Source organism: Pelophylax lessonae (genome assembly GCF_965119305.1).
Source record: "Pelophylax lessonae genome assembly, chromosome: 1".
Taxonomy (NCBI): Eukaryota; Metazoa; Chordata; class Amphibia; order Anura; family Ranidae; genus Pelophylax; species Pelophylax lessonae.
The window spans coordinates 824211086-824283174 of NC_138768.1; the positions used below are offsets into that span (position 1 = coordinate 824211086).

The 72089-nt window shown below is 44.8% G+C and overlaps 1 protein-coding gene and 1 pseudogene across 2 annotated transcripts; one reads left to right on the top strand and one right to left on the bottom strand.

Annotated features, from left to right (window-relative positions):
- Positions 1 to 13718: 13718 nt before the first annotated feature.
- On the bottom strand, positions 13719 to 15695 carry LOC309553271 (uncharacterized protein; the record flags this gene model as incomplete). Its single annotated transcript, XM_082254273.1, has 2 exons — positions 13719 to 14513; positions 15366 to 15695. The coding sequence occupies 2 exons, from the start codon at positions 15693 to 15695 to the stop codon at positions 13719 to 13721; spliced, it is 1125 nt and encodes a 374-aa protein (XP_082110399.1).
- Positions 15696 to 34407: 18712 nt separating this feature from the next.
- On the top strand, positions 34408 to 41348 carry LOC309554004 (annotated as a pseudogene). The gene is made up of 4 exons: positions 34408 to 35302; positions 35705 to 35892; positions 36087 to 36334; positions 41278 to 41348. The product of its transcript is annotated as an uncharacterized misc_RNA (transcript).
- Positions 41349 to 72089: the final 30741 nt, after the last annotated feature.

Consider the following 72089-nt stretch of genomic DNA (forward strand, 5'->3'; position numbering starts at 1 on the left):
GATCTCCCGCCGCTGACAGAGAAGGACGTACGGCTTTTGTAAACACAGCCGTCCGTACTTCTCCCTGAAGTGATCACAGATGTCATGTGATCCTGCTATATAGGATCACATGTCTCTGTGATGATTCACAAGCTACGCCCCCCACAGTTAGAATCACGCCCCTAGGGTCACATTTAACCCCTTGATCACCAATACTGTTAACCCCTTCCCTGCCAGTGTCATTTTTACAGTAACAGTGCATACTTTTAGCACTGATTATTGTAGTAATCCCCATTCTCAGTTGAAGTCCTATTGGAGGAAACGCATCAGCAGGGGAGGCGTGCCATCATTACGTCACTCGCGGTCCGTGCTGCAGCCGGACGCGAGTTTTACACGAAATTTCTCCGCTATACCGTCTGTACCGCTCGTTTATACCACATTCATGTAAGTGCAATCTGTATATATTAATAAATTATACCAAGGGTAATACACTATCAGCCTCCCATATATCGTTTATGCATATTGGAGCCAAACTGTGGAAACTGAAAAGCCTGTCTTGAGGGAGGAAGGAACATCGCTTTCAGCTATATTGCAGTGACTGCTGAGCCTGTTTGCTGTTGACTTTTGGTAAGAGGCCAGGTTTGCCTGTGTTGCACTGGAGGTTTGCTCACGTTTGAAGGTGACCTAACTTAAGATTATAACGTTGTGAACAGTTGGATCATCTCTATAGCACTTACCTTCTTCCGCCGGGTAAGGAGGAATTTCACCTGGTGGAGGGACACCTTAATTATCTTCACCCTACTTTTCTTGCAAATTATTGGACTTTTCCACATCACGGGTTTTGGTTGATTTCCCCACCTATACCTCAGCAAGAGGAGTTCTTCTTTTTTTCATGAACTGTTATATGATTTAATCAAGTTCACTATTTTATGTACATTTGTTTTTTGTACCACCAGTTACTCTGTTTCGCTCTGTTGAGCTACAAATCTGAGATAATTTGTATGTGGTCCTAATCACATTGATTTTAATACACACATCACCTTTATGTGATTTTCACCCACACAGAATAAGCGCACTTTTTACTTTACACATATTTTAATACTTCTCAGTTGCAGCTATTCACATATCAGCGCACCCTTTTTTTCTCAATTTATTGTAATAATGTCACTGGTACCCCCAAAAGTGTCAAAAATGTCAGTTAGGGGTCCGATCTGTCCGCCAAAATGTCGCAGTCCTGCAAAAAATCGCAGATTGCCGCCATTACTAGTAAAAAAATAAAAACAATAAAAATTACATAAATCTTTCCCATAGTAAGTAAACGCAATAACTTTTGCGCAAACCAATCAAAATATGCTTATTGCGATTTTTTTTGACCAAAAATATGTATCAGAAAACAAATTGGCTTAACATGTTAAAGAATTTTGATATTTACATTTTTTTTGAGAATTTCATATAAAAGAATGTGAAAAATATTGGTTTTTTTTTTCAAAATTGTTGCTCTTTTCTCTTTTTCTGTTTATAGCGCAAAAAATAAAAATCAAACAGGTGATCAAATACCATCAAAAGAAAGCTCTATTTGTGGGGAAAAAAAGACATCAATTTTGTATGGGTACAGCGTCACACGACCCCGCAATTGTCAGTTAAAGTCACGCAGTGCCGAATCCCAAAAAAAGGCCTGGTCATTGAGCAGCCAAATCCTCCGGTCTGAAAGTGGTTAAGGAACACATTAATGTATATAAAACTTACAAGATCCTCCTCTTGTTTCCAGCATAAAATTCCAAAGTTCAAATACACTGCAGAACGCATTATCAATTTGTTTGGATCATCTCGAATAGCAGCAGGTGACATGGCAAAGCGCGGCTCATCCTCCCATATGCGTTACGTCCTATGGATGGGGTCCCCGCTGATAAGGTCCCATAGGATGTAAGCAGAAAGACACGGGACTGAGGCTTTGGAGAGAGATAATTAAACACTACAGATGTACAGTATGTGCCCAGGTCAAATTTTATGAATGGGGTTTAAATCCTTCCCGTAGGACGTAACGTGTACAGGAGGAGAAGCCGAGCTTTGTGATGTCACCCGCTGCTATCTGAGATGATCCAAACAAATTGATCAGATGCTCATCGGTGTATTTGTACTTGGTATTTTATGTTGGAAACAAGAGGGGGATCTTGTACGTTTTATATAATAAAGTGTGTTCCTTAAGATCTTACGGAGAGCACGTAGATTCTTTTTACATTGACTTTGCTATATGTGACCACTGGAGCTGCCGGGACAGCTTTGCGGTGAGTGAGCAAGTGCTGGTGGTGGGCTGCTTTCATGCGTGGGATCAGTGTTCCTGATTTTCTCACCTAAGGAATTTACTTTCTTCTAAGAACATTCTCTGCTTAGGCTCTGGACTGTCCATTGGCATACAATATTTATTTGTGCTGCACTATTTACATTTTAATATAACCTGGTGTATCAAATGTGGAAAACAACAACATTTATAATGTAGGTATACTGGACAGCCACTGAAATATCTTGTGAATATTTAAAATGAAAGCAGGCACCAAGAGCAGTTTTGATAAAAAGCATAAAACAAAACTTTACTGGACTTCAAAATACATAAAGCTTCCTTGCACATGAAAGTTACCATAAACAAATACACAAAATACCACGTCTTAAACATACAACCCTTGTCCCAAGAATATCAAATAAATACTTAGCTCTGGTAGTTGAAATTCAACAGCTTCCAATGGATCTCTGGAGAAGCAACTAAAGGTCTTGGCTGCATCCTTGGCCTCCTCACAGCTCCAACAAAGAGGACTTCCTCATGCTAATTACTCTTTTTTATAGTCCTGTATACAAAAGACCACCCACTGGATGTGGTCATTCCTCTTGACCACTCACAGGTAATTTTGTGAGTGAGGTCATCAACACATGGCTGCACATCCCCCACAACACAATGGTTCATTTAATACGCAGCAGCCATTTTATGTCCAAGAAACTTCACTAAACCACCTGTGGGTGAGAGATATTATTACACACGTATGGGAACATTTGTCATGAATCAGTTAAAAATATCCACAACTGATACACCTGGTAATCCTGTTAGCAACACACTTCCTATACTAGGGTGATGACACTTGTTGACGGTACTGTTTCTATGGGGAAGCAACTTTGTCACTATAGGACAGGAGCACAAACACCTCCCCCAACATTTCTCCATAATGTAAGAGGGAGGGGCTCTGTGGTCCTAAAAATAACTGGGAATTAACTCATAACAGAGAGCACATGAAGTTCAAAAGCTCACAAGATTTCTGGCAGGACCAACAGATTTGTTTTTGATTTTCAAAAAGGAACCCCCATAGTGTGGTGTGGGACTTTAAGGGTAACAATAAATTATATAATTAAAGTTGTTATTTCTAAAAGTTTTTATTTAGTTTTAAAGACTGAAACATATTTGTATGTCTTATAGCACTAATACCGCAATATCACAAAGTACAAAATGGTGTAAACAAAATGGCCATATAACAAAAAAAGGCTCATACATGAAATTGAAACGATACATGATACAATACAAACACAGTGTTGCTGTAGGAGTGGTACATTAGCCAACGCGTTTCGATACATATGTGATAAATGACATTGATCTTCATCAGGGATTTCTGAATCCACTCCTAGAGGAAGGGGGTACAACATCATATAAGCTTAATGAAATAATTTGCTTAGGCATAAACAACAAAATACTATGCATCTGTGATGGGACTGTAGACAGAACCAATCAGAGGAAAAAACATATATAATATATAATTAAAAGACATAAATAAAAGAGACCATATCTAGAATATGGATTGAAAATTGGCCACGGCCCTTTATTGATATAAAATATTCAAATTAAAACTTGTATATATATATATATATTATACACAAATATATATTTTATAACATATAACAGATAATAAACGATATATATATTAACTCAGCTATAAACGCTCGAGTTAATTCACTTAAAAATATAATATCCACCATAAAGACAAATATCTAACATTAACTCAGCTATAACCGCTCAAGTTAATCAATAAAATAACCAGATCCAAAAACAAATGAGATCAATACCAAGACATCCAAAAAAGGGGCCGTGACATAGGGTAAATAAAGGGGGGGGGGAGAGCGGGACAACCTTCTTCTTCTGTCCCCGCCGTCAGATTAACTGCTGACGCAGTTAATACTATATATATGCTCATTACCTGAAAAATAACCGTTATTACAGTTAACATAAACAAACTACCAATCAGATTTAATATGCAAATGAGCACATAGTAGCAAATTATTCTATACATTGATTGGTCTGTCACCGTCCCATGGGTATAGGTGGAGCAATAAATGCCCCCCTAACCTTTATTCTTTCCTGGGGATCAATATTGGAAATCAATTTCTCAGCTGGAATATATCTATTGTTGTAGGACCAAGAATCAGAAAATGATATACTTGTCTCTAGCCTCCATTTGAATGAAATATAAGGATATCAACAGGAGATAAGGCAAGGTGTGGGTTGTCAGGTATGTGGTTTCCTTTCTGGTCTTCTGTTCCTCCCTTCTCCGTTTTTTCTATCTCTTTTACTTCTCTCTTTCTCTGATGATCCCCAGGGAAGAATCACAGATGCATAGTATTTTGTTGTTTATGCCTAAGCAAATTATTTCATTAAGCTTATATGATGTTGTACCCCCTTCCTCTAGGAGTGGATTCAGAAATCCCTGATGAAGATCAATGTCATTTATCACATATGTATCGAAACGCGTTGGAAATGTACCACTCCTAGAAGGAACCAAAGAAGAGAAACTCATTGCTCTACTCACTGGCTTTGAAGTTACTTTGAATAAAGTGCTTGTTGGCTGAACCTGGCAGTCATTATGAAGTCACTTTCACGTTCAGAGAAGGAATGAGATCTGGGAAGAAGATGCATCGGGTCCCCCATGCGTTAGCACAAATTATTTTTGGAGCAGTGAAAGCTCAGACTCAGGTCCTACTCTTCCTCACTCTAAAATTAAAAGAAACAAGCTTTAGGTTTAGTCTCACAAAGCCCACTTCTTTAAAGCATAACTCCACTTTTGTTGAGAAAAAAACATTCCCCTCTGGGTGATCTCTGTACATTACAAGGATTGTACCAAACTTTGTTGCCGATTCCTACCTTTTGTTATTCTGATGAAATCATTGTTTGTTCCTCTGTGCCTCTGTGCTCAGTGGGTCAAATGGGAGTGGTTTCATAATTATCTGTCAGCTGTGGCAGCTGCAGAGCACTAATGAGGAAAACTGCTGGGCCTGCATCCCTTTATAGTACAGCTTCTATGAATGAGCAATGAATAGACTAGGCAGATGATTGAAGGGTCCCTAGCCCTCCATTCATAGATCACATTTCATTCATAATACATTTTCTATGATTGAAGGAGAAGGTAGGGAAGGGTGGACATAGTCCGGCACTAATGATAAGAGTATGTGACAGCTCCACAGTTCTAATAACCCCTGCTACTGTGACTGGAGGATTATGGAGGCAGGTTTGGAGGAGGCTTTTGAGTATGGAAGGTTTTTACCCCACTAGAAGACAGAAGAACATGGAAAAGATCACCCTGTGTTATAAATCTCAGTAGAGAATAAATATTTATGGGTGTCTCCTGACGTCCTCATCAGAAAAAGGAAGGCGTTTTCTGTACAGTGTATCGCTGTGTGAATAGCGGGTCTTACACCTGGCGGCAGCAACAATCTGCTCTCTCTTCTTCTATGTTGACAATGGCAAGGGGGCAACAAATCAGGGCCCATGCACATGGGGTAGGGGAGGCTAAATAATTATATATATATATATATATATATATATATATATATATATATATATATATATATATATATATATATATATAAATGTGTTATTTTAATGCAGGCATTTTAAGGGTCGTGGTCCCTTTAAGAATATACCTGGCCAGTCAGGTGTAGAATTGGCGGGAAAGGTACACGTGCCCTTCTGGATATTTCTGGACCCCCTCTATATAAGGGGGAGTTTCAGTCAGGGGTCTCACACTTGACTGGAACCATCAGCGAGCTCCTCTCCCCCCCCCCCCCCCCCTACTGTCGCAGGCACTATATGTGGTTTGTCACCCTTGTATCAATGGGGGACTTGGCTATAATTGTTTGGAATTATAATTTTTGCTTGAGTTCTTTGACTAAGCAATATTTCTGTTTGATTCAATATTACTATTTGATGTTTATTTGAGTTAAAAAAAGATATTGATATTTTAAACCAATAAAGTGCAGCGGCCATTTCTATGCCATTTTGAAAAAGACATGTTCCGTTGCCTGTGTCTTTCTTTGGTATTGATGAGAATTTAGTTTAATAATGCGCCCTCCTACCCCATGGATAATGTGTACTGAGATCCATAGCCTGACCTCTGAAATGGTCTGGACTGCCATTAAATGGCCTGTTGGCTCCATATAGGAGCACATTCGGTGATTCTCCTTGCTTATGTTGGTACCAGTGTATATAGCTATGAACACTAGTACTTCATATGCAAGAGATGGTGACTGTTTCTCCTAGAACCATCAAGAAGAAGGAGGGAGTCTGTCACTGCAATCTGTCCATAGGATCCTGAGGATGGTAAAGAGGCATAAATATATTATTATTATTATTATTTTATAAATGTATGCAGAGACAGTGATGAAAGGAGCCTCATCTCTCATCCTCAATAGAAATGAAGATGACAGCCAGCAGATAACTGGGAGAAAGCATCTTGATGTTTCTGGAGGGTCAGATCCAAACTAGAAGACGTCTCCTGTACAATGAGATATATAGAGAGAGTGAGAGGGGAGGTGTTACCCCCCACACACTGTGTATGGGAAGCCATGCAAGTCTTGTGGTTTCCAGTCACGGTTTAATTTGCATTGATAAAAATAAATATGTGTTACTTATGAAAACTGTTTTAGTTTAGTTTTAGTTTGAATTTTATAAATAAATAAATTATTATTAGATTTTAACTATTTCTATTAAAAGAGAGAATGTTTAATGGTTCTAAAGCCTCAAGGTTTTTTACCTTACTGCATTGTATGCATTAACCACTTCGCGCCCGCCCGCCGCAAATGGGTACGTCAAATCGCGGGAGCGCTCGTTGGGGCACACTCGTGCCGCCTGAGGCATGGGCCCGCCCCCATTAGGAAGCCGATCCACGAGACCAGGCCATGATTGCCGTCAGGCACCCAGCGATCGCTTCCCGCTGAGAGAGAACGACAGTCTGCTGTTGTAAATACTGAGAGCCTGTGATCCTCCTATTTAGGATCACAGGTCTCTGTATTCATTCCACATGTCCCTCCCCCATACAGCTAGAAAACACTCCCCTAGGCTCACACTTAACCCTTTAATCACTCCTGGGTTAACCCTATCTCTGCCAGTGTCAATATTATAGTAACAGTGCATATTTTTAGCACTGATTACTGTAGTAATGTCACTGGTCCCCCCAAAAGTGTCAAAAATGTCAGTTAGGGGTCCGATCTGTCCGCTGCAATGTCGCAGTCCCGCTAAAAATGGCAGATCGCCGCCGTTACTAGTAAGTAAAAATAAATAAATAAAAAATAACATACATTTTCCCCTAGTTTGTAGACGCGATAACTTTTACGCAAACCAATCAAAATACACTCATTGGAATTTATTTTACCAAAAATATGTAGCAGAATACAAATTGGCCTAAAATGATGAAAACATTTGATTTTTACAATTTTTTTTATTGGGAATGTTAGATAGCAGAATGGGAAAAATATATATATATTTTTTTTCAGAATTGTTGCTAAATGTTTTTGTTTATAGCTCAAAAAATAAAAATCACACAGGTGATCAAATACCACCAAAAGAAAGCGCTAAAAAAAGCAGAAAAAAGGACATCAATTTTATTTGGGTACAGCGTTGCACGACTGCGCAATTGTCCGTTAGATTAACGCAATGCCGAATTGCAAAAAATCTCTTGGTCATTTAGGGGGTAAAATCTTCCGGTGGTTCCAGAAGTGGTTAAGGTAAAAAAAACCTTCCCTGCTAAGGTATCCCCCCCAGCCCCCCTTATTCTTACGTGAGCCCTACTTGATGCAACAATGTCCATGAAAGCAGCGTCTCCCTCCTCATTGGGCAGATTGATCCTGCCAATCAACTCCAGTGATGAGTGGACAAATAGGAGGAGCCAGGAAAGCTGGCAGGGGTCCCTAGAAGAGAAGGTTCAGGGCCACTTTGTGCAATTCCATTACACAGAGCAGGTAAGTATAAAGATGTCTGTCATTAAAAAAAAAAAAAAAAAAGTTTTCTTTTACAATCTTTCAAAGCGAATTCTGACTGTAAGCTTATTCAATACTAGAATGTGTAGAAGTAACAGGAGTAGATAATAAAGGGACAACGTGAGAAATAATGTTAAAAGGGCTTTTATCCACAATGCCCAAGAATTGATAGTGTATATTTTTAAAGCAGTAAATATGACTTTCACTGAACATTTATTGGTGGTGAATGAATCTCTGACATATAAAACACACCTGGAATATTCACCTGCAGAGGATGTTTAGTGATTATTCATTTCTCATTAATCTATATTTTGTCATCACATCCAATGGCACAAATGGACACTTCTTTGAAACGAACAATTATTCCCGATTGCTGAAGAAGTCCCGCCCCCAGGGATGTAACGCATGCGGAGGGAAGGAGGAGTTTGTGACGTCACCCGCAGCCCAGCAGTCCGGTCGGAGGACGGTGCCGTGCTCGCTTCCAGCCGTGCTGCAATCACCTGCACTCATCATCCAGAAAGATTACCGATTGCTTTAGGCTCCTGGTCTGCTGACTGACATCAAGTAAGAGGCTTTTTACCTGTTATAAATAAAGATTTTGAGACTTTATTATGCTATGGTGCTGCCTTCTTTTTACTTTATATGGTGGATCATATACTGCTGAGTATCGAGAGGATAAGGAATCCATCCATTGCTTAGTGTAGTCTTGGTGGCTGTACCTGGTCCGAATGCATGTCTTCAGATGTCAGTGAGTGGTTACAACCTATGCTGTTTGTATTGCAGCTTTCAGGTGAAAGGCTAGCAATACCGGTGGAGGATTTTTCACAGTGTGTGAGCACTCTTTGGATTAGGACATTGCACTGTGCACTTTCTCTGGGCTGTTTTTACATGAATGAACTTATCAACTCTTACATATTGGGACTTTCTGTGCATATTTTATCCCACCTCCATGGATTTTTCTTAATAGTTCTATGGATTGTATTCAATTTTAATTTATTTATTGTTGATCCTTATTGCATATCTAACGCTGCGCCATATTCTCTATTGTTGCAGCTTTGATTTTACCTATTTATGCTTGCGCCAATATATTTTTCTGGACACCCCATATGTGGCCAATAGATACAAAACATCTGCTGTACAAAATTTACAAATTTACACATTTACTTTAAATTTACTCTGGTAGGCAGACAGCAATATACATTTACCTGGTAATCTCTCTGGTAAGCAGAAAAGACCCAAAAATGATATTCTCTTTTCTAGCACCTACCTGGGAGGGTGCTACATCAATATTTGATGATCTCTCTTCTCACGCTGGAACTGGAAAGGGATCCAGGAGAGAAGATTACATCACTTCCTGTGCCTGTGTTTTGTAAACACAGGCACACGCTGTTCTGTGATTTGTCAGAACCGATCAGCAGGTCCAGGCCAAAAATCATTGGCCTGGACCTGAAGACTGATCGGTGCTGGATCAAATCACAGCACCTGTAGGCCAGCGGGCACAGGCGCCCATGGAACCGGAACGCAGAGGCAACACGGATCACTTATGCAGTGTATATGCGATCCTGCATAGTAAAACTGCTATGGGGCAGCCAGGAAGTTGTTAAAGGAGATTTAAAGCCCAGTCCCCAATTTGATTTAGGTGCTTTCCTCAACAAATACTTTTCCATCAGGCTTCCCACGCAGCATATCAGCACCACATTACATGTTCATCCTACTGGTTATTGAAGGTAATATTAGACCTTTAATCTGTCTCCACATAGATCCACTCTTTGCTCTCACTGTTGGCCTGGTCAGATGTTGCTGACACACTATAATGATAGCTTCCAAGCCTGGCTTGGGCTGCACAGGTTCCTGCCTGTTTAAACACTGTAATTCCCAGGTGATAGTCTGATCAGAACACAGACTCACATTACTAAAGCAGGCCATAGACGATACGAATATCGTCCGAAAATCGTAAATGCCAGTGTTATCGAACGATTTTCGTATCGTTAGTGTGGTATGTAAACTATGCGTTTTTCGTACGACAGCAAAAATTCACATATCCAACATGTTGGGTTTTTCCGCGAAATTTGTCCAATTTTCGTATCATTAGTGGTTTAGTCGTTCGATTCCACAGAACAACACACAACTGCGCATGTTTCCGAAAAGAATGACCCGGAAGGTAAATAAAAAGAATATCAACACGGACGACTGTTCAGCCGAAAAACCGCAATACATCAAATATTATATGTTCAAGCAAACTCTGCTAAGAGGCCAATATGTGTGCATGAAAAGTGTAAACACAAAAGTATGTGTATTGCAAAATGACTTTTAACACCTTTTTTCAATAAACGGACCCACTGCATTGTTGTACAGCTGCAGAATAAATGGTACAGCAAGTTTTCTTTCTGCAGGATGTATATGTTCCAATATTGTTTGTCATTAATAACATATGGTTATCCTAATTGTCATTTTAACAGTAGATTATTTTGATGAGAATGTCATTGTCTATACTACCATAAAGATCAATAGCTGTGTATACAGTTGATATCACATAATGCATGAAATAAAGACACTTGAAACCAATTTCAAAATAACCATCAATTTATTGATGAACAATAAACAAAAAGCGTAGTTGCGCATGTCCAGCACACAAACATTTCCCTATTTAGGATCTTAAAAGCTTGTACATATGTACATGAATATAGTTAGTAAATATGTACATACAGCCAAAATTTAACAGTACAAAAGTACATAAACAGTCACATAGTGCAATTTTATTTTTAATAAAGTGCAAGTCAGAGCAAGGGCCCTTTCACACAATCCAATGAGATTCGCCTGTCATGTTGTCAGGCGGAACTCATTGGAATGTTCCATGCATCCCCATAGGGCAGCGAATGTCAGTGGAAACATGTCCACTGACATCCGCTGCTATCCGACCCGATGAAAGCCTGACGGATGGAAATTATCATTTACATCTGTCAGGCGGATCGGATGGATATGATGAAAATGGACTGGTGGTCCCCAAAAGAGAACGGTGGGGTTCTGACAGCTCTGTCTCTGCACAAAGAGCAGAGAAAGAGCTGTCAGACACCTGCTCATAGGGGATTTGGGCGTGGACCCCCCTTTCAGCAGAATGGAGTACGTGGGTGCATGCGGACAGTGTGAATGGGCCCCTACTTTATAACAACCATTTTTATTTTTTAAAGTGCCATAACGAAACATGGTCTTAAAAAAAAATTTTTGTTTCCGGAGTATTTAAACCTTTGCTAATTGGTCTATCACATCAGAAATCCTGCCTTGAACCAATTTCATTTTATTGCAAACTTTCTCAATATCTGAATTGATTTGCATTAAATCAGCAATCATGCGGTTTGCAGATGCAGAAGTGAATGAAGAACTGCCAGCAGTAGACATTGTAAAGCCTATAAGAAAACATGAAAAATCATAAAAATCACAGTCTAAACGTTATAATGAGCATACGTTTATGTGACATTTGGTTATGTACCTGAACTGGTGGCAATGCTGCTCCAATCACTGCCTTCAACTGGTGTGAGACATATCAGTGTTGTGTCAGTCGTCATCTCAGACTCTGCACTTGTCTGCTGTTCATTTCCCGCCTCTGCATGGGCCTTTCTAGAATGTCCTTTGAAAATTAATAAATACATGTATTTAACTTCAAATACTATACATATATTTAAATGCAATCACACTATGCATATTATTTCTGTATAGAAGACAAAAATACACTATAGATATGCATAGAAAATCACAATGATGCAAGCTGTGTAGTATGCACTCTCTGCATGCACATGTCACATGGCATATACAGAACATACACTCACACAGAAAAACCCAAGAACATCATACATTCTTGTTAAAAAGTTTATACTTACTTTTTTGAAGAATTTTCTTGATTTTCCTTAGCTGATGGGATTCTCTGGATTTTAAGTCAGACCAGCGTTTTCTCACTTGATCTTTAGTGCGTTCAACACCATGGTTTTTCTGTAGGACACGTAGAACTTTCTCCAGAATTTGATCTTTTCTCACATTTTTTTTAGGGTAGACTTGCTTCCGACAGTCATAATCCTTCTTTTGAAGAATGTTCACCATGTCCACCATCTCCTCCAAAGACATGTTGGTGGCTTTCTTCTTCCTGGGGCTTGTCACAATGGTTGTCTGGTGACCTTCTTCCACCTCCACGATTTCCTGCTCCTCATCTGTCCCAGATCTTTCGCTCTGAGAAGCTGCCATGTCTTGTCCCTCTGCCATGATTTCTCCCACAAGCCCCCGAAAGAAAGAAGAGGCGGGGCCTGTACATGGTATATAACGCACGTGCGCATTGCACGAATATGCAGCGACTTTTCGGGACGTAGGAAAGTCTATTCGTGCAGAGAACGCTGAACACACATCCCTGAGGTAAGTTCAAAATGCTGACTCTCCATTGCATATTTCACTTTTTCTACGGCAATACTGTGTTATAATGTAAATATATGCTATTTTATTACTGATAGAAGTCCTTTTGCAGTATAGGAGCTGTTCAAAAAGGCTAAAAATTAGACCTCACTCCTGTCCAAATTTATCTCAGTCACGATTCATGGCACATGGCTCATCCATTATATGAACAGGCTGCATGAAACTTGCATATCGTGTTAGTTCTATTGTCTTAAGTATTATTTATTCTTCTTATTTAGTCATTATTAATGTGCAAAATCATTATGTGTTATATTTTACACATGTATAACAAGGCTTTGCAAGGTAACTTAGTAAAATATATATATATATATATTTTTTTTTTTTTAAAGGAAAATGCCTCTCACATTCACATCTACTGAGTTCCTTCCCCAATTCATTGATAAATACAGAGAATTTTCGTGCTTATGGGATGTGAAATCCAGGGATTATTCTAATAGATATAAGCGTGATGAGGCCATCAAAGAACTAAAGGAGCTATGTAAAGAGGTTTGCAAAGATCCAAATGACCTATATGTAAAGCACAAGATTGCTAACTTGCGGACTGTTTTTAAAAAGGAGTATAAAAAAATACAAGCATCCAAGAAATCTGGAGCAGGGGCTGATGATGTCTATGTCCCACGTTTGTGGTACTTCAAAGACCTGATGTTTCTTGCTGACACAGATGATCCAAGAGAGTCCCATTGCACTCTGCCACCAAGTGCAGCATCAGACTCCAGTTTGATATCTGACCCAGAAGCAGAGGAAATGTCACAGACACAGACACAGACTCAGACACAGGTATATCCAAATTTTCGTTTAATTCACAATATTTTTTCTTTGGGGGGGGGGGGGTTGGAGGGCCCAATGAAACAACTATAGGGTCAGGGGTCCTTCTGCCTCATGGGCCAGTCATAGTAGAATGTAACAAAAACTAGAATAAAGAATACTCATATATTGTATATGATTTATTAAGCTGTCTTTATTTAGAGCAAGTCATTTCTTACAAAATATAATACATATGATTATATGCGATCCTGCCATGCAACTGCACCACTACCCATAAAATAATCTGTGTAATGAATGCGATTTTGACGTGCATTTGCAGTTGGTAGCCTAGGCCTTGCAGGAGCTAAATTTACCATGCCACTGCTGTCATTTCGCCAATCACCTGGCACAATTGTGCCACTGGTAAGATCTTCAATATCAACTGCAGTTGATGGCATATATGACACAGTTGTGCTTCTTAAATAATTGTGTAACATACAGCAGCACTCCACTATTATGTCAATTTTTTCAACTGTAACATTAATGGCGGTGTGGAAAATGCGGAATCTGCTGGCCATGATCCCAAATGCATTTTCTACCACCCTTCTCGCCCTAGACAATCTATAATTAAAGATTTTCTGGGGAGCAGTTAAATTGCGCAAGGGATAGGGTTTCAACAGGTGTTCATGTAAGGCAAATGCATCGTCCCCAATGAACACAAAATTAAGGCCCTCAACTGTCTCACTGGAAGATGGAAGATGCAACATTCCTTCTTTTAATCGATGCATAAATGGACTGCGCTCTATCACACCTCCATCCGAGTTTCTTCCATTTTTCCCTATATCCAAGTACATAAATTCATATTTGGCATTCACAATTGCCATTAGAATTATGCTGAAGAACCCTTTATAGTTGTAAAAATAGGATCCTGAATGTGCTGGTGGTGTAATTCTCACATGTTTCCCATCAATTGCGCCACCACAATTGGGGAAATTCCACATGTCCTGGAATTCTTTGGCAACTTCTTTCCATTCTTCAGATTTAGAAGGAAACTGTTGGCAAGATAGAAAAAAATTAAAACATGTTTTAATGATAATTAGTGATCATATTTTCTTCTTAATTTTTTTGGTTTCTATAGGATACACCAAGCCCAGTATCAGAGCAGCCAGGAACATCAACTCAGAGAACTCAAAGAGGAAAGAAGAGAAATCTTGACTACGATACTGCCAGTTTGCTGAAGGATGCATCATCTATCATGAAGCAGAAAGATGATGAATGTGATGCTGTGGGTCATCTGGTTGCACACAAATTACGGAGAATGTCCATGGAGCAACGAGACATTTGTGAAGCTTTAATGCATAAAATGATTGCCATTGGACTAAAGGGCAATCTTACACCTAACACAGATATAATAGGATATCAGGGATGTACATCTCCTCCACCTGTAACATCTGCTCCACCTGTAACATCTGCTCCACCTGTAACATCTGCTCCACCTGTAACATCTGCTCCACCTGTAACATCTGGCCAATATTGGCACCCAAATATGTCTCAATCACAGGGAAACCCAAGCTGGTCAGTGCGTCCTGAACCACCTCAAGGTTCTTGGTTTCATGGCCCCCAATACACAAATCTGTAAAAAAAAATTCTAGATATGTTGCTCAATATTATTGCATTTCTTTGGTGTATTTGTTCCTTTTTTATTGGTTATTGTTTAAGAATTATATATTTTCATAATAATGATTTGGAAATGGGTATGTATTGATTTAAGAAAATACAAACTTTTTCAGACAACCGTGTACAGGAAGTTACATATTTTTTTAATAAAATTGATGTACTCACAAAATTTGACTTATGTTTGCAGTAATATTCTTACTAATTTAAGTTGTAATTTTTATAATTACCTTTAAATACTGTGGCTGGAGCACCTTCACTATGGCCTGACACGTCTCAGGTATGATTCTTCCCAAGGATTGGGCAGAGATTCCAGTGGTGAACTTCAGGTCTTCATAAGACCTGCCTGTTGCCAAAAAACGCAGGGTTGCCATGAGCCTCTCCTCTGCACTAATAGATTTTCTCATGCAGGTGTCCTGTTTGGTGATATGTGGCTGCACAAGAGCTAATAGCATGTCAAAGGACTGCTGGGTCATCCGCAAATAATTACGGTAATCCTCAGGATTATTTTCTCTGAGGTTTGTTAGCAGGTTTACATGTGAAAATTGCTCTCGTTGCATGAGCCAGTCTTTGGCCCACACTCTGCTCTTCCTTCTATTTTTCTTCTTTTTCTTCTCCTCCTCCAAAGCAATCAATGCAATAACCATTGCTGCCATTTTCTGATTCCTATTATACCTCTTGAATGGCATTTTATTGCTGAGAATAGTCGTATGCTGTGGCGAATGATTGCTCTGTTCGCAAATGACACGATCCGACTTTTAACTGTAGGGGGAGTGCCCAGTGGAGGTGTGGTTAAAAGGTCAAGACAACATTGCATCACTTCCTATACTTGCAGAAGGAAGAAGTGTTTTGTCGTACGATTTTCGAATCACATTGATGGTACACTCGACGATGTGCACGACTGGCGCTTGCGTTTATCGAACGACAAATCGTACGAAATTCGAAACGTGTATGGCCTGCTTTAGATGTCGGTACACCTTCTACTCTTTCACAGTTCTGGCTGGCTGACCTGATTCCCTTTTAAGGGACAACACCCACCTGACTCTATCTAGTGGCCACAATGTTATATTTTCCTAATTAAAGTTTGTTCAGGAAAACATTGCATTATGGCCAATAGATAGCGCTGAAAATCAAAGGAAATAAACATCTTAGGCAAATGATGGGGATAATTCTTAATGGTTGTGCAAATGCTTGAAAGATTCACACAGCAACTTTTTTTTATAAATAGACCCCTAAGGCTGCATTCACCCTTGGGCATCTTGAATCAAAGTTAGAATCGCCACGATTCTGCCCGCAATTTCAACGTGAATTTCAGATGCTATTCATTTTCAATCACAGCAAACAACGTTGTGTGAAGCTTGCCACCTAAAAGAAGCCCTTGAACTTTTTTTTGGGTGACAAGTTTCACGCAATGCGGTTTGCTGAGATTGCAGTGGGATTTATTGTGCATCAATTGTGGCAGAACTGCACAGTGTTTTTAGAGCCAATAAAATTAATGCCATCTGAAATTCGCATTGTGTGATTTGTCATTTTACCAGAGTCACTATCCACAGCTGGGGACCATGGCGACTGCAGCTCAGTAATCAAGCTCTACTCACAGATCTGATAGAGATCCAGAATTTAAGAGTTCCATCCTTAGTACTGAGAATACTGAGAAGTCCAGCAGCCAGTCCTGGATGGCTCCAGTGACAAGCAGCCCCTCTGAAGTGTCAGCAGTCCATCCTTGGATAGGACCCACCAGGCACCAGCTTACTCCTCAGCCCAGGCTTTAGCCTATTTACCCCTTTTCTGACCACCTACTGCCCCTGCCTCCCCCGGGATTGGTCAGAGAGTAGTAAATATTCAAGCTGGGCATTTGAATCTTCCCTCCCCAGGCTCTTGAAGTTTCTCAATCTAATTAGGAGGACACAGTCAATCCCACCACCTGTGGAGCCACAGCAGACCAAAATAGACAATCCCACTCCTCCGACTACAGAGTGAGCCAAAAAAAAAACCCTATATTTTCCTAGCACCTAACTAGCAGGGTGCTACATTTGAATTGCTGATAAAAGAGGAAGGAGGTTTTTGTACGGCTCTGTATCACTGTGTGAGAGGGTAGCTGTTACTCTGCTGACAGTAATAAACTGCTTCATCTTCATCCTTTATGTCTCTGATTGTAAGAGTGAAATCTGTTCCTGATCCAGATCCACTGAACCTGGCTGGGACTCCAGAATGCAGAGTGGTTGCTCTATATATAATCAGTGTTGGAGGTTGTCCTGGTTTCTGTTGGTACCAGTGTAACCAGTTGCCAATACCAGTACTGGATTTACATGACATGGTGACTGTCTGTCCTGGAGTTGCAGTGATCTCATTCGGAGTCTGTGTCAGTGTAATCTGTGCCCAGGATCCTGAGGATGGGAAAGAAACCAATCAGAATGCAGTGTCTATGTACAGATCATCTAACAATTTCTACAAACTAGGAACCTGAGGATACAAAAACATAATAAATGATTCTATTCTCTTCCATACAATAATTTTTCAGCAATGCTCTCCTTCCCCCCTTATCATTATATACATTACTATGAGAATCTCTCACCCTGAATATAAAGCAGTATGAGAGGCAGCAGAACCCCCTGAGAAGCCATCTTGATGTCTCTGCACTGACACACACAGACTACTGAGATGTCACCTGTACAATGTCTCCTATATAACAGCTGCAATCTCTACAGATCATACGTATGAAACAGGAAATATGCAAATCCCATGAATGGAGATAAAAGTTTGTATAATATTTGGTGGCAGACTTATACTAGATGTAAAAAAGTTTTAGGTTTCTTAGCTAACCTAAATCCAAACCATCCAAACCATGTTCTGAAATCAGAGAACCTCCAGAACCTAAAGCTGGACTTCGCACAGATTTAAAATTCAATGTCAGTATAAGTTATATTGTATCTAAATCTAATGAGAAAACGGTAATAGATTTCAGCTTACCATTCATTAGATGCGGTGGCTGCATATGTTTTCTTTTTAGTTTCTGAAGCAGTGAAAGCTGACTTAGGGTCCTTTCACACGGTTTTTCATCCCATTTTTTTGCGGATGAAAAACTTACATAATGCATGTCAATGGGATTGCGGATGTCAGAGGATAACCATCCGCTGACATCCGATTTGCGTCCTTTCCTATCAGTTCCAGTTTTTGGAACAGAAGAGAACCCTATTTTTCTTCCGTTTAAAAAAACGAAACGGACGCAAAAACAAATGTCAGCGGTGTCACCCGCTGACATCCGCAATCCCATTGACATGCATTATGTCCGTTTATCATCTGCAAACGGATGGGATGATAAACGGACATATGGACCGGATGACACAAGTGTCATCCGTGTCCGTAAAAAAAAAAAAAAAAAAAAGTGCCGGAACGGATCAAAAAATGGTCCGCCTCATGTGAAAGGACCCTAAGGTTCTACTCTTCCTCACTCTGAAATAAGAAAAAAGAAAAAGTGGTTTTATGCCCGAGTTCAGAAACCCCTCTTCCTCAACTTGCTGCTTTCAAACACAGCGAGTTTTAGGGCCTGTTTACTTTTGTGTGTTGTGGTAATACATATTTCACACATTACAGCATTACACCGCTCAACGCGCTGTCCATTGCAGTGCCATTTATTGTGCATGGCCACCCAACACTATACAAGAGGGGTCAAAGCTGTTAAAGCCATGGTCATTTTGTATATTATAGTTCTTTGGTAGACTATTTATAATTAATTCTTAAGTAATGCTTAAGTATCAGTCCATCTTTAAGCACTTTCCCTCTCTAGGTGTACTATGTACGTCCAGAGCACAGGTGTCAAACACAAGGCCCGCGGGCCGAATGCGGCCCCCCAGGCCATTTCATGTGGCCCTCGCACCTCTCCTGCAGCTGTGCTACACCCCTTGTCTCTGCCCCCACCTTGTCTCAGCAGTCGGCAGCAGAGGACAGAACTGCTTTGCCAGATCCTGTGCTTCTCTGTGCTGCTGCAGAAAGTCTCATCTTTGCCCAGCAGCCCTTCTCAGCAGTCCCCAGCAGAGAGGAGGGCAGAACTTCTACAGATCCTGCACCTTTCTGTGTAGCCACAACACCACCTTCTCTTTGCCTCCCCTGGTCTCAGCATACAGCACACTGTAAGCTGACTCCAGCCCTCCTCTGGTCCTCCTCCAGACCTTGCATATTCTTCTTCCCAGATCCACCCACATCTTCTTCCTGGCAGTAGTACAAGGTAAGGGGATGCATTGTGATGTAAGGAATGGTGGGGGACTCTTGACTTATGATGGTGGGGGCTTTTGACATCTTATGTAAGGGTGTAAGAGGGCGTGGGGTGCCCTGGACATCTAATCTTACAGATATAACTGGACCGTTGAGGGCAACCATAATGCTAATGCGGCCCACGATGAAATTTAGTTTAACACCCCTGGTCCAGAGCATGAAGGGTTCACAACAGCCAAATCCTGGTATTTTCTTTTCTTCACCCATCTAGCTGTAATATAAATTTTATTGGGGCAGCTTTACAGGTCACTTTTACAGTGCTGGTTACATAGTTACATAGTTAGTGAGGCTGAAAAAAGACACAAGTCCATCCAGTTCAACCTATGATGTGTGTGTGTGTTTGCTTTTAACCGTACATTGTATACCCCTGTATGTTGTGGTCTTTAAGGTGTCCATCCAATAGTTTTTTGAAACTATCAATGCTCCCCGCTGATACGACTGCTTGCGGAAGAGAATTCCACATCCTTACCGCTCTTACAGTGAAGAACCCCTTACGCACTTTAAGGTTAAACCGCCTTTCCTCAAGTTTTAGTGAGTGGCCACGTGTCTTATTGTATCTCCTTTCTCTGAATAGTTTGTTCCTTATGCTCGGGTCGCCAGTACAGTATTTGTACATTGATATCATATCCCCCCTCAATCGTCTCTTCTCCAGAGAGAATAAGTTCAGTGCTTGTAGTCTTTCCTCATAGCTGATGTCCTCCATTCCCCTAATTATTTTTGTTGCCCTTCTCTGGACTTTCTCCAGTTCCAGCACATCCTTCCTGAGGACCGGTGCCCAGAACTGGACAGCATACTCCAGATGTGGCCGGACCAGAGTCTTGTAGAGTGGAAGAATAATCTCTTTATTTCTGGAGTGAATCCCCTTTTTTATACATCCCAGTATTATGTTGGCTTTGCTTGCAGCGGCTTGGCATTGCATGCCACTTCCAAGCCTGTTGTCTACCAGTACCCCCAGGTCCCTTTCCATCCTAGACTCACCCAGAGGTTCCCCCCCTAGTGAGTAGCTTGCTTTCTGGTTTCTGGCCCCCAAGTGCATTACTTTACATTTTTCTACATTAAATCTCATCTGCCATGTAGTTGCCCACCCCGTTATTTTGTTCAGGTCTGCTTGCAAGATTTCCACATCCTGCATAGAAGATATTGGCATGCCTAATTTAGTATCATCCGCAAATACTGAGATTGTACTAGATATCCCCTCCTCTAGATAATTTATGAATAAATTAAACAGGATTGGTCCCAGGACAGAACCCTGGGGGACCCCACTTTCCACACCCGCCCAATCAGAGTACTCCCCATTAATCACCACCCTCTGGACTCTCCCCTGGAGCCAGTTCTCTATCCAGGTACTCACCTTATGGTCCATACCTACCTTCCTTAGTTTGTACAGTAAGCGTTTGTGGGGAACGGTGTCAAAGGCCTTTGCAAAGTCCAGATACACCACATCCACAGGCTTACCTTTATCTAAGTGGCAGCTCACTTCATCGTAGAAGGTTAATAGATTGGTTTGGCATGAACGATTTTTCATGAATCCATGCTGATTACTACTTATAATACCGTTTTCATTACTAAAGTCTTGTATGTGGTCCCTTATCATCCCCTCCAAAATTTTGCAGACTACTGATGTTAGGCTGACCGGCCTATAGTTACCCGGGATATATCTCGGCCCCTTTTTAAATATTGGTACCACGTTGGCTTTTTTCCAATCAGCTGGCACCATACCCGTCTGTAAACTATCCTTAAAGATCAAGAATAATGGTCTGGCAATCACCTGGCTGAGCTCATTAAGAACCCTTGGGTGCAAGCCATCCGGTCCCGGGGATTTATTTATGTTAAGTTTCTCTAGTTTAGCTCTAAGTCTATCCTCTGTTAGCCATGGCGGCACTTCCTGAGGTGTATTATTTAGTTCGGCCTTACAAGCGGGGTTCGTGTAGCCCCCCGATTCCTTTGTGAAGACTGAAGAAAAGAAATTATTTAACACTTCCGCCTTTTCTCTGTCCTCAGTGGCCATTTTTCCTTTATCATCTTTTATGGAGCCAATGTGCTCTGGCCTCGCTTTCTTACTGTTTATATACTTAAAGAACTTCTTGGGGTTCTTTTTACTCTCCTCCGCTATATGTCTCTCGTGTTCTATTTTAGCCGCCCTGATTTCATCTTTACATTTCTTATTACACTCTTTGTAGTGCTTAAATGCTGCCAATGACCCCGCAGTCTTGTATTTTTTGAAGGCCTTTTCTTTAGCTCTAATATACATTTTTATGTTGGAGTTTAGCCACCCAGGGTTTAGTTTTGCTCTTTTAAATTTATTTCCCTGTGGAATGCACTGGCCCACCCCCTTGTTAAGTATGCTCTTGAAGCACTCCCATTTTTCCTCCGTGTTCTTTGTTCCCAGGGTTCTATCCCATTTGATATTTTCTAGCAGCGAGCGCAGTTTAGGGAAATTGGCTCTTTTGAAATTCAGTGTCCTTATATTACCCTTGTATTTCCTATTACTGTAATTAATACTGAAACCAATTGACCTATGGTCACTGTTCCCTAAGTTGTCCCGTATTTCTATATCCGTGAGCAGGTCTGTATTGTTGGTAATCAGTAGGTCAAGTACCGCATTGTTTCTTGTCGGTGTATTCACCATCTGACCCATGAAATTGTCCTGCAAAACATTTAGGAACTGCCGAGCCTTGGCTGAATGCGCGGTTCCTTCTGCCCAGTCTATATCAGGATAATTAAAGTCCCCCATTATAATGACATTTCCCATCCTTGCTGCCAATCCTATCTGTAACATGAGGTCCACCTCACCCTCCTCCCTCTGGTTTGGGGGCCTATAGCATACGCCCAATATTACCTTCCCCACCGTGCCTTCCCTTTGAAGCTCTACCCATAGGGATTCTGCTTCGTCCATAGCTCCATTATTAATATCATCCCTCATATTTACCTGTATACTGTTCTTAATATACAAACATACCCCTCCCCCTTTTTTACCCTCTCTATCCCTGCGATAAAGGGAATACCCCTGAATGGTCGCCATCCAGTCATGAGAGCTGTCAAACCAAGTCTCAGTTATGCCCACAAAATCTAAGTCCTCCTCAAACATCAGCAGCTCCAGCTCTCCCATCTTGTTGGCCAGGCTTCTGGCATTGGTATATAAGCCTCGTAATTTTGATGTTTTTAGGCTGCTCTCTTGATTTTTCCCCGTACCCACCCTGGGTATAGGAGCTCCGAACACCCTACCGCTAATGCCCCCATTTCTGCCCTCTGAAACTTGCTTTCCACTGGCTAATTCTACATCTGTACCCCCCCCCATTCCCTAGTTTAAAAGCCCCTCTAACTTTTTGGCCATCCTCTCACCCAGTACGGCTGCACCCACCCCATTTAGGTGCAATCCGTCCCTACCAAAGAGCCGGTGACCGACTGAGAAGTCGGCCCAGTTCTCCAGGAACCCGAAACCCTCCTTACTACACCAGCTCCTCAGCCACTCGTTAACTTCCCTAATCTCCCGCTGCCTCTCTGGTGTGGCTCGAGGTACAGGTAGTATTTCGGAAAATACTACCTTGGAGGTCCTAGTCCTCAACTTAGCGCCTAAGTCCCTGAAATCGTTTAGGACTCTCCGTCTTCCTCTGCCTATGTCATTGGTACCCACGTGTACCATGACAGCTGGGTCTTCCCCAGCCCCACCCAATAATCTGTTCACCCGATCCGCGATGTGCCGAACCCGAGCGCCCGGCAAACAACAGACTGTTCGGCGCACACGGTCTTTGTCACAGATTACACTGTCTGCCCTTCTAATAATTGAGTCCCCTACCACCAGCACCTGTCTTTCCTTTCCCTTTCTCCCGGCCTCACTGGAGGAGTTCTTCCCCTGGCAGCTAGGGGCGTCCCTCTGCTCCAGCAATGCTGGTCCCTGACTGGTTTCCCCAACATCACACAACGGGGCGAATCTGTTGGGGTGCTCCAGCCCAGGATCAGCCTCCTTGACTTGTCCCCTTCTACCCCTCCTAACTGTCACCCCTCTGCTCTGCTCTGATGCCTGCACCTCCGATACTCCGCCCACCTCTGTGCAGACCCCTGCCTGCACCTGATTGGTACAATCCTGGCTCTCCTCCGGTATGGACATACGTCTCAGCAGTAGCGGAACTATCAGGGTCGCAGCGGTCGCGGTTGCGACCGGGCCCTGGAGTTCCGCTACCTGAGGGGGGGCCCGCCAGCCCCTGTTTTGTTACAGCGGCCGCGGCGTGAGGGGGCCCGTCCGTCCGTCTGCCTGATGACTGTTCGCTACTCGCTAGTGGTGGCTGAGCTGAGTGAGAGACTAGGCTGGGCTGGATGCCGCCTTCCCCGATCGTTGTGCGGGGGGGGGGGGCGGAGAGGTACAGCGGTATGTGTGCAGTGTAAAGCAATCTACGAGTACCTGCAATCCTGCATTGACATTCTGCTGCTGTGCTGCCTGCACCGCCCTCAGCCCTGCCGATCCTCCAATCCGAGAGATGGCTGATGCAGTGAGGCAGCAGGGGTGGACAGTCACTGAAAGTCAGCTGACCAGCTGACACCAATGGAGTGCAGGGGGAGGAGGAGTTCTCCCCTCTGCGAGACGAGTGAACCACATGCTGTGTCTGTCTGCCTGGCTGGAGACTGGAGTTGCTGAGCCTGAATGAGGGGGAAATCGCCTCTGCCCCCACCAATAAATTACAGTACTGAACATTCACTATAAAAAGGTACCTAAAAACAAAAGATGACCTTTATTTAAAAGTTTAGTTTTTTATTTAGGAGTTTTGTACTCATCAACCTTTCTAGACATATGTGGAGGAATAATTGGATTTTCCTAACCAAAGTCTACAGTTTACCTTCATGATAAGCTATGCCAGGAGTGTTTAGCAGTACTTCCGGTTTCTTCCCTGCAAGCTTGTCATGATTGTATGATCCAAATGTATATTCAAGTATAATGGGGAGTGTGGGCATTGTAATGGCTAGTGTATATTCTTTTTATAGTCTGGCTTTATTTAAAGCCAGTTCACACCATAGAAACGCAGTCCGGATTTGTTCCAGTTGCTTTTCTGCTTGTGCATTTTTTACATGTTTTTGATGCGTTCCATTGCGCTTTTGATGCAGTCAAGTGCATTTCCCCCTCCTTTTTCTTAACCTTAAGTAATGTGCGTTTCAGTGCATTTTTGGTGCATTTTAAAGCATTCCAGTACAATCCAGTGCAAGAACAATGCAGCATGTTTTATTTTATTTTTTCAGTTACTGCAACCACTGGTGTAAACTATGCCATTGGAAACCATACCGCCACTGATCCCACACCCCTCACCCCCATTACCGCCACTGATCCCACACCCCTCACCCCCATTACCGCCACTGATCCCACACCCCTCACCCCCATTACCGCCACTGATCCCACACCCCTCACCCCCATTACCGCCACTGATCCCACACCCCTCACCACCATTACCGCCCCTGATCCCACACCCCTCACCACCATTACCGCCCCTGATCCCACACCCCTCACCACCATTACCGCCCCTGATCCCACACCCCTCACCACCATTACCACCACTGATCCCTTGCCTCTCCCCACCATTGCCACCACTGATCCCAGCCCCCTCCCCACCATCACCGCTCCTGATCCCACTTCCCTCCCCACCACTGATTCCACCCCACCACCGCCACTGATCCCACCCCCCTCACCACCACCACCGCTGTCACTGCTCCACCCTCCTCACCACCATCGCCATGGTTGGTGCACTATTACTGATCCCATTCCCCTCTTCACCAGCCCTGCTGCTGATCCCATTACCTCTCTCCCCACCAGAACTATTACTGATGTCATTCCCCTTCTCCCCACCAGCCCTGCCACTGATCTCATTCCCCGGGTCAGATTTAACCAATCCTAAGGAGGCAAATCAAGGAAATTCATTGTTGAGGTTCACATTTACTTTAACCACTACCCACCCGCGCTATAGCCAAAAGACGGCTACAGTGCAGGAAACAGAAATTTTTTACTTTGTTATACATTGCAAAAAAAAAAAGTGTCAAAAACATGCTTTTCGGGGGGGGGGGGGGGGGCCCTTCACGATTTCTTGCACCGGGGCCCTGAGAAATCTAGTTACGCCTCTGCGTCTCAGTGTTGCCAGCTGATTCCCTAGATTCAGGACCTGAGCTTCCAGGGAAGCAACGTGCTCACATTTTGCGCATTTGTATTCGCCCTCGATCGCATGACCGAGGAACGCATACATATCACAAGATGTACACCGAGTCGCATCTCCACACCCGCCGGGCATTGTACCTACTATCTAATCTAATGGGGATTCAGCGATTTAAGTCTATCCTATGTGGCTATTTCCTGGCTTCCTAACGCTACCTTCTCACCCTCTGGTATTCTGCTCCACTCACTTGACACCGGTCAGTCACCCAACACTCACAATCTCACAGCCCGGTCAGACGCACAACGCTGAGTCGCACAGCCCGGTCAGACGCACAACACTAAGTCGCACAGCGCGGTCAGACGCACAACACTAAGTCGCACAGCGCGGTCAGACGCACAACACTGAGTCGCACAGCGCGGTCAGACGCACAACACTAAGTCGCACAGCGCAGTCAGACGCACAACATTCAGTCGCACAGCCCGGTCAGACGCACAACACCGAGTCGCACAGCCCGGTCAGACGCACAACACCGAGTCGTACAGCCCGGTCAGACGCACAACACAGAGTCGCACAGCCCAGTCAGACGCACAACACAGAGTCGCACAGCCCGGTCAGACGCACAACACCGAGTCGCACAGCCCGGTCAGCCGCACAACACTCAGTGGCACAGCCCGGTCAGACGCACAACACTCAGTCGCACAGCCCGGTCAGAAGCACAACACCGAGTCGCACAGCCCGGTCAGACGCACAACACCGAGTCGCACAGCCCGGTCAGACGCACAACACCGAGTCGCACAGCCCGGTCAGACGCACAACACCGAGTCGCACAGCCCGGTCAGACGCACAACACCGAGTCGCACAGCCCGGTCAGACGCACAACACCGAGTCGCACAGCCCGGTCAGACGCACAACACCGAGTCGCACAGCCCGGTCAGACGCACAACACCGAGTCGCACAGCCCGGTCAGACGCACAACACCGAGTCGCACAGCCTGGTCAGACGCACAACACCGAGTCGCACAGCCCGGTCAGACGCACAACACTCAGGTAGTGATAGGTACTCCCAGACACTCAGGTAGCAACAGGTACTCCCAGATACTCAGGTACTCACAGATACTCAGGTACTCACAGGTACTCTCAGGTACTCACAGGTACTCACAGGTACTCTCAGGTACTCACAGGTGCTCACCAGATACTCAGGTACTCACAGATACTCACAGATACTCAGGTACTCTCAGGTACTCCCAGATACTCAGGTACTCCCAGATACTCAGGTACTCACAGGTACTCACAGATACTCAGGTACTCACAGGTACTCCCAGATACTCAGGTACTCACAGATACTCACAGATACTCAGGTACTCACAGATACTCAGGTACTCCCAGATACTCAGGTATTCACAGATACTCAGGTACTCACAGATACTCAGGTACTCACAGGTACTCACAGATACTCAGGTACTCACAGATACTCAGGTACTCACAGGTACTCACAGATACTCAGGTACTCACAGATACTCAGGTACTCACAGATACTCAGGTACTACACCCTCAGTCAGTGTACAATCTCAGTCACCAGTCTTACTTACCTAGTGTATGTCCCTTTAAGTCTGTCTCTAGCAGTTCCTGGCTGTTTTTTTTTCTTTCCCTCAGACGGTCAGTCTCCGCTCTGCACCCGCCTCCCTCTGTCACTTCCCGGTCAGCCTTTGCTCGCTAGTCTCCTCTGCTCCCTCTCTGTCTGGGGGGGTCCGCACCACTCTCCGCCCGCCGCAAAAGGGGGGGGGGGTTTACTGTTCCGCTCGCCACCCGCAACAAGAGAGGGGGGGGGTTACCGACCCGCTCGCCGCTCGCTTCTGGGGGGGGGGGGGGGTCGGGGTTCGAGCGCCGCTCCCCGCCGCTGCTCTCCTGGGGGGGGGGGGTTACTCACACGCGGTCGGTCACGCACACACTCCACACACACTCCTCTCTCCTGCACGCCCTAACAGCCTCTGATCCCGCGCTCTGCTCCACAGCACCACCTGCTGGCAAGTGATTGTGATTGATTATGCTGGTGTCTATCCCACTGCCCCCATCCATGGTTTCCAGGCTCTCCCACTCTTCTTGGTAGCCTGGGGCCACAACAAATGATTCCATCTGGTGAACAGGAGGAAATGTCATTTATTTCTCATAAGTCAGCACCGTAATAAACACTATAGGGTCAGTTTAGTTAGTATACTGTTAAGTTTTCAATAAGTTATTCGTTTATTGAAGGATCACTGGGGGAAACCCACACAAGTACAAGTAGAACATTTGAACTCTGTTTAGATAAACTTCATGGGCAGGGCCGCCGATAAGGGGGTAGATCAGTGGTTCTCAACTCCGGTCCTCAGGACCCACTAACAGGCCAGATTTTAAGTATCACCTTGGGGAGATGCAGACTAGAATACTGCAATCACTGAGCAGCAAAATATATCACCTGAGATATATTTCAGTTATCTTGCAAACCTGGCCTGTTAGTCGGGTCCGAGGCCCGGAGTTGAGAACCACTAGTAGACGTTGTATTACGAAACGCGTAGGGTGGAGCCTTACGTCACCACGTCACTTCCGGGTTTGGAGCTTGGGCCGTGGAACGTGGAAGCTTCCCGGCTTCTCTTTACTGATCGCGGACAGCCTAACCGTAAGTCACTACCTTCGCCCCTGAAAATTGGCACTGTACATCGCATCAAGGGGTCCCCCTCTCTCTCTCTTTGTTTTCGAGGCACACAAAAGGAGGAGAGATCGCTGTGAAGGAACCCCGGGATTTCCATACTGGTCCCTATTATAATACAGGTCGTATACCAGGTGCGACACCTAGTGGTTATACTGGTGTTTGCAACCTGAGTTCTCTGTTTTTCACCAAACACCTGTTTTTTTTTAGTAAAGAGGACTTACCACTCTATTTTGTTCACTTATATATACATATGAACTTCTCACATCACTTTTAATCACGGATATATCACGTTATATAACAACAGTTTATTGTTCCATAAGTTATTTTATTAAATTTTTTTAAAGCACCTATGTTCTGTATGGAAATTTATGTAATCACTTACCACTAATCATCACTGTAAGACACAGTATTACCTTTAATAAAAACACTGGTTTTGTTTTATTTCTATTTATTTGGCACCAGCACTTATAAATGGGTAACTACTGAAAGGTTTAACCCGTCAAGAGGTTTGACCACCCATTACATGAGCACTTTATATAAAAACACTATTTATTATATTTGGCACTCAACACTTTATATCAAACACCATTTATTTATTTTTTTATCTGGCACGTCAGCACAAGGTAGCGCCATTCTCAACCTCTTTTACATTTTTTCACTTGGGTGGATAGTCTTCCTGTACCAGGCCCAGGCCATCAGGGGGGCCTGCACTGCTGGAGAATCAGATGTGGGTAGGAGAGGGGATCAGTGCAGTGGGGGGGGGGGGCAATTACATGTACCAATCCCCAGTGTATCTCATAGTGCAGCAGCTAAAAGCTGGCTTCTCCTTCTCTCCCTCCTGAAAGTTTTTAAATGCTGCAGGGAGACACAAAGCGGATTTGTACCTGTAATTGCCCCCCACCACACCAATCAGCCTCCCTGTCATCTTTTTTTCCTGATGCCCAGGCTCCCCTGTGTGCCTCCTCCCCCCTGCAGTATTCTCCTCTCCTCTGCTCACCTGCCAGCTGCTGCATTCAGTATTGTGTTTACTATGCTTCAAGTTATTAATGAACAGGAGCTTCTGTACCGAGCGCTTTCTGTTCATTCACTGTCCAGTGCAGCTGAGGCAGCAGAGAAAAGGACTGAGGAATTTATATTCTCAGTTCCTCTCTTTGTCTCAAAAAGAAAACATCAGGGGTCTGTTAAGATCCATGATATATCACCAAAGCCATCCCCTAACAATACTGTGAAAAAAAAGAAAAAAAAAAGAAAAACAATGGATAAAAATTGTAAAAAAATAATAAAAGAAAATTGAAAAATAATAAAAAAAATGGGGGGTTTATTCATACAGTTCTCTGGTCCATACAGTGAAAATGAGCAGTTTGTTTGTGTGGCTGGAGCCGCCTGTTACTCTATGAGGTACAAATACAGCCGCAGATATTAATTTGACAGGTGTTCTGGTGCAGGTGAGTGGCTCTGAATGCACAGCCTTTGTTTCGGAGCCATACTCCTGCATCCACATGGCTTTCAAATTAGAACCTGCATCTGTGTTTGTACAGCTGCTGCGTCCCCATCATGTTACACACAGCTCCAGCCACACATAATAAAAACACTGATTTACACTGTACTGGTCACAGCACTCATGAGAATGAGCCCCCATACCGCATTCATATACAGAGCTTTATTTATTACTTTGTACATGTAGCACTGCCCCCTAGTGGACTGCTGGATATAACACTTTCTGGATTCCCCTGAGTTACCTGTAGCAACTGTTTGCAGAAACTTACCACTTTAGGTTCTTGGCTCAGTCAAAGATGAGCCCAGGGGTTGTTGCTTTTGTGGTTTTATTTAGAACTGGGATGGGAGAAGGGATGAGTAGGATATTCCAACTGTTAACTATTCACAATGCTGAGGACATCTAACTTGAGAGTACGGCAAGGCCGCTGCTTCATCTTGCCACTTGAATGAAGATAAGGTAAGTGTTGCTATGATACTTTCTTCAGGGTACTCCCCTAGTACCCCTTTTCTCTCTGTGCTAGCTGACACCCGTCCACTGACTCTACTATCCGGAGTGGTCCCCTTCCTGGGCAGACCCCTGGGCAAGTTACTCTGTAATCACGGACACTGTTTTTCCAGATTCACTATCACCCCAACTCCTGTAGTCAGCTTCTCCTGGACCTCTGGGTTCAGCCTCACATGCACTGGCTCACCAGGCTGACTGCCTGTAACCATCTCCACCTGTTGCAGAAGAAGAGGCAGCCGCCACCCTCCTTCTGGGACCTGGCTTCCCACCCAAAAGACCTCTACCTCATGTGCCCCAGGCTTTTTATATCCTGTCCCATAATGCACCACTTGTCTGTGCCAACCCACTGGGACAGTTACAAAAGCCTGTGTATCATTGGCCAGGTTTCCCACGGCATCCAACGTGCCTCCCCATTGGATCTGCTGGGGACACTCTCTGAGACCAGATGAATACACACTGAGCACACTGAGCAGGCCTAACTACCAAATCCTGTTCCCTGATAAGCAGAGAGCATATACGTTTTGCCTGTTGCTCTGCTGATAATATGACAGAGCCAAAAACGACTCTGCCTACCTAGCACCTATCTCTCATTTAGATTTAGCAGGAGTATTTAGGCTAGGTTTCCACTAGTGCGGCTACGAAGTCGTGCTACTTCTAGCACGACTTCGTAGCAAAAGTAAACCGCGGCTTCAGTTAGACTTGTCCCTCATATATAGAGGGAAGTCGCGCTCAAAAGTAGTACACGATTTACTTTTGAGGTCGCGGCAACTGAAGCCGCGGCAGTGGAAACGTGCCCCATTGAAAACAATGGGGTTTGACTTGCTGTGCGACTTGACATGTGTCAAGTCGCACCGCAAGTCACACTAGTGGAAACCGAGCCTTAGTGTTTGTGTCTGCAAATATTGAAAACATTGTTTTAATAGTGTGGGGGGGAGGCTGTCAGATAGGCTGTATAGGGCCCTGTGATTTCTAACAGCAGCCCTGTTCACTGGGGATTTAAAACCAAAAATCTTGGAGTTACAACATAAAATTACCACTTAGCTACGCTACTACAGTAAACCCCCCTCCATTGCGGGGGTCACGTTCCGGACCCAGCCGCGAAAAGTGAAAATCCGCGAAATAGAAAAACCCTATTAAAATGCATTGTAGGCATGTTTTTTTTACTGTCACTGTAAGTGTAAAAGCATTTTAAGGTCTTTAAACACACGTTTAAAACAATAGAAACTCATTTAAACACATAAAAGATACTGAGAGACATAGCAATAGCTATGGAAAACACAAAAATATTTCATTTTTAATGATTTATATAGTAAAATAACATTACAAAAAAAAACGCAATATACCGGGACCGCAAAAACTGAACCGCGATGGAGCGGGGGTTTACTGTATACCACGAAACCTGCAACCTTCTATTCCTCCAGCAGTTTACACACTCATCTCTTGAAATCCCCTTCTGTTACAGACTTTTAAGTTATTATATTAACCACAGTCCGACCACCCGCTGCAGATATACTGTGGCAGGCTGGCTCGGCTGCGCCAACCGCCGTACCTGTACAGCAGTTTGCGGGAGTGCTCCTGGGGACGCGCATGCCCCGCCAGAGGCGTGCTCCTGCATTAGACAGCATAGAGGCCAATCCACAGAACCGGCAGCATTGATTGCCGCTGGGCACCCATGATCGCTCCCTGCTGAGAGAGAACGACTGTCTGCTGTTGTAAACACAGCTGACTGTTGTTCTCCCTGGAATGAACACAGAGAGCCTGTGATCCTCCTATATAGGAACACAGGTCTCTGTGTTCATTCCACAAGTCCCTCCCCTCACAGTTAGAAAACATGCCCCATGGCTCACACTTAACCCTTTGATCACCCCTGGGTTAACTCCTTCCCTGCCAGTGTATTTAGAACAGTAACAGTGCATATTTTTAGCAATGATTACTGTAGTAATGTCACTGGTACCCCCAAAAGTGACAAAAATGTCAGTTAGCGGTCCGATCTGTCCGCTGCAATGTTGCAGTCCCACTAAAAATTGCAGATCGCCACAAGTACTAGTAAAAAATTAAAAAAAAAAAAAAAAATTGCATAAATCTTTCCCCTAGTTTTTAGACGTGATAACTTTTGCGAAAACCAAACAAAATACGCTTTTTTCTACCAAAAATATGTAGCAGAATACAAATTGGTCTAAAAGGATGAAAAAAAATGATTTTTAGATTTTTTTTTTTTTTGGAAATGTTTTTTAGCAGAAAGTGAAAAATATTGTTTTTTTTTCTTTCAGAATTGTTGCTCTTTTTTTGTTTATAGTGCAAAAAATAAAAATTGCACAGGTGATCAAATACCACCAAAAGAAAGCTCTATTTGTGGGAAAAAGGGACATCAATTTTATTAGGGTACAGCGTCGCATTGTCAGTTAAAGTAACGCAGTGCCGAATCGCAAAAAATGGCCTGGTCATTAGGGGGCAAATCCTTCCAGTCAAGAACTGGTTAAAAGAAGAAAAAAATCATATATTTATATACCTGGCTCCCTCACAAGAAAAGTGGGGATAGGGAAAAAATGGTTATAGATCAATGGTTGAAAAAAGAGACTTTTATTGCAGGACACAGAGGCTTATATTATGCTTAATCTCTTTCTTTATTCCTCAGCAGCAAAGAAAGGATATTGTAGATAATCAAAGAAAAACTAAAAACAGCATGTACCCAAAAGGGTTAACCACATATAACATGTTATCCAATGAGAGTGTTCCTAGTACAATAAAGCCCCATGTGACCTTAAGCCACTCCTCTTTCTTTGCTACTGCCTCCTCAGTTAAAACACATACTGTAGCTGTTGACTTTTATTATTAGGACACTTACCTGTCCTGGAATCCAGCAATGTTGGCTGTCAGGTGCTGCCACTGCCATTGACGGTAAGGGAACCCGGCCGTGAAGCCTTGCGGCGTCACAGCCGGTTCCCTACTGCACATTCGCTTGGTAATTGGCCAGGAAGCAGAGGGAACAGTAGGGGTGGAACCTCTGACGTTCCTCGCCGCAGGGAGGTCTGACAGAAGTGGGAACAGAGTACCTGTCAAAAACAGGTACCCGCTCCACCTTCCCCCCTGAAAGGTGCCAAATGTGGCACAGGAGGGGGGTGAGGAGACAAATATGCGTAAGTTCCACTTTTGAGTGAAACTCCGCTTTAAATACAATTATCACATCTCTGTCTTAATTTGGGTAATTTCTAGATACTGTATTTATTTCCAGTATTTTTACTGCTGTTTAATCCACAGTTTTTCTCCCCCCTCCCCTCAATCATCTGCTTGGTTTGTTAATTTTCCAACCGTTTTTTCTGTTTACTTTTTGTAGCCTCAGATCTGAGGCGGGATTAAGCCGAGTGGGCAGCTGAGTTGCTGGGCAGCTTACTGGCTCTCCCCAGGAGTTCGTTCCTGTGGGAACACTCAGTGAGTTGGTTGGCTTTATTTTGTGCCTTGCTTTTATCACAAAAATGTGCCTGATATACTTATCCTTTTTCACCTCACTCCCCAGGGAGTGAAAGTCTCCTCTCACAGCAGCAGGGCTCATATTTTTCCGGTTACGAGTGAAGGATCTCCCTTTTTCTGTGACCCTTACAGTGGAGGGTCCTATAGATAATTTTTTCTGTCACACTTGTGGGAAGTTATTACTGTGCCATGTAGTCAAGTAAAGAAGTGGGAGCTTCCGCTACTGTTTTTTTTGCCACTGCCACCAAAACCCTTACACATCTGATGGTGTCCAGGCCACCCACACTAGATGAAGCATCACAGGAGAAATTGAACTCTGAGGAGTTTCATTCACTCCTAGATGCTACAATGGCTAAGTCTGTGACGCAAGCCATCTTTACCACTATGGGGCCATGTCAGATAATCTGTCCCACACGATCACTCATGCACTCATGCCCACCCAACGACCACCTACTCTCGTTCCTAATCCCCCAGAGAGTAAGCCAGTTGCCCCCAGTGGGTGTAAATCTGCACAAAAATCTTGCCATGTGGACGACTATACCTCCAAAAATTTACAGATGGACAGGGTGTGTCCTGTCACAGTGGATGTGGTTGCACCACAACTAAGAGCCCTCCACCAGGCAAAATCAGTGAGGAACTGGAAGAGGGCAAAAGCCTTAATCGAATCTTCCGAAACTGAGTCGGAACAAGAGGAGGCACTGAGCGAGTCCGATGAGGAAGAACCCTTACGATTCCAATGTTTATTCTCCTGAACATGACTCCTTGCCCGTACCTGGAGATGACCCCAAAGATGGAGTATATGGCTCCACCATTCTTGACCCTCAGGGCGGACCCCTCTTTGACCCAGATACCTTGCAACATCCGGTATCCTCAGAGTGGTACCCCCTAGATCACGTGGCAAAATACATCACCGCTCGTATTAGGAAACCAATTGATAAGGTGGCACGGAACAAGCTCCGGGCAGAATGCCCGCATACCACAATTCCTGATATGGCTTGCGTTACCCCTAATGTGGATCCAAAAATTTCCCAATTTTTGAGCAAATCAGGTTGGAAGGCCAAGAAAGGCCTGGACTTTTCCTTGGGGAACTGCCAGAATAAAATCCTAGATGTCCTTGAACCGAGTGCAAAGATATTCAACATGGTCGAAACAGCATTGGTAGGAAGTACACCTGCAGATTTGTTATCCATTAGGGGGGTGGATACAGCGTTTAGTATGTTTGCTGGGCAGTGCCAACACTGCATTAGCCACTGAAAGACGCAAGGCAATTCTAATAAAAATAGAGCCTTAACTGGTAAACCTAGCTATCTCAGAGCCTGGGCCACAGGCATAAGGCCTCCTGTTTAGAGATAACTTTGTAAAAGAGTTGGGCATATATGTAGGTACCTTTACGGCACTTGATAAGGTGCAAGCCAGCATGAAACAAGTGTTCTCCCAGAGAGTTTTTGGCGGGGCAAGCAAATATTGGGATCGTTCATCCCTGGCTCCATCCACTCCAGGTTTCCAGCGCCTGAGTCCAAGTCTGCCTCACCATTCTTCCCAGCTAGGGGCAGGCCCTGGCAGTCTCATGGACCCAGAGGTTCTTCCTATGGCCGACGGCCTTGTGGTAAGTTCCACACTGTCCTGGGTTACTCTTTAGATTTTGTGCAACACCCTGCTCAAACGCAATTCCACAACCGCATTGTGTTCTCCACACACGATCGATACTTGGTGACAAAGAAAATACAATCCTTAGCCTCCAAGGGTGCAATGTCAACAATTCCCCCTTGCACTCCAGGTTTCCCAATCAACCTCTTCCTGTTCCCCAAGAAAGGTGGAGGCGTTCGACCAGTCATCCACTTACGGCCCCTAAACACTTTTGTCACATACCACCATTTCAAGATGGAAGGTATACACTCTCTTTTGGGACCTTTTTTTCTCAGGGGACTGGATGGTCAAACTCGACCTGAAGGATGCATGCCTCACCGTTCTGATAGCGGAAGATTGCCAGAAATTCCTACAATTCCAGTGTGAGGAGACCGTGTGGTGGTTCAAATGCCCTCAGTTCCCTCTCTCTTCGGCACCTTGGAGCTTCATAAAGCTCATGAAACCAGTGGTTGTCCTTCTACGCAGCAGAGGAGTTCGACTCATAATATATTTGGACGATATCCTCATCATGGCACAGGATCCTCACCTGCTCTGCGAACACCTGTCTTGGCGAGGACTCTGCTGGACAACCTGGGTTTCCTAATCAATTGGGAAAAGTCAGTCATCGATCCCTCTTGATCAATAGAATTTCTAGGATTCACCATAGACTCCGTGAATGGAGCACTCCTACTGCCAACATCCAAAGTCAAGTCCACCAGAAAGGAAATCCGCCAGACGTTAGCATGTCCTGTTCTTACCCTGAGGCAAGTGCCCAGGATTATCGGCCTTCTCTCAGCATCAACTCAAGCTATATTTCCCAGCCCGCTGCACTACAGAGCACTTCAACATCTGAAGGCCAAGTACCTTCGCTTGGGTCATTCTTATTCAGACTCTGTTCTTCTCGACTGCACAGCCAAAAAAGAACTCATGTGGTGGCTACAGCACATGGAGGCATGGAACAGGCGAGCAATCTTTGGAACCACCCCGGACTTCGTAGTGGAATCAGAAGCAAGTACGCTCGGCTGGGGCACGCGCTGCGGGCCTACCTCCATCAGGGGAAAATGGTCCCTGGAGGAACAGGTACTGCTGTTAATCAAATGCCGTGAAGAAGAAGTAGGGGGGGGGGGGTGAGCCTAAGTCCCGCTGTGTAAGTCTATTGACCCCATAGACACACAGGTCAGGAGTACGCAGACAACGCTTCTCCCCATAGCAAGTGGCTGGCTATGGTGGACATAAGAAGAAGAAGAGAGCCAAGATCACTGCCGGGGTCCCTAGAAGAGGATTATCTGGTCCACTCTGTGCAATACCGCTGCACAGAGCAGGTAAGTATAACATGCTTGCTATTTTAATTTAAAAGAAAAATGACTTCCTTTGGAGTCCTGGTGTTTGGGATACCACACGTTTCAATAATGGAGGTTGGGTGCGCTTCCCCCGAGGCACAGTTTTCTCCCTTTTGGGGTGTCTCGAGGGTGGTGCCCTTCCGTTGTGGGGGTCGCCCCCATTACCCATTAGCTGGTAGCCCCCTTTTTAGGCTTTTCTGGGTCGAGGTATGGTCCCACTTGCTCTGACTTATTCCTGGATACTATATATATGCATTGTTTGCTGCATACCCACCCCACTATGCTGTACTACATGTTTCAACTACCACTTGTTGTGTAACAGTTTTCATTTCTGTACCATTTCAGTTATTGTTTGTACTTGCTATTCTCAAATACAAATTTATTGAAACTAAAAGAAAAATGACTTTAGTAACCCTTTAAGGGCTAAAGGTTAACTTGTTAACTTAGAAGTGTAACTCCTTCCTTATGCCTGATACACACATTGAGAAAATCGGAAGAAACACACCACTTTCAAAGCGACCACCAGTCAGTGTTGAATCTCTCCCGCACTGCTATCCTGTTCTGAACACAATGATCACTGCTAGCCGTTATAGCTGCTCGCAGTAATCGCATTTAAATAATCCGATCTAAGAGGATGGATCAATTTCAGTACAAAAAGACTGCCCATAGATGGATTGAATCCTGGCCGGTCCCTGCTGAACCAGCCAAGAATTGGTCCATCTATGGCTGGCTGTAGAAATAATGGTTACTGAGACAATTAATGACAGCAGATTAACCTAACTGGTCGACAGACATCAATCAAAACCAGATGATGTAATTCTTTCACACTCCAATCAAATGTAGAAATGAACATCTAGCTTGAGTTTTCCTTAAAGCGGAGTTCCACCCCCCCTCCAAAATTTAAAAGTCAGCAGTTACACATATTGTAGCTACTGACTTTTAATTTTAGGATACTTGCCTGTCCTGGAATCCGGCGATGTCGGCACCACAGGCGATGTTTCTCTTTTACTGCCCCATCAGCAGGGGAATGAGGAGGGAGGAGGAGGGAGGAGGAGGGGGGCCCGAACTGGTGACCTACCTAACCGTGGTCTGACAGAAGTGGGGACAGAGTACCTGTCAAAAAGAGGTGCCCGCTCCCCACCCCCTCCCTAAAGGTGCCAAATGAAGCACCAGAGGGGGGGGGGGATCAGATAAGCAGAGGTTCCACTTTTGGGTGGAATTCCGCTTTAAAGTTTAAAGGGACAATTGATATGTAAAGTTTATTCATAAAAGTTTGGTCAAGGTCTGGCTCGATAAGGTTAAGTATGAGGGTAATGAGGAGTATTATTTGGTGATACCTGAGGGGCATGGACACAAAAATTCCACTCTCCATGGCTGGACTGAGCAACTGGTGATAAAAAAATGAATCATTTGCTTGGGGGAAAAAAACAGTACTAAAATCAAGAAAAACACCTGATCCTCATTCAGGAAAGTTTCTAAAAGGAAAACTCCTCTTTCATTAAACAAACAATATAACACATGTAATTGCTACATAAGCCATTTGTAATATATAAAAAAAATTACCATTTCATTTTATTCTGCAGCAATTGTCATTTTTTGAGAGTGTCAAATGTCGCTTCCTTCCAATATGGCAATCTGAAGGCATTATATGCACTGTTGCTGTACAGAATACCCCTAAAAAATTGAATTTTTGTAAAATCTTACCGTAAAATTCCTTTCTCTGAGTCCTCCGACAGTCGCCGCCCCTCACATAGTCTTCACCAATGGGTATTGACTTCCGCTCCGCAGGAGTAGCTAGGCATAAGACTTGTTAGAAACAAAAGCTTTTAGCATAAACACACCCATGGGGGCTGTCCCACTGGTCAATAACCCCCCCTGCAGTAAGCCATCCCAACTCAGTTTGGTAGCATAGCAGTAAGTGTACAAGAAAAAACCCCAAAAGAGGGGCAGGGGCGGCAACTGTCGGAGGACTCAGAGAAAGGAATTTTAAGGTAAGATTTTACAAAAATTCAGTTTTCTCTTACGTCCTCCGACAGTCGCCGCCCCTCATATAGTCTTCACCAATGGGATGTCCCAAAGCAGTGTAGACATGAGGGGTGGGAGACGCAACCGTAGAAAAGGCAACGCAGTACCCACATCAGAGAAAGGAACCTTACACGCACAGTAAGAGAACCTTCTGGGCAACAGAACATGCTCAACAGGAGCAACAGCCCAGGAAAGCAAATAACCCAGGGGATAAACAACCCCAACAGCCAGGGACCCACAACAAAACAAGGGTCCCCTATGGCACTGCCGCACTGAGAACTTTGCGGCCAAAGGAGGCATCAGCTGATGCCAGAACATCAACCTTATAGAATTTGGAAAAAGTGTGCACTCGACGACCAAGTCGCAGCCTTGCACACCTGGGTCACCGATGCTTGATGCCGGTAGGCCCAGGACGTACTCAGTGATCTGGTAGAGTGCGCCTTAACAGGAAAGGGCGGAACCCGCTCCTTCAAAGCATAGGCCTGGACAACCCTCTGTCTGATTCTGTTGGCAATGGTCGCCGCAGACGCAGCCATGCCCTTCCGAGGTCCCTCAGGAAGGACAAAGAGGGAATCCGATTTCCGAAAGGATTCAGTGGACGACAGGTAAACCCTGATCGCCCTGACAACATCCAAGGAATGCAATGCAACCTCCTTCGGATGCTTAGGCTTCGCACAGAGCGAAGGCAAAACAATGTCCTCATTAAGGTGAAAGTCAGACACCATCTTAGGGAGAAATGACGAATGAGGTCGCAAGACCACCTTATCTTTATGAACCACCAGGTAAGGAGAGCGGCAAGACAACGCCGCCAACTCCGACACCCTGCGAGCCGAAGTGATCGCCACCAGAAAGGCAACCTTCTTAGACAGCAGAGGCAACTATATCTCCCAGATATTTTCAAAGGGAGAACGCTGTAACACGGATAGAACCAAGTTCAAATCCCATGGAGGTAAAGGCTCCCTCCGGGAAGGGGCCAAATGTCGCACACCTTGAATGAAGGTGCGAATTAAGGAATGAGACGCCACCGGACGTTGAAAAAGAACAGCCAGTGCAGATACCTGGCCCTTAGTTGCGGCCAGCGCCAGGCGCTGATCCACACCAGTCTGGAGGAAAGCCAACACTCTCGTCACCGAATATGAGCGAGGAGAAAACCCCCTGGACTCACACCAGGCAAAATAAGCTTTCCAAGTACGGTAATAAACCTTACCAGACGAGGCTTTTCTAGCCTTGATTAAAGTAGGAATGACCTCTGGGGAGAGACCCCTGTCTCTCAGGACCTGGCTTTCAACAGCCAGGCCGTTAAAGCCAGCGACTGTAAAGCAGGATGGAAGATCGGCCCCTGAGACAGTAGATCTTCCCGCATCTGCAGCCGCCAAGGAGGCTCGACCGCCAGGTGAACAATGTCCACGTACCAGGACCGGCGTGGCCAGTCCGGTGCCACTAGAATCACCAAGTTTGGTTCCGAGGTCATCCTGCGAAGGAACCTGGACAACAACTGAATCGGAGGAAAGGCATACATCAGACGATACTGATGCCAAGGGGCCACCAGCGCATCCGAGGTGTCCGCCCGAGGATCGCGTGTTCTTGCTACGAACCTTTCCACCTTGTGGTTTAGCCGAGATGCGAACAGATCCACGTCTGGGGATCCCCACTTCGCACACAGCATTTTGAAGACCTCCGGGTTTAGGGACCATTCCCCTGATCCAGGGTCTGGCGGCTCAGATAATCTGCCTGCCAATTCTCCACACCCGGAATGTGAACTGCCGAAATCACCGGGACATGAGTCTCGGCCCAAGACAGAATTTCGGTCACCTCCCGGCATCAGCTTTTTTTTTTTTTTTTTCATATTCGGGTATTTTTGCCCCCCTAGAATTCCATGAGTGGGCCTGTAAAAGCAGGACACACAGGTTGCCTGAAGCTTGATAAAAGTGCAACTTGTAAAATGTTGCAACTTTTCTTACTAGAACATTGATCTCAGGTGATTATACTATTCAGAAATCGGTCTGGAAAGACCATGGTAAAACAAACATTAATTACTTCAGACCAGAAAAAGGTAAGAATTTGCAGGAAAGTTTGGTAAAATCCTTGCACTGCTTGTAGATAATCTAGAGGTAAATGAGCCTTGGCAATTGTGGATGTAGTTGCCATCATCCCTATATAATGTAGAATATATATGTTTGAACCCCCTCCTGTGGGATTTTCTAAGGCAGCCATACAACTGCTTATATAATAAAATTCATTACATTTTATTTCTTCATGTTAAAGGCTTCCAATAAAAATACATCAACATTCAATTCACAACATGCAAAATAGTACAGAGGCAAGATTTCATTGTAGTATAATATTCAATTGACATACTGTGGTGGTTTTCCCAATCACTGGTTGGGAAAATCACTATATGGATTTAGAAAACCATTATGCCAATTAGTATTCTACTACTATGAAATCTTGCCTCTGTACTAGGCTTTTATGATTTTTTTGTAAGTTGTGAATTGAATTTTGATGTTATTTTATTGGAAGCCTTTTTAATGAAGAAATAAAATATAATGAATCTTAATATATAAGCAATTGTATGGCTGCCTTATTGTAGATAGTCTAGAGGTGATTGCACTTTTCTCAACAAAACCAGAACTATACTTCAAGGCTGAGATTTTGTTATAACTAAAAGAGGAAGGAGGTTTTTGTACGGCTCTGTATCACTGTGTGAGAGGGTAGCTGTTACACTGCTGACAGTAATAAACTGCTTCATCTTCATCCTTTATGTCTCTGATTGTAAGAGTGAAATCTGTTCCAGATCCAGATCCACTGAACCTGGCTGGGGCTCCAGACTGAAGATTGGATGCATAGCTGATAATCAGTGTTGGAGGTTGTCCTGGTTTCTGTTGGTACCAGTGTAAGCAGGTGCCAATATCAGTACTGGATTTACATGAGATGGTGACTGTCTGTCCTGGAGTTGCAGTGATCTCATTCGGAGTCTGTGTCAGTGTAATCTGTGCCCAGGATCCTGAGGATGGGAAAGAAACCAATCAGAATGTAGTGTCTATGTACAGACCATTTAACAATTTATACAAACTAGGAACCTGAGGATACAAAAACATGATAAATCATTGTATTCTCTTCCATACAGTATTTTTTTTCTGAAATGCTGTTCAAATAATTGATTCTGATATCCATGTCTCACCCTGAATATAAAGCAGTATGAGAGGCAGCAGAACTCCCTGAGAAGCCATCTTGATGTCTCTGCACTGACACACACAGACTACTGAGATGTCACCTGTACAATGTCTCCTATATAACAGCTGCAATCGTTAGGGGGAAACCCCTAAAAACAGGAAACATGCAAATTAGATCACATCTTCATATATCACACTTCTTTTTTTTATATAAGAGCAACAGGAAGAAAGGCCTAGCTGATTAGATCTCTGAGAGTCTGAATCAAATCAGGGACTTAACATGCAGGTAGTGGGATTTCTTATTTTATATGACTTTCCTCTCCAGTAATAAATATATACTACTATATAGCCTGGGAAGCATAGGTATTGAGGTTATATTGTCTTCCATAGACAAACACTGTACTTTTCGAAGTATCCAATGCAGGCTTTCTCAACCAAGGTTCCATGGAAGGCTAGTGTTCCACCAGAGGTTGCTAGGGGTTCCCTAAGCATTGAACAACGATGAGCTGATCTTCTACCTACTATGACTACAAATGTAAGGAGTCAATTTCCCATTGACAGGGCTGTCTTTAACATGGGGCAAATGGGGAAACTGCCCTGGGCTCAATCTTTATTGAGGGGCCCAAGGCAGCTTCTGCTTGGACCCACACTGCCCATAAATTGGGGCTCTGATGACGGTATTGCAGAACACACAGGGACATGGGAGGCTGTATTCCTGAGCCAGCCAGCAGAGAGGAAGCGGGGCTGGAAGCTCCACTGATGCTTTGACCCCGCCCCCTGCATCCTGTATGCTCGGAACAGAGTGGCTGTAGAGAGAGCAGTGACCGGAGTGGGAGCCCCGCCCCCTCTAAACTGGCTGGGGAATACAGAGGTCTATGGGCGGGGCTCCCACTCCGATCACTGCTCTCTCTACAGCCACTCTGTTCTGAGCTTACAGGATGCATGGGGTGGGGTCAGAGCATCAGTGGAGCTCCCAGCCCTGCTCCCTCTCTGCATCCTGTCTGTTCTAAACAGAGCGGCTGTAGTGAGAGCAGTGATCGGAGTGGGAGCCCCGCCCCCAGACCTCTGTATTCCCCAGCCAGTTTAGAGGGGGCAGGGCCAGGAGCTCCACTGATGCTCTGACCCTGCCCCATGCAGCCTGTATGCTCGGGAGTGAGCAGCTAAAGTGAGATCAGAGTGGGAGCCCCGTCCACTGACCTCTGAAAGTGTAATGAGTCCAGCTGGCCAGGTATGTCCTTACACCTATAGAATGCTTGCTTTTCTAAAACCCTGAGCTGTGTTATTCAACTGTAAAGGTTCTCTGACCCTCTCCTGTACTATGTCCGCAGTCTCTGACCATCTCCTGTAGTATCTCCACAGCCTCTGACCATCTCCTGTACTATGTCCGCAGTCTCTGACCATCCTTTGTAATATGTCCGCAGTCTCTGACCCTCTCCTGTACCATGTCCACAGCCTCTGACCATCCCCTGTAGTATGTCCGCAGCCTCTGACCCTTTCCTGAACCATGTCCACAGCCTTTGATCCTCTCCTGTACTATTCAAAATTGTAGGCAGCTTAATTATCAGGCTATTTTACCAAAGAAAAAAGTATATATGATAGTTTTCATTAGGGATTTTGTCAGATCTTAAAATTATTTGAAAGGCTCCTCCAGGGTAGAAAGTTTGAGAATGACTGGTCTACAATATCAATGTTATAGAAAGCTAAACATGGTTGTTACAGTCTGATTTTCACACATTTTGAACTTTGTTATGTCTCTTATGTATTTTTTTTTAAACTAGACTTGATTAAACGGTGACATATTAAAATATGTTTTTCCTCCATTGTGTTAATGGACAACTTTATCTTTATTTTTTGTTCCTCCTTTTTCCTTTGAAAGTTATAATTATTGAGGGTTCTAACTTAATTAGACAAGCACACATTGTGAAATCTATGTTTTCGAGGTGTTTTTAATACATTTATTTTTTGATTGTTTTGTGTAATCAAGAGAGTAATTTTTAAGACTACACAGTAAAAAGTAACTCAGTCAGAAGCCCAAACAATTTAAAGTGATCATGTGAGAAAATAAGTATAAGCAGCTACTGTCATATTTAATGTTTACAACAGAGGCACTAAAATCTCATATTTTTTTCTATGAGAGCAGATCTTGGCCAGACCTCTAATGTAAACATGCAATGGATGTTTCTAAGCTATTAGAAACGGACTATGACCTGACTGTAGTGTCTTTGTTGTCATCTTTGAGAATTCATTATTTAACAGTACATGCAGCTAGACAGGGAAGTGATAGTTTTGCAAACTGTCAAAGTGGAACTAAAGTTCACATTATTACATAGCTTCCAGCAATACTACATCAACATCAGCAAGATCCCACACATTCCTCTGCCCTGTCTTGTTCTAGGTTTGGAATCCTTGGCTATCTTGGCTGGCCTGGGATGATGTAAATTCCAAAATTGCACGGTAGAGTTATTCTGTCCTGGAATTGCGGCATGCCATGAATGTACAGCTCGGTGTGCATTCTAAATAATCTTGCAATCAGAAAGCTAAAAATCTTTAATTAACAAAAGAGACATAACAAGTAATTCACAAAGCTTTAACCACTTGCAGACTGCCCACCGTACATATATTGTGGCAGGGTGGCCGCTCTGCGCCGGATCGCACAACTATTAAGTGATCAGACACTTCCATGTCATGCATGCATGCATTTACACTGCCGGCGACTTGCTCCCGCTGTGATTAGGCACAGCGGGAGCTGATCTGCAGGTATCACGATCTCGATGTCCACCTGCACCCACCAATCATTAGGCAGAGAGCCAGAATGGCGATCTATATGGCCTGGTCATAAATGGAGGGGTAAATCTTCCAGAGGGCAAAAGATTAACACCGGGATCAGTATCTTAATTTTAGCTATGTGATTGTAAATTCCAAATAGCATTGGACTCAGCTGATAATAGCTGTCACTTTTTTGAAAATATGTATCCTTTTTCTGGTTTGTTAGCTTTGTGTATTTTTTTTTTTATTTAGCTAAAGTCAAAAAAATAAAAAATTTAAATTACAAGCAGGAAAACTCTGTCATGAGTCATGACCTGCAATGTTTCTTTTGTAATAAAACAAACTTATCTTTATTTTTACAATGTTTTTATGAATATACATTGAGTTGCACATGTACAGCTCAGTGTACATTCTCAGCAAACCACTGTGGTGCAGGATTGAATGACTTCTGTGCACATGCGCAGGAGTCATGTCATCTGACGGTGGCCATACAAGACAGCCAAAGACCCAACACCCTGAAGAACCCGGGGAGAAGATGTCAGTACCCTGTCAGGTATCTAATTGACATCACATCACTGAAATTTTTTAAGACAGTTTTGAGCTATTGAGAATATTTAGTGGATGTCATTATAAATACTTTGCTATCTTATCTACCTGCTTTATGTCTCCTATATTCATTTCTTATTCTCTGAGACCCTCTAGTGGTTTAGAAAGATCATAATTATTAGGTAATGTGATTCATTACGCAGAGGGGAAAAAATCACTGAATGATAGGTCAGACAATATAAATGATAATTATATGTATCTATATGGTGATATAAGTCACAATTTTATGTAGCACTGCCCCCTTGAGGACTGCTGAATTCTTCCCCTTTTTGGCTCCCTCTGGGTTACCGTTAGCAACTGCATGCACAAACTTAACACTTTACTTTCCATCTCAGTCAATGATCAGTCTAGGGGTTGTAGTTGTTTTTGTTGTTTTTATTTTATTTTTCATATTCGTTTTTATTAAAGGTAAGAAAGAGTACAAGTAATATACATACGTTCAAACATAGCTGTGTTGAAGCGTACAGAACCAAAATACATCAGGCGAGTGAGAAAGATGATTACAGTGCAGCAATATAACAATGCCAGACAGTAAAAAATAAACATCAGATCTACTTTCGTCATTAAAGGATATTAAAAAGCAGTACGATCCTCAGAAGAGTTCAAAGACTACAGTAGATCCACACTCATTATGGAACATCTCACAGCAGAGCAATGCTAGATAATGAGTAATGTAAACAAGGAGATAACTGAAAATAAACTATTCTCACTAAGAAACCCAAAAAAGAGGGGGCTTACAACACATTGGAAAAAGACATGGATCACATAAGGTCAAGAGGTGAGGGAAGGAGTATCCAGGAAAGGGGGACTAGGAAGGACAGGGCAAGGGTCAGGGGAAGACAGTAGGAGCCAGCAGGCAGCCGGCCGGGCGCCTACCACAGAGCAGCAAGGGGAAAGAGGGGGGGAGAGCAGGCAGAAATAGAGAGGGAAAGAGGTCCGATGGATCCCGTGCAAGGTGTCGGCCGCATAGATCGGGTGGGTCAGCAATCGGCCCCCTGCAGCACTCTGCCATCATCCGACAGGACAAACTCATTCCAGCAGCCCCACGTAGCTGTATAGAGTTCCCTCCTGCCCTGCGAGGTCAGTACCAGGTCCTCAAAGTCGTTAATTTGCTTGATTCTAGACAACCAGAGCCGCGTGGACAGCGGAGCGGTGGACTTCCAGCATGCGCCTATGCAGGCCATCGCCGCATTAAAGAGGTGGTGTAGAATCGATTTTTTTGTAGCGGTCCAGTTGAAGAGAGGAGCAGTGGAGGAGAAAGAGCGCCGGGTCATCCCGGAGAACATAGTCGGTCATCCGCTGGGATACCTCTCTCACCTGTCTCCAGAAGTCGCTCAACAAGGGGCAGCTCCAGAAAACACGGAGCATCGTCCCACGGTCTTTCTGACACCGCCAACATCTGTCCGATGCCTCCGGGAAGAAACCCGCTACTCTCATTGGAGTGTAGTACCAGTGTGTCAACACCTTATAGTTGACCTCCTGGAGGCGAGTACAGATTGAGGACTTCAGGGAGAAGCAGATAATATTCCGGCGCTGAGATAGTGAGAAAGTCCTTTGCAACTCCTTCTCCCATTTCAGGATGCCGGGCAGAACAAAGTCATCTCTGGGTTCCGAGAGCAAGGCATAGATTTGAGATAAAGCGTGAGGAAGAGGGGTATCGCATGAAAAGAGGGCTTCCAATGTAGTCAGTGGCTTCTCGAAGGAGGAGCGAGGACCCAGTTTTTAAAAGAAATGCAGCAGCTGGAGAGCCTGCCAGCGTGAGAGCATGAAGGGACCGTTAGCCGCCGTCAGCTGTGTAAAGGAAGGCCAGGCCACACCAGAGCCGAAGTGGGACACCCGGAAGCGTCCCGTCTCCAGCAAGGTACGGAAACGTCTGCCACCACAGCCCGACGGGAAGGCTCGGTTCCCCAGAATCGGGAACATAGGTGAGGCCACCCTTCGGGAGTCGTCTAAGGCTAGGGCCGCAGCACAGACCCTGAGGGTCGGGCCGATCAAGGGGTGTCGTCGGACCTCCATCGGTACCGAGCCGACATGCCACAGGGCGCCCGGGAGGTGCACAGGACATTGGGACATCTCAAGAGTCGTCCACAATTTCAGGGTAGAGTGTCTGCACCAGTCCACCAGTCTATTCAAATGGGTAGCCTGGTAGTACCGTCGGACATCAGGGGCCGCCACCCCACCGTAAGCCTTAGGCATCGTGAGTATCTTCCCCCGAAGCCTGGGGTGACGGCCAGCCCAAATAAATCTGGTGAAAACCGCATTCACCTGTTTAAAGAAGGCCGCAGGGATCAACACCGGCAAGGCTTGAAACAGAAATAAATACTTTGGCAGGATAGACATTTTAAGGATACTGCAACGCCCAAAACAGGAGTGCAGGCCGGAGGACCACTTGTCCAGAAGAGCATGCGTTGTTTTTATTTTAAATAAGGATGGGAGAAGGGAAAGAGTGGTATACTCCAGAATTTAACTATTCACAGTTGATGAGGACTCCTATCTGAAGATGCAGCCAAGCTGCAGATTCACCTTGCCACTAGAATTTAAGGTAAAGTTTCTGTAATGTATACTTGATTGAACAACTATCTTCAGGGTACTCGCCTAGCACCCCCCTTTCATTCCACCAGCTGACACCCATCCTCTGACTACTCTTCTCCAGGGTGGTCCCCTCACAGGTCAGGCCCTCAGGCACAATCCTCTGTACTCACGATTATTGTTTTTCCAGGTTCCCTAGTGTCTCAACCCCTCTAGTCAGCTCTCCTGGACCTCTGGGTTCAGCTCCTTCCTTCTGGTTCACCAGGCCAACTGCCTGTGACCACGTGCCACCAATGCAGAGGAGTAGGCAGCCATCACCCTCCCTCTGGGACTCTGCTCACCAGCCAAAGCACATGTGCTCCTGGCTTTTTTACCACACCCCACAATGCACCGAGACAGCAGTCTGTGCCAATCACTGGGGCTGTATGAAAGCATGTGTACCCATTAGTCTGGTTTCCTCCACTGTCCAATATGCCTCCCTATTGGACCAGTGTGAAACATTCCCTAGACCAGAAGAATCACACACTGAGCACCATGAGCAGACCTAACTCACAGATCCTGCTCTCTGTTAAGCAGAAAGTAATATAGAATTTGCCTGCTGCTCCTCTGATAGGCAGACAGAGCCAAAAACTATACTCTCTCTCTAGCACCTACCTAGGAGGGTGCTACACTTACATAATGTAAAATCTTTGCTATAAGTTTCAAGACCTTCAACATAACCCAATGTATGCCGGGATTTCAAGCCTTAGTTAGAAGAGTCTGTAAGTCCTTGACCAATGTAGAATAGATGTCCCCAACCTCTTGGGCTGGTTACCGCCAAAGACTCCACCCCCATTCCATAAACCTTTCCCTTTACCTGAACAAATGAGACCACACCGTGCTAGGAGTTAATTGGCCACAGCAGCCCTTTTATTAACCCTTTTACCTTAAAATTAACATAAGGAGAAAAAAAACATTCCTTAAAACAGCAAACAAATCAGTCGTTAAGCCTGTTGGTCTTTGAGGCACCCCCAAATAATTCCAAATAATTCCAAATCCTGCACTGCGGGACCTGTGCCCTGATAGGCCTCCAGCCGCGTCACCGGCTCGGAGACAACCCACTCCCCGCAGTGCCACCATTTTAAATTCCATTTAAACTGACATTAAATGGAATGCACCATAGGGACCCATACCAACGATGAGTCCCAACCATACCCTTATCCTAAACTGTTCACCTCCCCCTCCAGCAAAGACTAACAAAACGCCACCAGCACCCAAGGGTGAAACCTTACCCTTGCGTGCCCCTCCAAACCCTCAAGGCTCGCTGGATCCCATCTTGCAATCTCAGGGCCCACAAATCCGTACCCACCGCATTGAGGTGAACTCCGTCACCCCGCAGATACCGCCATGTGTCTACCTCCAACTCCAAGTGGCGGACCACCAACCAACCATTCCGACAAACAAAGCGCCCCACTTCCTTGTTCAACTTGATCCGAGCCTTATTGAGTCGCGCGACCGACCTAGCCATACTCCAGGACGTGCGGGCCACCATATCGGACCAAACTATAAGCAGTGCCGGAAAAGCCGTGCGCAGCCGCAGGAAATCCAATTTGATATCCCTGATCAAGGCCCGCGCGGACCTGACCCCCAAATCGTTGCCCCCAGCATGCAGCACCAAAACATCCGGCTGCCTGTCCAGCCGGGAGAAACAATGAACTTCTGGGATGACCCTGCCCCAAGTAAGCCCGGGTACCCCCATCCACCTGACACATGCCTCCTGACGAGAGAACCCCAGCTGTCTACCATTAGGACGCACATCAGCTCTCCGGGCCCCCCAGAAAACATACGAGTGTCCCAAAATCCAAACGAGGCAGGGGTTCAAACCTAGAAGAAAAGGGAACAAAAACACCACCAATAATCAGACAACCAGCCGGGCCCCCCACTCCCCAGCCATAAAAACCACCACCCGCATATTCACGACACCAACAGCTGTGGACGCACGTACAACAAGAACCTCCTGAACTCCCAGCGCCCAATACGTTTAACCGCATCATCGTTAAACCCCCAGCGCGCGGCCTCCGTGGCTGCCCCGATCCAAAAGGAATGAGACGCAAACCTACTGGCATCCAAACCCAAAGAGCGCACACATTTTTTGAACACCGAGATGAATTGAAAACGAGACAACGACGACCCATCAGCGTGCATCAAAAATGAACCAGGCCGAGGACGGTGAAGTACCCTGTAAGCCTGAACCGTGCCCACCGGGCACAGCGGCGATGACGGCACCGCGAACAACCGTACCCGGACTCCTCTGCCACTCTGGTCCGTTTTTGACCTGCGTAGGAGAATAGTGACCCCCTCCCGACTGTAAGAGACATCCTGATCCAATAAGCCCCCCGACACCGTCCGGGAGGAGCTGACCAATTCCCCAATCCGGAAAGCCCCGAAAAAAGCGAGAGAAAAGGCCGCCGTGAACAACGACACCTCGTAACCCGAGGCGCAGTGCACCCCCAATTGTATGCATACGTCATGTAAAAGAGGGAAGGACACCGGGCGCCTGGAGTCCCTGCGCCGATGCGCCCTGGAATAGCCCTTCAACGCCTGTCTTACCAAAAAGTCCTTCGTGAAATCCCGACAACCTAAAAATTTAAACAAGAAGGCCAAGCCGGACAACTTGCGCGACACAGCGGAAGCCGACGAGCCCCTCTCAAAATGGTTGGAAATAAAAGAAAGCAACACCCACCTGACCTCCGGACCCAGGGGATCCACCGCCGCCACCCGCAACACCTCCAGCCACTCCAACCATACCTTGCAATATGCTGACCACGTGGACTCGCTCACCGACTTCCTGATCCATCCAGCGAGGACCCCAAGGCAATCCCCCACAGCCACTCTGGACACGGGACCCCGCGTTGCTCCGCTGCCGGTGCCAACTCCCGGAATCTGTCCCACTGAAACCGAAACCGTGCGTCAGCAATATCATTTTGAACCCCCGGAATGTGCACAGCATACAGGAAAACATTCAACTGTAGACACCGCAAAACCAAAAACCTGAGGAGGCGCACCACCGGCTGTGAAGAAGCCGACACGTGGTTGATGACCTGGACCACCCCGAGATTGTCGCAATGGAGACGAACCTTCAAATTCCTGAATTCAGCCCCCCAGATCTCCAGAGCCACCACCACTGGGAACAGCTCCAACAGAACCAAGTTGCTAACCAACCCCGCCACCTGCCTCCCAAGGGGCGGCACTCCACGCACCTCGGTGAAAAGCCCCGTACCCAGCCGAACCAGCTGCATCAGTAAACAGTTCCAAATCAAAATTGCTAATCGGTCCCGGCCAACCACAAGGATCTACCATTGTATGTGGCCAAAAAACTGTGCCACAGACGCAAGTCATCCCTGTGTTCCCTGTTTAGCCTGACAAAGTGAGTGGGCAATTTCACACCCGAAGTCGCTGCCGACAGCCGTCGGCAGAAAACCCGGCCCAAGGGCATAATGCAGCAGGCAAAATTAAATTTCCCCAGCAACGACTGCAAGCTGCGCAACTGAATTTTACGCAAGCCCAGCACCCCTTCAATTTCAGCTCTCAATGTTGGGGTCATTCTGTCTGTGCAATCTGGCCATAGATTCCCAACAGCTGACCGATGGGAGGAACAACTAGCTTGATGACTCTAATCGTTGCCAGCTGCATGTATGGGGTGTATATATGGCCGGTGCACATCCAGAGTGAACTTGGTGATGAATAAGCGACATATCCAGTCGTGAAACGCGTCCACCGATTGTCCTGCATTCACAGTGTGTACCTGTACCTGCCATTTGATTGATGTGGAATAAAGATACTCCTTTCTTTGAAAATCCATCGGAAGTGCGGTCATTCCTTTTTGTTTGAAGTTCCCTGTTGAGCCTGACAAAGTGAGTGGGCAATTTCACACCCGAAGTCGCCGCCGACAACCGTCGGCAGAAAACCCGGCCCATGGGCATAATGCGGCAGGCAAAATTCAATTTCCCCAGCAACGACTGCAAGCTGCGCAACTGAATTTTACGCAAGCCCAGCACCCCTTCAATTTCAGCTCTCAATGCCCGCAACTTGTCCTCCGGCAGGCGACACTCCATGGCTTCCGAATCCACGACAATACCCAGGAAGCTGAGCACTGTGGTCGGGCCCTCCGTCTTGTCCGGTGCCAAAGGAATGCCAAAACTCCCCGCCACATGCTGCAAAGTGGCGAGAAGGATCGCACACCCATTGGAAGAGGGTGGGCCCACACAAAGAAAGTCGTCCAAATAGTGGATCACCAAATTCACCCCCGAAACATCCCTGACCACCCACTCCACAAAGGAACTGAAGGTCTCAAACAACGCGCAGGATATGGAGCAGCCCATGGGAAGGCAGTGATCCACATAATACGCCCCTTGCCACCAGCAGCCCAGCAAGCGAAAACTATCCGGATGAACCGGGAGCAACCGAAACGCAGCCTCAATGTCAGATTTCGCCATCAAGGCCCCCCGCCCATAATGTCGCACCCAGGCCACCGCGGCGTCAAAGGAAATGTAGGACACCGCACAGGCCTCCGGATCAATTGCGTCATTCACCGACCCACCCTTCGGGAAGGAAAGGTGGTGAATGAGGCGAATCGTATTGGGTTCCTTTTTGGGAACTACCCCCAACGGTGAAACCACCAAGTCTCGTAACGGCACCTCAGAGAACGGGCCCGCCATGCGACCGAGAGCCACCTCTTTGTTCAATTTATCCGACACCACCAAAGGGTGGCGCAGAGCCGAACGCGAATTCCTCGCCAACGGCGGCACCGAGGCCAAAGAGCAAGGGATATGAAAACCCACCGCAAAACCCTCCCCCAAAAGTCGGGCAGCCGCCCTATCGGGGTACCTATTTAGAAAAGGCCGTAGCCTTTCCACCCTCACCGGCGTCGTCCCCTTTGTGCACAGGCTCTCCGGAACGCCCCTTACCGGACTTAAAACACAGAGACAAGGAATGGGAACCTCCGCAACCGGAGCATTCATGTTTGAAGCGACAGGTGCCTCCAAACTTACAGGAACCCTCATTGAATTGCCAGCAGAAACCCCTCTTCTTCGCGGCCGGCTGTCCAGGGGTCGCAGAACCTCCGGCCCCCCCTGGAAAAAACTGATTCGGAGCCCTCGCAGAGGACATGAGCCGCATCCACAGGCTGATGTCCTTGTGGTCCCACCGCAAGGACGGTCTAACCGCCTTCCGCTGCCGGAACTGTTCGTCGTACCGCAGCCAGGCCGACCCCCCATACACCCGATAGGCCTCCCCGAGCATCCAGGTAACAGAATAGGGCCGAGCAGTTTTCCGGCGCCTTTTCCCCAATGACGCCCGCCAGAATGGCAAACGCCTGCAACCAATGTGGGAACATACGCGGGATAAGCCGATATCGTCGCGCCTCCTCGTCCTCCTTCTTGCGTTCCTCCGGTTTAACCCTGTCAAGGTTGAACTTCTCGAGGGGCAACAGCGTGAAAATTTCCACGTACTCACCCTTCCAAATCTTCTCATGGACCTCCTGCTTCAAATGTGCCCCCAACGGGCCCTCAAAACAAACATATACCTCACCTTTTGCCGAATCGTCCAGGTGAACCGCATCCGCCTTCCCCTCCTTCATTGTCCCGGTCTGGTCTCCCGCAGACACTGCAGTCACCGCCTCCACTGTAGGCGACCCAGTCAACTGGGGTACCGCAGCCACCCCCGGACCAGACCCCAAAGAAGACGGCCCGCCAGCCCCGGGACCCCCGCGGGCTCCGCGCTCGATCCCCCCACTGGAGGAATCCAAGCCGCCGCAGGTGGCGGGCGAACCCCGCCCCCCGGAGCCAAACGCCCCAATAGGTCCCACAGACCAAAGAGAAAGCCCCCCAAGCCCCCAACAGCTCCCCCATCTGGAGCCGCCACCCCCACCGGCCGAGGAGCCCCCCAACTTGAGCAACCACAGCACTCCCACCCCCCACATCAAACAATCCTCTCAAATCGGGCAAAGATAGGAAAGAAAATGTGACCTCACCTGACTGCCCAGGGGGGGCGCCCCCAGCCGCCGATCCAGCCTCCCTCGCCGCCGACAGGACACCGACATCCTCTCCACCCTCCGATCCGGACACCTCACCTTCCAAACGATCGTCCCCGGACACTTCCTGCATCGGCCCTCTAGGTGGCGCACTCCCGGAAGCCGCAGAGCTGAGCGACAGGCGTCCCCGCCCCCTTACTCCGGCTCCGCCCGACGTAGACCTCCTCGACCCAGCCGAACTCTCGGTGACCTTGCCACGTGACTTGCCGCGCCGCGTCATCTCCCTGCGCCAGACCGAGGCCGACTCCGAGTCGCTCCGATCCCTGCTGCCACCGGACGCACCAAAGTCACTCCCACGCCGAGGCTCCCCACCGACCGGAGCATCACCAGTAGAGGAGCCCGCCAGTCCACTTGATCCACGACGTGAGGGACGGGGAGAGACCGAAGACCGCCTCCTCCCACCGCCCCCAGAGCTCCGTCCCTGCAGAGGATTCCTCCCAGAGGCGCGCACGGCGGCAGCAGAGGCACGCTTGGCCGGCGGCCCTGAAGGGACCCTGTCGGGGCTCCTAGGGTGACGCTGAGCTCGAGGGGAAGGGTCCGGTGAAAAACGCTCCGGAGGCCGCGACCTCTGAGCCCGCGGGACCGCCAGCCCCCCTGACTCCTGGGGAGAGTTTTGAACCCCCACCAAAGCTGAGACCTGGGCCCGGAGCCACTCAGTCCCCTTCACCGCGGAAGCAGCCTTGATTTGAGCCATCAAAACGTCCACCTCCGCCATCGCAGCCAGACCAGGGAACCCGAGGTGAGATGCTCTGCAGGACAATAAGGTGGGTGACAAGATTCTTCTTCCTTCGTCCGTTGATCTTCACTGACCTCCAACTCTTAGGGGCCACCCCTCCTAACTGTACCTCAACCCCACCCAAACCTAGTCCACCAATACCTGAATCCCCCCAAACCAAAACCCCTCTTCACATGGTCATGTCTGCCCTGCGCTATTTTTTTTTTTTCGCTTCGGGCCTTGCTTTATCAATGACATATCTCAAGTATGATTTGGTGGATGTCTGTCTGTAATGTCATATAAATCTCAATTGATGGAGATGCCTTGTTAGCAGTCTGTCAAGGACCATGACATCTTGATGTTGTACAATTCTTAATCAGGCAAGACATACAGTACATTTAATAATTATCTGTAATGGGTTCCCCACAGAGATTAGGAGATCTTAAAGTGGTTGAAAATCCTCACATATTAAAAAGAAAATATGCGCTATGTGTGATACCCTGAAGAAAATTGTTCAACAGCTGCACTTACCGTATTGCACACACCGATACCCAATATAATTCTAAACAATAAATTTGCACGGTTGGTAGAGCTAAGTTGCTCAAAAATTAGGTGCTCAAGTATCAAAGTGCAAATAGTAGAAAAAAATGTATGTATGTGTGTGTATATATATATATATATATATATATATATATATATATACAGTATCTCACAAAAGTCACAAAAGTACACCCCTCACATTTTCGTAAATATTTTATTATATCTTTTTATGTGACAACACTGAAGAAATGACACTTTGCTACAATGTAAAGTAGTCAGTTTACAGCTTTTATAACAGTGTAAATTTACTGTCCCCTCAAAACAACTCAACACACAGCCATTAATGTCTAAACCACTGGCAACAAAAATGAGTACACACCTAAGTGGAAATGTCCAAATTGAGCCCAATTAGCCATTTTCCCTCCCCAGTGTCATGTGACTCGTTAGTGTTACAAGATCTTAGGTGTGAATGGGGAGCAGGTGTGTTAAATTTGGTGTTACCGCTCTCACTCTCTCATACTGGTCACTGGAAGTTCAACATGGCACCTCATGGCAAAGAACTCTCTGAGGATCTGAAAATAAGAATTGTTGCTCTACATAAAGATGACCTAGGCTATAAGAAAACTGGCAAGACCCTGAAACTCCCAACTCAAAAACAAACATATTATAACATATTCATCAATACTATATATTTTTAAATAAAACTGTCCCCCTTTGCATACAACAATGGTGACCCACCACATAATAACAGCCGCAACATAAGGGGAGGGATGGGGAACACCGCAGCTGTGCCTTCTGAGGCGAATGAGCCCCGCTATGACGGAATCCCCTTTATATAGGCCCCCCAAGCTGTTCTAGAAGTCACGTGTCCCTGCAGGTGAGCCCTGTCACCTGCTGAGCCACGTGACTTCCTACTCTACACCTGACTGCCTCAGGAGGAACTTGAAGCCTCCTTTTCCCACTGCTCTCCCATGAGGAAAAGGAGGAATAGCAACTGCCTCCTCCTTTTCCTATCATGGGACAGCAGGCAGGAATTCTGTCATTAACCCTTTAAAATTATCAACATCTTATATATAAATTTTTTTTTTAAAAAAAATAAAGCAGACAAATAGTTTTGGAAAAATAATGGCCGCGGACAGATATTATTAGTTTTAAAATCTTTAAATTACAAACATCAACATCAAAACACTGAAAAAACCTAGCCACTACGGCTCAGGTTGTATAAATAATTATTTCCAAGGAATTTACATAACTCCCAAAAGACAGAAGGGGGAATGAGCTAACCCCTTTTGTCACCAAACCCCCCACACCGTGACCATTTCAGCACAAGTCTTAAGTCTGCATTAAAAATATCCAGACCTATTTCTGATAAATGAAATGAAAGTGCTCTATTTATTCTTTTTCAAATTTTCTCCAAGAAAGAAGGAGAACTAATCCACCTTAGCCTCTGCACCACTTCTGAGAAAATGATCACTGTTTTAGGGGAAGATAAACTAAAACTATGCAAATTGTTTCTAATTTTAAATATAAGGTCTAATGTTTTAACCTGGCCAATATAATTTCCTCCCAGTTGTACAACAAGTACATCTGGTGGGGGAAAACGCTGGTGGAGCCTGCACAGTTCAAAAATTAAATCTGACCATACCATCCCCCTCCTACCACACCAAAATATCTTTAAATCTCGTGGATCCAAGCCTAAATTCTCAGAATAAACCCTCTGCCTTGCTCTCTGATGTGCCCAAAAGACGAAAGAATGGCCGATAATCCATACCACTCGGTTATTACCTGAAATTAATTAAATAGAAGCGTTAGGCCCAATATATAACAGGTAACATTCAGATTTCCACCTACCCACTTTTTGATAATGCTTGAGTCTAAACCCAACCTTGATGCTTCCGTAGCTGCTCCTATACGAAAAGAATGAGACGTAACATGAGCTTCAGGCAAATTCAACCTTACCAAACATTTCTTAAAAACCTTAATGAACTGATATTTAGTAAGAGGAGAACCCGATTCCTGAAAGAAAAATAAAACAAACTCCCCAGCTGGTCTGATCCGCAAATAACTCCATAATAGACTTACCGGGCAAATTGGTGAGCCGCTGAAAACATTAAAGTTAACCCAATTTCCTTTACCCAACTGGTCCAATTTAGAGCGCCCGATCAAAATCCTTACCATATCCTGCGATATGCTTACCTCATTTGCTTGTAAATTGCTCAGCTCTGAGATTCTAAGAGACGCAAAGAAAGTTACCGAAAAGACCGCCTTGAACGAAGAAAAACATACCTTACCCGTTGCTTCACATAGATCAAAAAGGATCTTAGGGGTTATCGGACTACGCTTATCAGTTTTGAAATTATTTTTCTTATATCCCTTCAATGCCTGCTTTACTGAGAAAAGTTGAACACAAGATGGTAAGTTATTCAGTTTAAGAAAAAACTAAACTCCAGCCAAGATCTTTTGCACATGAGCCCAGGAATACTGTCTCTTAAATAAAGAATCCAAAAATAATAATACAAGTCCTTCTGAGAACGAATCATTTTTCTCATTAACTAACTGAGTTTAGAAATGACAGCCACATCAACCAGGCCGACTGTTATCCAGCCCAGGTGGAAGGAGCAACCAAATTTTTTATATAATCAGAAATTAACCCTATACGAGGGCCCATAGACTCGGAGGACAAGGGGTACCAACTTAGTCCACTTCTGGCAACAGCTGGAAGAATCGCTCCATCTGAAAGCGAGATAAAGCATCCGCCACGCCATTGTCCTTACCCGCTACATGTCTAGCTTTCAACCAGATGTTCAAACTTAAGCATTTATAAATCATATAACGCAACAGGGCAATGACTGGCGGAGACTTGGATGTTAAACAATTTAGGGCATATAGCACACCTTTATTATCCGTCCTAACCATTATCCTTTTATTCCTATAATCCTGTCCCCATACTCCCAAGGCTACCATATGAGGAAAAAGCTCAAGAAAAACTGTATTCTTTAAATATCCCTTTGCCTTCCAGCTTGGATTCCAGCGACCTGAACACCAATGTGTACGCCATATCGCTGCAAATCCACCTGAACCAGTTGAATCCGTAAAAAGAAGAAAATCCCTATCCAAAATAAACTCTTCCTGCAATAATGTCCTACCATTAAAATGTATAAGGGGTTGAGGGACTTCAAACCCGAGATTGCTAAATATAATCTCCTAGAAAAAACTTTCTCAATGGGCATAACTCTAGATGCAAAAGCTAGCAAACCTAACAGAGACTGCATCTCTTAGGCATACTTTCTTTTCCCTAACCATAAATAGCAACATACCTCTTAATCTTTCTATCTTCTCTTCAAGTAACCTGAACTCCATTAATACTGTATCAATCATAATCCCCAGGAATTACAGAAATGGTGAGGGATGAACCATTTTTTCCCATGCCAAAGAAATCCAAAACCTGTTACAGTACCTAAAAAAAAATGTTTCTAATAGAAAAAAATAATCCTGCAAATCTGCCCTACCCATGAACAAAAAATAGTCCAGGTAATGTATAATAGAATGCAAAGCAGATTCCCTGACTATTACCCATTCCAGAAAGGAAGCAAAAGCCTTGAAATAACTGCACGAAATCGAGCAGCCCATTGGCAGACATTTATCAAAATAGAAATCTCCTTTCAAGCAAAATCACAAAGGATTAAAACATTTAGGGTGAATAGGGAGCAGCCAGAAAGCTGATTTAATGTCTGCCTTGGCCATTAGTGCTCCCCTCCCTAACTGCTTCAATTTTCCCAACGCATCCTCAAAGGAAGCATAAGAGACAGAAACTAGATTCACCTCAATCTGGTCATTAAGGGAAAGGATAAATGGTGTATCAATCTAAAAGAACCTGGCTCCTTCTTTGGCACTATACCCAGCGGGGAAATTCTAAAATTAGAGAATTGTGGGGAACTAAAAGGACCCGCCATGCGACCTTCCACAATTTCTTTCTTCACTTTTGATAAGACAATATTTATAAATCGATCAACCAATTTAAGGTTATTGAATATTTGACAACCCTGTCCTAAAAGGGGGGCAATAAAAACCCACCCCTAAAACCTCTCCCTGTTTGGAAAATCCTGAAAATACAGAAGCATTTCTTGAAGCTTCATCGGGGATAATGCCTTTAGAAAGATTTCCCTGCTGCTGATTGGCACTGGCCATCTTTTTAAAACATTTCGATACGGGGTGTATTCCCGAACAAGATGCACACTCATGTCACTCTGTACCAGTGTCGTCACTATGGGGGTGAGGTGGGTGCGGTCCACACCGGGTGACACCCATCAGAGGGGTGACACCACATGTTTCCCCAGCTGCCTGCAGTCTTCATTGTCACTGTACACTGAAACAGTTGAAACTTTCGGCCGTACACCGCCCCTCCTCCTCTTGCTGTGATGTTTTCCTTCCTGTACACAGAGGAGGAGGGGGAGGAGGCACACAATGCTGCCTGAATGGCATTTTCGTCAGGATAAGAGAAGCTGGGACAAGGTAAATTGCAGGTAAACCTTCAACTGCTGGCACATTATCACTGGAAGGGATCGTTCATGTTCTTTTTAACTTCAAGAAATTTGAACTTTAACAGTATTCTACGTTTTAGGAGAGTGCTACTGTAATATGCCATGTACTATGTCTCCAGTCTCTCACAGTCTCTTGTACACTACAGAAGCATGTCCGCAGTCTCCAACACCCCCTGTACCATGTCCGCAGTCTCCAACACCCCCTGTACCATGTCTGCAGTCTAAAACACCCCCCTGTACCATGTCCGCAGTCTCCAACACCCCCCTGTACCATGTCCTCAGTCTCCAACACCCCCTGTACAATGTCCGCAGTCTTCAACACCCCCCTGTACCGTGTCCGCAGTCTCCAACACCCCCCTGTACCGTGTCCGCAGTCTCCAACACCCCCCTGTACCATGTCCGCAGTCTCCAACATCCCCCTGTACCATGTCCGCAGTCTCCAACACCCCCTGTACCATGCCCGCAGTCTCCAACACCCCCTGTACCATGTCCGCAGTCTCCAACACCCCCTGTACCATGTCTGCAGTCTCCAACACCCCCTGTACCATGTCCGCAGTCTCCAACACCCCCTGTACCATGTCTGCAGTCTCCAACACCCTCTGTACCATGTCCGCATTCTCCAACACCCCCTGTACCATGTCTGCAGTCTCCAACACCCCCTGTACCATGTCCACAGTCTCCAACACCCTCTGTACCATGTCCGCATTCTCCAACACCCCCTGTACCATGTCCACAGTCTCTTGTATCATGTCTGCAGTCTCTGAAAGTCTCTTTTATCATGTCCGCAGTCTCTGAAAGTCTCTTGTATCATGTCTGCAGTCTCTGGCAGTCTCTTGTATCATGTCCGCAGTCTCTGGCAGTCTCTTGTATCATGTCTGCAGTCTCTGGCAGTCTCTTGTATCATGTCCGCAGTCTCTTGTATCATGTCCGCAGCCTCTGACAGTCTCTTGTACCATGTCCACAGTCTCTTGTATCATGTCTACAGCCTCTGACCATCTCTTGTATCATGTCTGCAGTCTCTTACAGTCTCTTGTATCATGTTCACAGTCTCTGACAGTCTATTGTATCATGTCCACAGTCTCTGACATCTCCTGTATCATGTCTGCAGTCTCTGGCCATCTCTTGTATCATGTCCGCAGTCTCTGACAGTCTCTTGCATCATGTCCGCAGTCTCTGACCATCTCCTGTATAATGTCCGCAGTTTCTGAAAATCTCTTGTATCATGTCCGCAGTCTCTGAAAGTCTCTTGTATCATGTCCTCAGTCTCTGACAGTCTCTTGTATCATGTCTGCAGTCTATGACAGTCTCTTGTATCATGTCCTCAGTCTCTGACAGTCTCTTGTATCATGTTCACAGTCTCTGACAGTCTCTTGTATCATGTCCACAGTCTCTGACAGTCTCTTGTACCATGTCTGCAGTCTCTGACCATCTCCTGTATCATGTCTGCAGTCTCTGACCATCTCTTGTATCATGTCCGCAGTCTCTGACAGTCTCTTGCATCATGTCCGCAGTCTCTGACCATCTCCTGTATAATGTCCGCAGTTTCTGAAAGTTTCTTGTATCATGTCCGCAGTCTCTGAAAGTCTCTTGTATCATGTCCTCAGTCTCTGACAGTCTCTTGTATCATGTCCGCAGTCTCTGACAGTCTCTTATATCATGTCCGCAGTCTCTCGTATCATGTCCGCAGCCTCTGACAGTCTCTTGTATCTAGTCCACAGTCTCTGACCATCTCTTGTATTGTGTCTGCAGTCTCTGGCCATCTCTTGTATCATGTCTGCAGTCTCTGATCATCTCTTGTATAATGTCTGTAGTCTCTGACCATCTCCTGTATTATTTCCACAGTATCTGACCATCTCCTTTATCATGTCTGTAATCTCTGACCATCTCTTGTATGTGGGAGGAATTTTGCCCTTTCCTTACCCCTTCACTGTCAGTTACACACCCCTGTCTCCTGCACTCTTTTTGTTTTGTTTTTTTTTATACATTACACACTCCTGGGCCCTGCGTTCTGTGCATTATGTACTCCTGGACCATGCTCTCTGTGTGTATCATGTACTCCTAAACCTGGCACTGGCTACAGCCCTCTGTGCATTACATTCATCTAAATCTTGAACCCGTTGCATTACACACCCTGGACCCCTGCAGCCTGCACTATATATCCTAAACCCGTCACTGGCTGCAGCACTCCCCAACCCCCGTGCTCTGCTTTACACACTCTTGCAATATATACATAATACTGTACATTATATACTTCTCACGAAAGTCTTCATTGTCTCAACAGTTGCTGGTTGCTATGCAGTCCCTGACAATTTTATTGAATTTATTCTTTAAGGTAGGCTCAGACAAAGCAATCAAAGCATATTTTATAGGTACACGGAAGCCTGGGTTTCGTTTAAACATATCCCTTAAGCCACTCCCACAATTTACCGCAACCTATTGTGCCGCGGGTCTTTTCACTCCTCCAGTGTCCCTCATTCTGAATTTCAAAAGTTTGGAGGTATGATTAAGCAGTGACAGCAGGCTCTTTTCCTCGCTCAGTCCACCAGAGAAGAGGTAGCGAGCTGCGGGCTGTCAGTTTATCTTCCCCACTCCCCCCCCCCCTCTTTTCTCCTGTCAGCAGTGCAGGAGAAGAGAGAGCGGCTCTCATCTGATTGCCACCCAGCTTACTGCCCAGTCTGTTTCCCTTACCACTGGCCACCGCGGAGGGCCAATCAGAAGAGACTAGGGGGGCATCATGGGACATGTAGTTCCGGAAGATTGGCATCCCCATTTGTTGTCCACAGGGAGCAGACCACAGCCCCCAGCATGCACTCTGCTGGGGGGAGAGATTGAGGACTGGGAACCTGGGAAAAAGCTGAGGAAGTGAGTGCTACACCATAAAGAGAGGACTGTGCTGGGGGAAGTCAGAGAGAGGGCCACACTGCCCAGCACCACAAGAGAGAGGGCCATGCTGCTGCCCAGCACCACCAGAGAGAGAGACTGCGTCACTGCCAGGGTACAGACGGGCTATACTACTGACCAAAGTCAGTCTGGTCAACCCAGAGGGAGCGAACGTCTAACCAGAGGGATCACTGCTGCATTTTTGCTGGATCTGGCAGGATGGCCTATCAGCCATTATCCGTTACTACTCCTAGGGACTGAGCCATTAGGAAGTGCCTAACCTGCTACCCTCTAGGCCTTACTGACCGTCGCAACCTGCTACAAAAAACTCCCAACGCTGAGCTGCTGCCCGGCCCAAATATGGGGGGGTTGACACCATGTTTTACCGCACCAGGTGACACCAACCCTAGTGACGCCACTGCTCTTTACCTACATGAATTTGGTCATTTGCATTGTCCGTCATTGAAATTAAAATAAAACAGACTCCCTTTCTATAACTGGCACTTGTTGGTGGTTGAGCTCCTGGAGGCTGTTTGGCGTAAATCGGCCTCTGGGGAAGAAAAAGATTCAGCCAAAGCCTAGGATTTCGCCTATTGCCCTGAGACCATTGTGGTAGCAGTTACCAGGACCGCTGTTTTGACCGAACACAGCCCTACTTGGATCCATGCCACTAGAGTGAAGTTGGTGCGGAGAGGACCTGAGCCGGAGGATCCAGAAGCAAGAAAGGAGGTACTAACGGGGGCAGACTGCCCTGACCTTGAACAGGACAGTCAAGAAAAGGGGGTACTGACGGGGGCAGACCGCCCAGACCCTGTAGAAAATTACTTTTCCAATTTCCCTGGACTCTACCAGTTCTGGCTCTCTCCTCCCTGTATCACTCATTGCCTAGCTAGGATTCGGCTCATGAACGGAGCAGCGGCAGTGAGAGGAGGTGATATCCCGAGCTGAACTCTATAGAGGGAGATCCGGGGGCGCCGCACAGGTAGTGAGCACAGGGCACCACTACTCCCTACTGATCGGGTATGAATACTCCTCATACAGGCTCTTGGTTCTGCAGTTGCTGATTTAGTGGAGCTATGGACAGTGAGTGGTAGATCGGGACGGTCCGTGATTTAGCATTGTTCCTGATTGGTGCTTCCACAAGGCTGAACCAGCTGGATGGGTCATTCCATTTCCCATTGGATCGGACAGGAGCCGTATCATCCATATATATTGCTGGGCTCTTATTCATTCATGTTGTGGTAAGCACATAGCGTGACCCTCACTTTATCACGGGTTGAGAAGCCATAATATTGCGGTGGAGGAGTTTCTGTTTCCACACTTTGCACATCATATGTATATAGTGTTGGGCTTTTATTCATCTAATTTGTGGTAAGCGCATAGTGTGGTCCTCAATTTATCACGGATTAAAAAGTCACTATATTGCGGTGGAAGATTTTTTTGTTTCTACACCCTGCACATCTTATTTGGACTATACTTTTCATGAAATTATTATATTATATTATATATGACATTATATTATTTGGATGTGATATTTATTGCCTCATTTAAGCACATGGTTTGATCATTTATGTTTCAAGTTAGCGTGGCTTTACTTTTTTATTTTGTATTTTGGTGTGTTCCCACTTCAGCTGCAGCTTTTGTACAATTTCATAATTTTTCATTTGTGTTCACTTTAATTACTATTTATTTTAATTCAGAGTGTGTTTAGCGCGGTTATTTTTTTGGTATAGGTTATTTTACCAAGCAATGTGGACATAATAATCTTGAGCAGAGGTTTCCTGAAATCTTAAAATTATTTCAAAGGCTCCTGCAGAATAGAAAGGTGGTTGGGAATGGTTGGTCTACTATGCCAATGCTATAGAAACAAATAAACAGTTATTACAGTCTGATTTTCACACATTTTGGACTTTGTTATGTCTCATACTATTTCAGAGTAACTCCATGTAAAATTGTATCGATGGCAAACGTTATCCTGATTTTTTTTCCTCCTTTCTTCCTATTAAGATTGTACTTATTGAGGGTTCAAACTTAATTAGGCAAATACAAATACTATGAAATGTATGTCTTTCAGGTGTTTTTAATACATTTATTTACAAAGAACAGGAACCACCGAAGTGGCCAGAGTTGCCGGGGGGGACTTTGAATGAGACACCACACTTATATTTATAAAGGCAAAGTTAAAGTACATGTTGTGAAATTGAATAATTTTATTTTTACAAATGACAAAAGCTGTGTTTATATATTGACCCATAAAACATTAGACTGATCCTACGCGTTTCGCAAAACATAATTTGCTTCTTCAGGAGTGGATGCATGTCATGCGTCTAAAAAGTAAAACAGTAGTATAAGTATTGTATATACATTATTTTGTATTCTGTAAATATATAGACTATATCAATCTCAGGGGTATTGTAGCTGGCCAGCTAAAACCTGTCCTAGGTTGCTAATATGACTCACATGCATATACAGCTAGACCTGATAATAACCTCAATACAGTGCATATGGTTATATGTGAGAGACAAGAGCAGTTATTTACTGTGATTTTATGTTTGGATGTCACATAACAATTGTATGTTGTGTTCACAGAAGCAAAAGGAAAAAATATGCCTGTAAGATTCATTTATATGCCTGTAAGGTAAGCTCAGATGCAGCAGAATTGAAACCAGAAAGCACAAAGTTAAACTGTATTACCCATCAGGAGTTTGTGGCCAATCACAGCCAATCTCACACTCAGCAAGAGTCTTGGCCAATTACAGTCAGCCTTACACCCATTTTTGTCTGGAAAAGTTCCATGCTCACAGCCAGCATTCTCATTCCACCAGAGAGAGGAGATCTGTACAGACACACAGATCCACAGAGTCAGTTTTATGGAAGCAAGTGGCCAAAATAGGTAAATAACAGTTATACATGTTCCTATTGTTAGTAATGTGATCAGAACTGTATACTGAACTAGTTATGTGTTCACTTGAAGTTCCATCGAACTTAAATCAAACTATCGAACAGGAACCCAAACCAAACTACAAATGTTATAGCAAACAGCAATAGAGAAGAAAGAATATAGATTAAGCATCATATATACCTCTCAGAGAGACCATAAAGTGTTTAAACAATTTAAAGAGAAAGTACAGATACTGAAGAGAGAAATATATCCATCATTTTGTTATACTTTATTCAGCACATGTTGTACATGGACTGTCTGCTGCAAAGTGTCACTGTTATCTATGAAGAAAAGTTGAAGTTAATAAAGAAGATATCTTAAGCGTTTGGTGTGCTCTTTAAACCTACTGCTTTCCATAGAACGGTATTAGAGGAATTTATAGAGTAACAGACAGTCTGGTTAGACTGAAGTCAGAGAAATCCAATTCTTCTAATGCCACAGCGCATAAGGCACTTCATAGTGCTGTGCCTGCCACAGGTATAGAGTCCATTATTGGACAATAAACTAACAAAGCTCTATACTCACGGGATCAGTCTACTCAAAACAAATACTGGACAGTGCCATCAGCCAGGAAGTCTGACCCGGGAGCCGTGGGGGGGACCACCAGGCGGAGGGAAAAAGGGGGATGCAGAGCCAGTGATGCAGTATGTGACCCCTGTGTTTGAGTGTAAATGAGAAAAGAAAAAAATGAAGGAAGATCAGTATACCAGACATAGACCAAAGAGTGTGAACCAAGTAAAAAAAAATGTATATTATAAATATATACTGTATATATATATATATATATATATATATATATAAAAGGTGGCCAAAAAAAAAAAAATATACTGGCTTGAGAAGGAAGATGTGTGGAATATAAAGTAAATTTAAACATGCAGCAACTTAAACAGTGATTGCATGAAGGTAAGAAAAAGTTAATTGGTACATATGGGTTAAATCTAGGAAAGAGGGGAAAAAAGAAAAAAATGCAAAAGAAATGTAGGAAGATAGTGAAAAAAATGATGAAGAAATGGAAATTGTCAACTCACTTGCTGTGATAGAGATGAAGTGTAGCGACCTAAAAGAAAAGATGGAGAAGGGTAAGGCTCTAATTCCTCATAAGAGATCCGGAACGCCTGCACAAGCAACCCCCCAACGCCATGTCTGCTGCCAAATAGATGCTTGGAGCGCCAGAGAACCAGCATAGCCGGTTTTCCTCGCCGATGGCAGCGGATGTAGTGACCATCACACCCAGCGAGCGGCACCAGCAAATGTAGCCGACGTCACACTATCTTCCTACATTTCTTTTGCATTTTTTTCTTTTTCCCCTTTTTCCTAGATTTAACCCATATATACCAATTAACTTTTTCTTACCTTCATGCAATCACTGTTTAAGTTGCTGCATGTTTAAATTTACTTTATATTCCACACATATTCTTTCTCAAGCCAGTATAATTTTTTTTTTTTTGGCCACCTTTTATATATATATATATATATATATATATATATATATATATATATATATATATATATATATATTTATTTATAATATACATTTTTTTTTTTTTTTTTACTTGGTTCACACATGCTCTTTGGTCTATGTCTGGTATACTGATCTTCCTTCATTTTTTTCTTTTCTCATTTACACTCAAACACAGGGGTCACATACTGCATCACTGGCTCTGACTGACTGCGCGCTCAGTTAGAGCAGATGAAGGAGCCGAGGCGAGCACACTGTGCACAGTGGAAGTCAGAGTCTGGTCACTGGAAGAATCGTGTTGTTGCAGGCAGCTGGGGGTCCCCACTGCTGGACCAGTGGAGAGAGAGAGAGGCCGGAGTCGGACTGACCAGGGGACCAGAGACTGAGGGGAGACACAACTTACACAAGGTACAGTAACAGAATATGTTTTTAAAGTTTTAACTGAAGTCTTTGGGGGGGGGGGGGGGACAGTAGGCCACCTCAGGAAGGGATAGGACCTGCTCTGGCCCTGGGGCCTGGCCTGTTTTAAGGGTTCTTTATGGGGGAGGGGGCCTGGGGGGGAGTGGGAGATCCACCCTGGGGGGACTGGGCTGGGCCCTGGTCTGCTGCAGTGTTCTTCTAAGGGGGGATCTATAATAGTAGGGGGTCGCTTGGGAGTCGGGACCATGGCCTGCTCTAAGAGGGGTGGGGGGTCTATGGGTTGGGACTAGTCACCATATATATAGATCCCCCTAGAGCAGGCCAGGACCACCAGGGTCCCCATATAGATCCCCGGCGATTTTTATTTTTTGCGCTATAAACAAAAAAAGAGCGACAATTTTGAAAAATTAACAATATTTTTCATGTTTTTTTTCATCATTTTAGGCCAATTTGTATTCTGCCAATAAGTGTATATTGATTGGTTTGCGCAAAAGTTATCACATCTACAGACTAGGGGAAAGATGTAAGTCATTTTTTTTTTTTTTACTACTAACGGCGGCGATCTGCGATTTTTAGCAGGACTGCGACATTGGGGTGGACAGATTGGTCCCCTAGTGACATTACTACAGTAATCAGTGCTAAAAATATGCACTGGTACTGTAATAATGACACTGGCAGGGAAGGGGTTAATGCCAGGGGCGATCAAAGGGTAAATGTGAGACTAGGGGGGTGTTTTCTAATTGTGAGGGGGGTGGGTTTGTGGAATCAACACAGGGACCTGTGTTTCTAAATAGAAGAAACACAAGAGCTCTGTGGTGATTACTGAGAGAACCTTGTTTAACTCAGCAGACCGCCATTCTCTCTCCACAGGGAGCGATCGCGGGTGCCCAGGGGCAATAACGGCCACTGGCCCTGTGCATCAGCTTCCCCTGTGGTGAATGGGGGCGTGCGTGCTCCCCCAGAATCACTCTTGCGAACCGCCATACAGGTGAGGCGATTTGCGGGAACCTGCCGCCGTATATAGACGGCGGCTGGTCTGGAAGTACTTGAAAATGTTTTTATTAACATTAACTATTTATTGTAAGTTATTCAAACTTAACATTCTGTTTTCCCAATTAAAGATATTTATTTAGGGCAAATCTGATTAGGTGAGCTGTATGAATTTAGAATTTTATGTCAAATCCTTTTTTACTACAGGAATTGATATAGTGCTAAAAACTTTATACAGCGCTTTACATACCATCATATTAGTCCTCGCCTCCAAGGAAACTATACGCTCTAAAAATGGTTTGTTGGGTTTACCTAAAAAATGAAGGCAGCATTTGCATTCAGCTTTTTAAATAAATTCAATTCCAAAATCTTCAACTTCTGTTTTAAGTCAAAAACTAGTACTTGAAAAAAAATGAATTAACACCAACAGTTGTTTTATTTATTTTGGTGTAAATATGTTCACAATAGTGATGTTTTTTTTTTTATTGTTAATGTTTCTTTAGTTTTATATGGCAATAGAGGAAAAAAATAAATAAAAAATAAGTGTAAAATACAGCTCTGTCAAAAATATTTTACTGCATTCACATTACATTAAACACTAGTGGGTAGCTCTTCATCCTTATAGCAGGACGCTATCTGCATGGAGTTTTCATGTTCTCTTTGCATAGATTTGCTTCCACACTCCAAAGATCCTGCTGGTAGGCTTAATAGCATATACGGTATATGTATAGTCATTGGCTGATACTAAAGAATTGCTGCAAACAGTTACTGTCATCTTTTCTAAATCATAATTGCTATTAATAGTGGAAGGAGGTTTTTGTACGGCTCTGTATCACTGTGTGAGGGTGTAGCTGCCACACTCCTGACAGTAATAATCTGCTGCATCTTCTTCCTTTATGTCTCTGATTGTAAGAATGAAATCTGTTCCAGATCCAGATCCACTGAACTTGGACGGGGCCCCAGGCTGAAGATTTGTTACTCTGTATATAATCAGTGTTGGACGTTGTCCTGGTTTCTGTTGGTACCAGTGTAAGCAGTTGCCAATACCAGTACTGGATTTACATGAGACGGTGACTGTCTGTCCTGGAGTTGCAGTGATTTTATTCGGAGTCTGTGTCGGTGTAATCTGTGCCCAGGATCCTGAGGATAAAAAAGGGACTAATCAAAATGTAGTGTCTATGTACAGATTATTTAACAATTTATGTAAACTAGGAAACTGAGGAGTCATACAATATTTTTTCAGCAATGCTCTCCTTCCCCCCTTATCATTATATACATTACTATGAGAATCTCTCACCCTGAATATAAAGCAGTATGAGAGGCAGCAGAACCCCCTGAGAAGCCATCTTGATGTCTCTGCACTGACACACACAGACTACTGAGATGTCACCTGTACAATGTCTCCTATATAACAGCTGCAATCTGTACAGATCATACGTATGAAACAGGAAATATGCAAATCCCATGAATGGAGATAAAAGTTTATGTAATATTTGGTGGCAGAATTATACTAGATGTAACTAGAGCTGCACGATTCTTGGATAAAATGAGAATCACAATTTTTTTGCTTAGAATCAGAGTTGTATAAAGTACTCAAAACCCATACTTGAGTAAAAGTACAAGTGCTCGATCAAAAAGTGACTTGAGTAGAAGTACTAAAGTATTCAACATTTTTTGTACTTAAGTATTGCAAGTAGTTAAATTTTGCTACTCAAGTACTGAAAGTAAAAGTACCAGTAGTTTTGAAAAAGAAATTGCTACTTAAGTACTGAAAGTAAAAGTACAAGTACTGTGTTATGTAGTTATTAAAGAGAGAAGTCAAAAGTTTGAACATCATATTGTTTTTTATTATTTCAAATGCAGCTTTTATTTATACATACAGTAGCATTTATTTTCGTATGCGCTGATAATACACACGTTTTGAGCTTCATGAAATCTGCCATCTACTGTTCTGGCAGTGGTAATTTTTATAATAGTAACGAGTAACTATGCAGCACAAAAAAAAAATATCGGAGTAGAAGTATTGAAATCATTGAAAAAATGTAGTGAAGTAAAAGTGGAAGTAGGAGAAAAAAATTCTATTCTAGGAAAGTACAGATACCCCCTTTCGGTACTTAAGTACAGTAGTGAAGTAGTTCTACTTAGTTACTATACATCTCTGCTTAGAATACAAGTGACTTGCCTGGATGAAGGGACCCTGGGTTGGCTCTGAAACGCTGCTATATACACTGAACAAGATTATAAATGTAACACTTTTGTTTTTGCCCCCATTTTTCATGAGCTGAACACAAAGATCTAAGACTTTTTCTATATACACAAAAGGCCGATTTCTCTCAAATATTCACAAATCTGTGTAAATCTGTGTTAGTGAGCACTTCTCCTTTGCTGAGATAATCCATCCACCTCACAGGTGTGGCATATCAAGATGCTAATTAGACAGCATGATTATTGCACAGGTGTGTCTTAGGCTGGCCACAATAAAAGGCCACTCTAAAATGTGCAGTTTTATCACACAGCACAATGCCACAGATGTCCCAAGTTTAGAGAGAGCGTGCAATTGGCATGCTGACTGCAGGAATGTCCACCAGAGCTATTGTCCGTTAATTAAATGTTCATTTCTCTACCATAAGCTGTTTCCAAAGGCGTTTCAGAGAATTTGGCAGTACATCCAACTGGCCTCACAACCGCAGACCATGTGTAACCACACCAGCCCAGGACCTCAACATCCAACATCTTCACCTCCAAGATGGTCTGAGACCAGCCACCCGGACAGCTGCTGCAACAATCGGTTTGCATAACCATAGAATTTCTGCACAAACTGTCAGAAACCGTCTCAGGGAAGCTCATCTGCAAGCTTGCCGTCAGTGGCAGCTGGTGCTCCATGGGCCGTGGGGGGGCGGCAGACGGACCGCACTATACCCCCCCGGACCACACCAGGCCGCACACCATACCCCCCCGGACCACAGGGACACAGGACAGGACCCCCCGCTCACTCACCCTGCCTGGATATCTGCAGCAGCAGGCGGCGGCGCCTTCAGCTTCTTCCCCGTCTTCTGCGTCTCCACCCTCCTCCTCCATGCCCAATGGCATGGTTTCTGTTTTTTTGGCCAATCGGGAAACGGGTCTCAAGACCCCCTTCTTGATTGGCCAGGAGGAGGATCCGTGTGACAATAGTGAATTTTCATTCGCTATTGTCACACAACTGGGTGAGCTCTGCGCCCCGAGCCCACCTTTTTTTTTTTTTAGCCTGTGAGAGCCTCTGGCTCTAGTCACATGGTTAAAACAAACAAAAAAAAAGCCCCATTGAACTCCATGCGTCCGGCGCCCCGCATGTAGATTAGGGGGCCAGACGCATGGACGGGGGGGTGGCGCCCCTGCGCCCTATATGCACCAGCCACCACTGCTCGTTGTCCTCATCGGGGTCTCAACCTGACTGCAGTTTATCGTCGTAACCGACTTGCGTGGGCAAATGCTCACATTCTATGGCACCTTGCACTTTGGAGAGCTGTTCTCTTCATGGATGATTCCCGGTTTTCTTAGATCTTTGAGTTCAGATTATGAAAAATGGGGCAAAAAAAAATGTTGCGTTTATAATTTTGTTCAGTATATTTATCTTGTGACCATGGAATAAAGCTTTGGACCCTTTCGAGGAATCCTTGGGGGGCTGATGACATTTATTTACTTTGAGTATCCGCAGTCTCCAACCTATGGTCATTAGAGAACCCAGCATCACTGAACTGCTGGCTATCTTGAATGTGTGTGTGGGGAATAT